Source organism: Cnephaeus nilssonii (assembly GCF_951640355.1).
Source record: "Cnephaeus nilssonii genome assembly, chromosome: 21".
Lineage (NCBI taxonomy): Eukaryota > Metazoa > Chordata > Mammalia > Chiroptera > Vespertilionidae > Cnephaeus > Cnephaeus nilssonii.
Window position 1 is genome coordinate 9,109,249 of NC_137092.1, and position 71,304 is coordinate 9,180,552.

Here is a 71,304-nt window from a genome sequence, read left to right on the forward strand (position 1 = left end):
AGAAGGTAGTCCCTTTGCCAGTTTGTGGTTCACAATGAGGTGAGAGGATAGAGGCTGCTCTCTCTCTCCCAGCCAGACCGGGGAAACCTCTGGTTTGGGTTTTACCTTGTTTGTAAATCTGGAAGAAGTCCCAGCACAAACAATAATTTCACTCAACCTTTTCCCCCAAACACGGATCAGAAGTTGTTTCCTTTGAGCAGTCTTCCTGGTTTTACTCTTCCCATCTGATTGCCTCTCATTGCTGTAGCCATCGCTCAGAATATTCATCTGCATAATTTGTGCATTGCTCTGTGTTTTGAGGTCAGTGTGTGGGTGCATGTGAGTGTGGAATGTACACTTTCAGGCTGCTTCTCAATGCTTAGCGGCTCTGTGAGTGCATATGTATATTGTGTGTGTATGTGGGCATAGATGTATGTGCATATGACTGTGTGTATATTTGCATGTTTTATATACAATAATTTACTGTATGCCACGCACTGGACTAAGTGCATTACAAGAGTAGGGCCTATGATTATCATCCACATTTTCCATGTAAGAAAACTGGAGTACAGAGAGATTGGTCATTAGTCCAATGTCACTCAGACAAGCTAGTGGTAAGGCTAGGGTCTGACCGTGGCCGTCTGATCGTGTTCTTCACCATGACACCAGCCTCTGAAAAGTGCTGGGATGGGTCCCACGCAGTGGCCTCAGGAAGGACCTTACCTTCAACTCAGACCACTAACCCACTTATTGCTGACACAGGGTAGGCACAGACAGGCTGGGATGGTGGTTGGGGGGAAAAAGATGGGAACTAATTCTGTCTTACCCGCCCCAAGAGACTGGTTGAGTGCCCGTGACCTGCAAGATTGGGTCCAGGGGCTGCAGCCCTGGGTTTGAGGGATTCTCCTCAGGCTGCTGCTGTGGGAGGGCCCGCCCCACCTAATCTTGGCCCTGGGCCCCCGAGCCATCTCCGCACACCCAGGTGAACTTTGAGAAGGTCAGAGCTCTTCCTTTGCCGACCCAGAGTAACTGGAGCAAAACAGAGCCCACGTGCTGGACACATGGAAACTCTCAGCGCCAATGGTTTATAAACTTGCCAAGGGCCGAGAGAGGAAACACACCCCAGAGAACCGTGGAGAGGCTCGCTGGCAGTGATGCGTGAACACCGACAGGCAGCCTCTGGCATCTCCGTGAGGTGCTCCTAGTGTTAGAACGCGGAGGCTTGCTCCGGCTCATCCACGTTCACTGCTTCCTGCGGGGCCGGCACACAGCACACGCTCAGTAAATGCTAACAGTCCTATTAGCTTGCTCGTCACTGAGGGAACCCGTGATGCATTTGCAGGACTCTCTGCTCACGAACCCTCTTGCCTTGTTGAAAGGTGTTCCACCCTGTTCCAACATCCTCTCAGGGTTTCTCAGCCAACTCCACTTAGTTCTCAAAACGAAAATGTGTTACATCTTCTTAAATGCCAGGCACTTGTGTATGTTTATATTCTATAATTTATATCATTTCATTGTCTCCCGGCCCTCTGTCCTCATTACACAGATGAAGAAATTGGAGCTCCGAGAAGTGAAGCAACTTGCCTGAGGTCACACAGCCTAAGTGGAAGTATCTTGCTTGTTTGGCTCCAGAGCCCATGCTCGTAGTCAGTTCTCTAGAATCTAGGTGGTCTTCCTGAGCCCAGATTCAAGCAGAATCTGAAGCAGAATAGTTGCTGGTCTTACTCTTGCCCTTGTGAGCCTGGCTATGCCAGGTCCATATTTTTTAATGCCCATGACCAGAGGGTTTCCCGTACCCAGACTCTACATCTGCCAGCAAACAAATGCCTAGTGACACCTCATAGTTGTTACTCTCCTACAATCACTGCAGGGATTGTAAGTTTAGAACAAATCACTTTGCCCCGCCACTTGCATGGGACCTGTTTGCTTTCAAATGCATGGCTTTGCTTCAACTCTGGGCTATAGAAATGCTTATTTTCATTCCACAAGTGCAGGATCTGAGGTCAGAGAGGAGCAGAGGCTTGCTGAGCATTCACAGGCAGGCATGGGGAGCTGGGCCTGGATCCTGGCTCTGCTGACACCAAGCCCACGCTTGTTCCTTCACATCGGACGGCTTCCTCAGCACCAGGGCCCCAGCTCCCCACTGTCCCATTCAGGCCGTGGAGCAAAGTGGAGCAAGGACTCTGAGCTCACTGCTGAGCTGGGGCCCCGTGTTCCCGAGAGCCCACACTCCCATAGTTCTGGGGCCCCTGCCCAACGGTCGGTCCCTTTTCTCCAAGGAGCAGGGACCATGTGGCCCAGGAGGGGCAGCCCCTCTGTCCTCTGCACTCCAGGTGGGGGGCAGCCCCTGCTCCCATGAGGCAGATGACGCTGAGACGGTGGTGAGATAGACGGGCAGTCCTTGGTTTCATGGGGATGAAAATAGTCCTTGGTTTGGTTATGCTGCAGGATGTCTGTGATGGGGAAGCAGGTCTCGGGGAGGCTGGGCCTGCGGTGGGAGGGGGTCAGAGGACTGACTTGGAACATGAACTAGGGTCAGGCTTTGTCTCCCAGAGTCGCTAGGAGAGCTGGGCTGTGTCAGGCCGAGGCGGCAGGGACTTTGGTTGCTGGAGGGACGCTTCTGGAGAGGGAGCTGCTGCGGGGAAGGCATCTGCTCTGACCTCGGGGCTTTCCGTGATCTGGGCACGAAAACCTCAGTGAGGCGAGTGAAGGAAACGTTTATAAGACCCGCCTGCCACTGCTGCTCTTGCGCAGAACATAGTGGGTGGTTTTGAGCGGCTTTTCAATGTGTTCAAGTGTCTGGGCCTGGCGACCCAGGACGGCCTCTGGGGGGCAGCCCGGGTGGGTCTGGAAGCCAGAGCTCCCCCCTGTGTGGGGGGCAGAATCCAAGCTGCAGAAACCACCAGGCTCAGGGTTGTTTTTGGACCAGTCGGTTCAGGCAAACTGATAATCCCATGCGGTGTGTAAACACATTGGCTCCAGGCTCGGCCTACAGCGAATGCTGCCTTCGGGGAGGGCCGTGGTTAGTGGGGTCAGGGGCCCTCCGTTACCCACCCCTCGGGCTCCATCCTTCCGTGGAGGCTGTCTTCCCTCCAGGTCCTGGGGACCCTTGTCCTGTAGTGCGGAGTCGCTCTCCAGACTCCACGCTGGTAGAGACAAAGCCAGCTTCCCAATGCCCCGCCCCCCTCCTCTCTCACCACCTCCAGGGCCAGCAGGCCTGCGCAGCCCTAGGAGAAAGGGCCCCGGAACTCTTCGTTAAGGGGGGCCGGGATGGCTGAGGCCCTGGCACTGGTGCCCAGTGAAAAGCCACAGACACAGGTCGGTGCGAGGCCTCTCCCCCGGCAGGCTTTATCTGACCAGAATGTTCTGGTTGGTGTTTCTTTAACATCAATCTTGATTCCAGTTGCAGTAGCGTTGATAGGAAAAGTAGGCTACATTTCATCATGCTTTCGCCCTAACCAAATTCCTCTCGTGCCAAAGCTCTCAACGTTTCTAATGCGCCCTGTTTGGGTTGGGGTGAGGGTGGGGTAGGCCACCGAGAGTTACGGAGGAATAAGCATGATTATTTGCTTTTTATGTCAGAGGGACCATTTGGGCCAGCTCTCATAAAAACTAGGGTCAGGGAAGGGGTGGGAAACAAAATTTCCATTTCAGGGTAAGTGCTCGCTCTTGAGAGGAGGCAGTTGTGCTTTCAGAGAAAATACAAAACAGACAAAAAAGTCACAGGGCAAAGTGGCATCTTGAGGCTGGTTGGAGTCCTGTTCTGGGCTGTAACCTGGAGTCTCTCTGTCACCTCCATGTCTCTGTCATCTCCATGTCTATCACCTCCATCTCTCTCTAAGGCAAGATGCTCTTGATGTTGTCAGCATTGATTAGCACCTGTCCCCCCAAAAAAGAAGACCCCCCTCCGGGGCACTGGGTTTCTTGGAGGCAGAGGAGGCTGGTAAAGGTGAGATGACACCTTCCCCCTCCTCCCGCTCCGTGTCCCCCTTCTCACACCCTCCTGCTCTCCTCTCCCCTGTCGGCTCCCCTGTTGGGGAGCAGCGGGAAGGCACTGTTCCCCTGGCGTCGCCCACCTTGCCTGGTGCATTTGTGTCAGTTTTCGCTCCATTTACTTGTGTCTTTGCTACCCCCACCCTCTCTCGGAGATCCCATGACCCTGCCCACCTCCGGACACTTGTGAAAATCACCCAATGAGGACGAAAACATCTTCCAGTTTTTTTCAGGGCAGGTCTCTGACTCCCCGGAGTAGAGGCTGACATCGGAAGGGGCTGTGAGGCCCTCGGTGGGTAGCAAGAGTGTCGGAGACCCTATTACTTCCTCGGGTAACCAGGTCTTCCTGTAGGAAGCGGCTGGAGGAGAAGCTGAGGACCAGCCGTTAGTACTAAGGCAATCTGGACATGAAATCAGATCCACTGCGACAGGCCTCATGTGGTTGTTTCGTTGCAACTCTGCCGGAGAGCGCCCCAGCTTTTGCAGATCTTCCCCTAGCAGCCGGCCAGCCTCTGGGGTCCTTGGTGCAAGTCTCCTCCTGCCTACAAAGCGAGTGGGTCCCCCCAGGACGGAGCCTTCTGATGAGGCCCCGCAGACGCCCCGAGTGGAGCAATCAGGGCGCATGCATCCAGGCCGGGGGGGCAGGTAATCCAAGGATTAGGTAGCTTGGGCTCTGGAATGCAGAACAAAGTTGCAATCCAGCAGGCTTCCCTCCCTAATCGCTCCCAGTGTGGGCTAATATCTGAAACCAGTTAGCCTGCCCTGAAGCGGTAGTGCCGGCTGGGGTGGGCTGAGGGCTCCAGGCAGGCCTTTCAGGGGATTCAGGGGCTGCTGCAGGCAACACCCCCTCCCCCTCCACTACCCCCCGGCCGGCCCCAGACTTGCAGATGGTCACCCTGGGGGAAATGACCGGAGTGGGCAGCACACAGGATGCTTCCAAAAATTTAATAAATAATGATATTTCTTTAAAACTGTATAAACTATAAATTACCATGCAGTCCTTATAATTTAAAATAATTTACAGGTTGAGGTAGGGAGGGGCCCAGGAGAGGGTGGAGGGAGCTGGGGCGGGGCAGGTGTGCGGTCAGGCTCTCCTCCCGGCCTTCCTGCTGAGCACACACACGCAGGCCGTGTCTATCCGGATGAACCGCCAGGCCGCCTGCTTGTCGTCCATGGTCAGAGCCTTGACGAAGGTGTGCGTCGTGGTGCAATACGAGTTCCAGTGCTTGGCGTCAATGCCCCGGCACCCGCTGTCCACGGGGTTGGGGTCCCGGCACTTGGTCTCGAAAAAGTACTGTTTGAACACACTGTTGTTGATGTTCACCTCTCCCAACACCATCACCTCCTTGCCCTTGATGTCCGTGGCCGTGGTCTTGTCCCCCACCCACACGCTGATGCTGTCGCACACCGAGAACTCCCCCCGGTGGAAGATGGGGTGGGACGCGGAGCGCTTGCTCCTGTGAGTCCTGTTGAAGGAGGTGGCGCCGCCGGCCTCCAAGTCCAGCTGCTGGGTGTCTGTGGCGACGGGCGGGGGCTGCGTGCTGAACAGCACGCGGGGTGAACGCAGCCGCCGCTTCTTGAAAAGCTTGGGGTCCACGGTGATGTTGCAGGTCTGCCCTGACACCCTGGCGGCTATCGCCCGGGCCGGGGCGCTGCGGGCTCTGCGGAGGGCTGTGTCGAGAGAATGCTGCAGGCTCGTCCAGTGGGCTTGGGGGACGGGGTGCCCTGCTGGGACATCGCTCTCTGCCTGTGGTTCTGCCTGGATGCCGATCAGAAGAGCTGTGATCAGAGTGTAGAACAACATGGACATCACGCTATGCACCTGAAACGAGGCAGAAACGAGGGTCATCCACGGCGGACTCGGTTGCACAAAGGCAGCGTCTGGGTCGCGCAGAATCGGCCTCCCCAGAGGATCACAAGGAGGCTTCACCCGGGAGGCCCTGGGCAAGGGGACCCTGGAGATGACCTTCAGCCGGGACACTTTCGAGAGTGAAAGGTTGTGCCAGCAGCAATGACACTGGGACCACAGGCATAAATAGGCCTGGCTCAGACACCCGGATATGAGGTCATCCTCTCGGGGGTGGGCTTTTCCAGGAAGGGGCAGAGGCCCTGAAATCCTGCCCTGTGGCCTGGTATGAACGTGGAAGCATCGCTCACAGAATCCCTGGAGCTCTCTGCCTGCCAGCTGGAGGCAGCCGTGAGCGGGCGCGTGTGCGCACGCGTGTGCACCGGGAGGCAGCGGGTGAGTTGGCCTCCTCTCCCCTGCCCAACAGTGAGTCCTGCCCAACAGCTTGGCTCCCCGGGACGGCCGTGGGCAGGGCTGCCTGGGACACGTCCGGAAGCCTGAGCAAGAACACACACCCTCCTCAGAGCCGCCGCGCTGTGTCAGCTCTGCGATCCCGTGACTCTGAACACTTACTATGAATCCATGAAGCGTCGTGTTTGCCAAAAGCTGTGTGGCTCTGAGACCATCTCAGTCAGCCGGCCCGTCTGGTCAGCCCTCGCCTATGACGTGATACTGATAACATTTCCTTTCTGTGTGTTGTGAAAACTTTTCAAATATGTTCACTTCTAATTTCTCATCAGTCTGTGAGTTAGGTTACGATTTATCCTCTTTCTCCCATATACGAGGAAAGTGATCCACAGAAAATCAACCAAGAGGCTGAAAGTCACTAACACACACTGGAACAGAAATAGAATCCAAACCTGGTCCTTGACTGAGTGAGTCCACCCTTCCATGCTTTCCTCCCTCCCTCACTTTCTCTTTCATTCTTCAACATGTCCTTGCTTTCTATTATTTGTTCTTAATGAGAATAGATCAAGTGGCATAATCTAGCGCTCCCCAAGAGGCAGTGCAAGCCCTGAGCATGAGCCAGTCGCCCACCAGTAACCAGCCCACCCCCATGCCCGGGTCAGTTAGCTGTGGCACTAGCTCTCTTCTTGAGCTGGTGAGCCTCTGTTCACACACGCAGATTCACATCAATTGTCAGCTCCTGTGAAGCTTCCCCAGGTCTTCTTAGTAGGGTAAGAGCATCCCCTGTAGAGGGTGTTCAAATTTCTAAGTCTATCTCTCCCCCCATCTCTCCTCCCCATGCCCATGGGTCCTTCTGCTCCCTGCCTGCTTGTCCAGCCTGGCACAGATACCACCTTCGTCTTGAGACATTCTCAGGTCACCCTTGAGAAGTGTGTGTATGTGTGTGTGTGTGTGTGTGTGTGTGTGTGTGTGTGTGTGTTCGTGTGTTCTCTCCTACTTAAATCAATGTAGTGGAAAGAACTCTGCATTGGACCTGGGGTTAGAAAACCTTGTTTGGATTCGAGCTTGGCTACGTGTTAGCGAAAGGAAGTCACTAATCTTTCTGAGCCTTAGTTTCCTTATTGACACAAGTGGGCAATAAACACCATTTCACAGGGTTGTTGACAGGATTAATTGGGCGCTCATAAAATCCGAGTTAACGCTGAGTCCCTGTCATATCCTGTGGTCAAAGACTGCATCTTTCTGAATTACATAGCTGCTTCTTCACTCCCGAGCTCACTCCATCGACATCTTGTCATGCACCTTGTTTTCCCGCCATCAGGCTTCTTTGTGAGCCTGTCCCCCTACTGGCTGTGCCACAGCTGGGTCACGGCCGCTAGTCACTCCATCGCTGGGTGTGCGCCTCCCTCGTCGCCTGCCCGTGCGTAACCCTACCACCCTCCTAGTGCTGCAGATAACCGTTTACACGCCTGTCTCCCCAAGGGCACGTTAGAAGCCGTGCCATTTGCATTGAAATATTCTGGGGCCATGGGCACTGCCTGGCAGGTAGTAGGTCCTCAGCAACTATCAGGAGAAGGGACGGAAGAGTGAACGGAGATGGCCAGGGCAGCTCCCCATCTGCCTTCTGTGCACCACGGTGCATGCTGGGATTTTGTGCATGTGGCCAAACCCAGCATTCCTAATGCTGTAAGCGATGCATTCCGCTCGGTACCGTGCTTTCCTGCAGCTGGAAATAGACAGCTCTTTGATCAGATACCAAGAACAGGACCGTCACATTCTTTTCTCTTTGGTCACTTTGAAAACACTTGTGTTTGCTCCAGTTCTCCAGCCGGCCGTGCAGGGGGTTGGGGCACGTCTGGGCTTCTGACCACGCCTGGTTCAGTGGCCAGTGGCCAGCGGCTGTTAGAGAGCTCATCACTCAGGTGGCAGCGAAGTTTACTTTTGCCCCTTTTCATGCTTCATTCCTCTCTGCTTCTTAGTACACGAATCTCATTAGGTAGATGGAGGGAGAAGAACTGAAACATATTCATCCCTCTCTATCCAAATTAGAACTTGGATAAGGAAACGAAAGAAAGGACTAAACTGTAGGGTTTTGATGGGAATGAGGGCCATATTGCTCCCTGTTTCCCATTTCCAAGGGTTCCCATCTCACTCCAGTCTCCCCGTTGGTGCTCTCACCCTCTTCTAAGGAGTCACCTGAAATTGCTGTGTGGTCCATGCCTGGAGACTGACACCTTAAAGCGAGGCATCTGAAACAGTCCCTTGTAGGACCATCACCTCCTCCTCTTTTCTCAACCACAGCAGCCCAGCGGGGGCCCCTTGCTGATTACGCAGCCGTCCCACAGCTACTGTCTCCTGACACCTCTCCCCATCCTTCTCTGCGTGTTTCTCCGCGTGTCGCTGTCTCCGTGCCTGGGCCACCGTTCCTTCCCTCTCCAGCCCCAGACCTGGGCTCACCACTGGACTCTGCTCTCCCTCCAGCCCTTTCGGTTCTGGTTCAGTAGCATCTCTTGAAACTGTAATATCTCCCCTCTAGACCTGGACCCTCTCTCCCTTCTCCCAGTGCCTGCTATCCCTGGCCGCCCGATTCACCCTCTTAAAGTGCTGCTCCGATCACGGCCTGCTCAGAGCACCCAGCAGTGAGTCAGTTGTCTCATGAGCCGGTGGGACTGCTCAGCCGCACGTCAGGCCCTGCCCGCCTTCACTGCCTCACACATTTGGCATCCCGGGTAAACAGAACTCCTCCCGGAGCGTCTGCTCTGTGCTTCCCCGCCACTGGCCTTGTTCAGCCTCTTCTGTCCCAGGCATACTCCCCGATGCCCCTCTCTGTGTCTTTTCTGCTCCCGTCTCGGCTGGCTGGACTCCTTCCTGTTGTCTTTTAACACCCAACGAAGATGCCACCTCCCCTGGGGCGCTCTTCCTGTTTCCAAAGAGATAAACTCTCCCCCTTCTCCATTTCTAAAAGCATTTTCTCCAGTCTCTTATCACAGTTGTGTTCTTCTCTTATCATTCCTTCTAGAAGGCAAACTCCCCGAAGGCAGAACATCCTGTCCATCTTTGTTGTGACAGGTGACCTCGCCCCCGCAGCTAGCTCCGCTTCTAAGAATCTGTGTGTGGCCGGGTCTCCTCCCTTCGGTGCTCCTTCACTCCTCCCTCTGAGTGGTAACGTTTAAGGTAGCTTCCAACTGTGACCTTTGAGTTTAAGCAAACATAGTCACACTTTGGAGACATGGTGGGTTTAGTCTAGGACGACCACCATCAAGCGAATATTCTGGTCCAGCAAATAACACAAATTTTTTGGGTTTCCCAGTGCATATAAAAATTATGTTTACCCTATGCCACAGTCCACGAAGTGTGCAATAGCACTGTGTCTAAAAATACCATGTATAACACCTTCCTTAAAAACGACTTCATTGCTATAAAAGGCTAACCATCATCGGAGCCTTCATTCAGTGAGTGGTAATATTTTGCTGGTGGAGGGTCTTGCCTCGATGCTGATGAAAACGAAATATCTGTGAAGCGCGCCAAAGCGAAGCGTGACCCAGCGAGGTCTGCCTGCCCAAAGCTGCCCGCTCTGCTGAGCGGCCTTGGCAAAGCTCTCACAGGCTAATGCTACATCTCAGTCCACCGTCAGCGCATAGCAGTGGGCCTGGGGCGTGCACTCACGGCGGGGATTTGCGTCATGGACAGATAGTTTCATAAAGATTTGCTCTCATTTGAGTTTCAAAGGTGTTATTTTTTAAAAAGTATTTATTTGATTTACAATAATGTGCCCCATAATCTTTTTAAATTAAAAAAAAAAGTCTTCCTTTTAAAAAAATCATCAATAGCTAAAAAAAAAAAAAAGGAAAGAAACCGGTGTGTTTTCTATTCTAGTGATATAATGCACAACGCACAGTTTATAAAAGTACATTCTCTCCTTAGCTGAAGTGAGCCCGGCGGGATTTTCATCTTATTATTTTTAATAACAACCTTTGAAATGATGACAATCCTCACCAGGCTCCACTAAGCGGAGCCCCGTGAGCTGAATGACCGATTGGTGGTGAAGATAGGCTGACTGTGTGAATGCTCCGTGATTGTCCTGCTCCCCCCAGAATGGAAGATAAACCACTAAGAGTGGGCGGGGGGGGGGGACCCACCAGTGCCTTTTATCCAGCTACTAACAGGCTGCCCAACTCTTTTGTCCCTTCCTGGACCAGGGGTACCTCACACACGGCAATAAGAAGAGACATTACTGGCACCAGGTGAATGAGCTTTGCATAGATTTTGGCCTCATCTGAATAGGGGATGAAACTGCTGGGCAGAGCTAAGCAACTGGCCCAAATAGGAGGGCCGAAGGCACCCAGAGGCTTGGCTACCTGCCTTTGGAGGTGCGTTGCGGAGGGGAGTAAGATCCTTCCTGCCTCCAGGGGCTAGTGCCAAGAGCTCTTAGTGATGCTCGGGCCAGAGATTGCATCAGTGAGCCAAGGTCACTGCGTGCTAGTGAGAGAGGAAATTCTTGTGGCTGAGGAAATCCAGCCTTCTCCTCCTCCTCCTCCATCTCACTCGCCACATTATGACAGTGGGTCAAGGGTCATGTCTTGTTTTACACTCGGCCTCCGCTGTAAATGTAAACGGCTGCTGTCTTCAGTTGTAGACTCAGACGCTCTCAGTGGTCGGGGCCTGTGTGGAGGGTGAGGGATTCTGTGGCTCCTCAGCTCCCCGGGGAGGTAGCCCCGAGGCTGCCGCGGAGAGAGGCACTGACGGGAGAAAACCCAGCCCTTTGCTAGCATTTCCCAGGGGCTCTGGAAGGGACGTCAGGGGGTCTCAAGTCCACAGGTGCAGTGCATGGGAATTACCCGGAGAATTTGTTAAACCACAGACTGCTGGGCCCCTCCCCCCGTTTCTGATTCGGTGGGCCTGGGGTGGGGCCCGAAAATCTGCATTTCTCACAAGTTCCCAGGTGATTCTGACGCTGCTGGCCTGGGGACCACATTTTGAGAACCACTCATCCAGTTCCATCGTTGAACTTGACAGAGCAGAGAAATGGGCCTTGAAGGCTACGTGACCTGGGGTTATGCAGCGAGTGAGCGGCAGACTCCACAGGTGCGCCCTTGACGTTGCTCAGCACTTTCCAGGGGACAGAGACCTGAAGCCCCCCCACACGTCGTAATTGCTGGAGTCCTGGGCTGGGTTTACTCAACCCCCCGACATCAAAGTGAAAATTCCTTTCAACAGACCGTAAGTCTTACCCTCCTTGGGCCACAAATCCAGATACCGGAAACATTCGGATATTTAGTTATTTTAAAATCTAGTTTATCAGGTTTCTGGGCCTCCTGTAAACTTGATCCGAAAGTGCTTAAAATGCCCATGGTGGAAATAAGCAGCCAGAACACGCTGGCACGTGCGGGCACCTGTGGATTTATTGGGCACTGCAGGACAGAATGGAAACAGAATCTACTGATCCTTGTTCTTAGAGACCCATCTTAAAATGAATGAGTTGAGATCCTATTATCATCTCTTGGGCTTAACTGTCTCGTTAACCATCACAACAAACTGGGGAGGTGGGCCGTATTATTCCCATTTTGTAGAGGAGGAAGCAGACACGGTAAGAGTAACTGGACCATGGGCACACACCTGGAGGGAAAGGAACTCAGAGCCAGGCCTCTGCCTCCAGATCTGGGCTCTCCCCTGGATCCTTCCCATGGCCAAGGGCATGGGAGTGATCAAGGACCTCGCATCCCACCAAGGCTGCCTGCACAGAGAGACCAGGAGCTTCGTGGAAGGTCTGTCTATGTGAGGCCCTGTGTCCCGTCACTTTAGTGGTGGGCGCTCAGACTCCCAGCATGTCCCTGGAAGCCCTGAGAGCACCGGGACTTCCTCTCCCACGTGGGCCAGGAGAGTCACATGTGTTGGAAACCCATGATCAGCAGTGGGACCCAACGCCCCTTCCTCAGCCTGGGGCTCATTTCCAGCCCTCCCGGCAGCTCCAGAGCCAGGAACCATGGTGAGACGGACACCCCTGGTGCTCACCTCAGTGTGGCCAGGACGGAAAGCTGCTTCCTTGGAAAAGCCGTTATTGGGCCCGGACTCTGAGCTGAGCTTGGGTCCAGCATGCCATCCAGCCACCTGGACTGCACGACCACGGGCCAGGACTCTGTGGGAGGAAAGAGCTGGCATTAGATGGGCCCTTCGCCACATTCTCAGGCAGATGGAGAGCTGTGCCCCAGGCAGGAAGGGAGGGATGTGCCAACAGGACAAACCCCATTTCCCTGAGTTCTGGGATTTTATCAGCATCAGAGCTCAGGAAGGAGCTGGAGCCCAGCTTCCCAAACTGCTTGGGGCTGACCTTGCACAGACCTACGGTGGCATCTGCCTTTTGTTCTTATGCCAATGCTTTTGGTTTCTGCTGGGACACAGTCTGGCTGATCTTATGCCTAGCATAGGTGCTTCCAATCCCATGCCAGAGTCCTGCTCCAGCATACCCCTAATCCAGCATCAACATGGATGTTATTGTGTACAACACACATGTAGATGCAGTAGACCCAACTCTGGACCAGCCCAAGATAACACACAGAAGGAAAAGTCCTGACACTTGAGAGTAAATTGGTGCTTTGATGAAAATCCAGGCAACCTGACCACTTGACAGATAACAGAGAGCTCTACAGGGCTGAGATGGGAATCTCAAGAACCATTGCACAAGCCAAATTCCAGGAATCAGAAGCTATGGAGAGCATTCAAAGAGAAAAAAATGCTACCCAGTTTTAGGTTGTAGTTCCTGGAAGCAATGGAAGGTTTCTATTTTCTCACTTGTGTAAACTCTCTCTCTCTCTCTCTCTCTCTCTCTCTCTCTCTCTCTCTCTCTCTCTCTCTCTCTCTCTATATATATATATATATATATATATGTATGTATGTATATATATGTATGTATATATATATGTATGTATATATTTGTATATATATTGTTATTATTATTCATTTATTCAGCAATATTTCCTGAGCACCTACTATGTGCCAAGCACTATTTTAGGTGCTGGGGACACAGCAGTGAATAAGACGACAAGGTCTCTGCTCTCATGGAGCTTATAGTCTTGTGTAAATAAATAAGGTTATCTTCAAATTCTTCTTATGCCATGAAGGAAATACATGGGGTGTGATGACAGTGGGCAAGTGCAAGGGAGTGGCGAGGGGCTACTATAGACAGGATGCTCAGTGAAGGGTTCTCTGAGGAAGTGGCCTTCACATTGAGATCTGAAGGATGAGAAGGAATGAGGGAGAGAGCATTTCAAGCAGAAGGAACAGCAAGTGCCAAGGCCCTGAGGTAGAAACAAGTCAAAGTTGCCGAGCGAGTAGGGAAGAGTCCTAGGAAATGAGTTGGGATGAGGCAGAAGGAGCGAGGTCTGCAGGGACATAGCTGGGAACTATGGTTTTATCCTAAGGGAAATGGAAAGGGAGTGAAAGGATTTCAGCAGGAGAGTTACATGACACTCTTTAAATGAATGAATGAATGAATGAATGAATGAATGACTAAACTATTGTGTCTGCTGCAGAATTTGCAGGGTGTGGCAACTCTACTAAAAGAAAAGAACTATAGAATGACATTGTTACCCTTCCTGTCTATATTCTTTCCAACCCCCCAAACTCCTTTCCCCATCAAGTCTTTTTTTTTTACTGTGGATCCCCACCAGTTACCTTCCTTCAACCCCCCTCTCATTTTGTGCTACAGAAGCAAATACCAATGAAGACACGGTGGCCCCACGTCCCTCACATAGAGGAGCCGAGGACAGAGAGGTAGAAGGGCCCCCGAGTGGTTCTCCTGCTGCTGGAATCATGAGCTGGGGTGCTTCCATTCCTCTTCCTTACCCACTTTGCTCAAAGTATCCTTTTTGCTTTGGAAGTACCAGGAAAACCTTCCTACTCAATCGGGGTTCAGGCCTAGAGAAGCACACTTCCTCAAAGGACTCTCAAAAAGGTTACATTCTGCAGCAAAGAACATTTCCGCTCTCTCTGGGCTGGACTTAGCACAGGACAGGGAGGATGTCACGTGCCCCAGGCTAAGAGGTTGGCTCTAGGGGGTCTGGTTCCATCACTTGTGGGAAAGAGGATCTGATCTAGTCCACAAACTCTTTTTTAAGAAAATCTTTATTGTTGAAAATATTACATATGTCAGGGTACCAGAAACGCTTCATTTTGGTCCAGTTTGCTCGCCTGCTAGGGTAGGTCACTCAGTATCTTTAAGGAGCTTCCTCCGACATAGGACAAGGAACTGCCACAGGTGATAGCAAAGGTCCCCTCCTGCTCTGATCGTCTGTGACTCTATGAGCGTTAATGTTTTCCAGCCCACGTCCCTACCGGGTACGTGACGAACGCTTTCCCCCATTCAAACACTGGAATTCCTTTATTCCACTAATTAAACATTAAACCTGCAAGTGTCATGCCAGCTACTGTGTTAGGTGCTAGGGACACAAATAATACAATATAACATTTAACCTCCAAGAGCAAATAATCTAGAGGCGAGGAAAGGCCAGCACAGGAACTTGTCACATACTTAGCACAACGCGATAAGTATGATGGGTAGTGGACGTGATATGGAAGGAGGACTTAGTCTTACCTGGCCAGACTCGCCAGAGACATGTGTTCCTAGAGGAAGTAACAACTGAGCAGGGTTCTGAAGGACGAATAGGAGCTCATTAGGGAAGATGGGGAGGAAAGGCATCACAGAGCCTCAGAATTCAAGAACCGGCAAGAGGTCCAACGTGGCTTAGTAGGGGGTTGGGGTGGGGGGGAGGTGAGAGGAGTATGTGATGGGCCTTATACAGAAGTAGGTGCCTATGAGCTTGTAGAGTTCACTGCTGTGGCCCGCCCGCTGACTGCAATTTCACAAAAAGCCTCCACTTTTTATCTAGGGAACAACCAGGGACGTAAGAGTGACCAGAAATATTCTGGGTATTCCTCTATATGCCAGGATGGCCTCCAATGGGGCCACAGTGTCTTCATTGATATTCCACTATATGCCAGATGATTAGAAGAAGAGCGAAGTTCAAACTAAATAAAAAACACTACAACCTCTAAGCAGACCTGCCTTTCTGGGGGCCAGCTATAGACCAATCACAGAAGGTTCCCTGCCCCTATTTCAGCATTCTCTGGGCTACGCTGCCTTGGTGCATGCCTGAGTGTTGTATCTGAGACCCTGTCTAGCATCTCCCATGCCTTTGGCCTTCTCTTGTTCGGTGCAGGCATAGGTGGCTCGCCACTGGAGAGAGAAGTCCACTGTCCAGAATTCTGAACCACTACGTGATGCTCACAGACATGACTGCCATTGTTTTCAGCCTCCTGCTAGTAAAGGGTGGGGCTCTAAAATTAAATCTGATTTAAATATTACCAGTTTCTAATGCAAAAAATATTAGGAACAAACAACCCAAAGGCATATCTATTTTTAAAGCCCTGTCTGTTCTCGTGAGGTAATCACTTCATCAGATGGCTCTCACACTTTTATACGTGCATGAAAATAAATCCCAGCTCCTCTCGGGACCATGCTCTATTCCTTCCTGTCGGGCACAAAGGGATACTGGTGAAGTCTGCTGTGCCGCTCCTGGACCCGGACAGCCCTCTCCCATCCTGGGCCTCATGCTTTACAGCAGTGATTCTCAAGGTGTGTACGTAGGAGTGTTGGCAATATCTAGGAACTTGCTAGAAATGCAAATTCTTAGGCACCTCCCATCCCCGAGTGTAAGCCTGCTAGTATGGTCCTCTCTGTTGATGCGTACCCAGCATCCCCTTCACTTTTTTAAGGCCTCAGCAATATTTTGGTCAATTGTAGCCAAGAAGCTTAGGTTAATGGCAAGTTGTTCAAAATCCACTCAATACGTAGTTTAAGGAAACTGACCCTCTGCTGGTAGTTTATCAGGAGGGAAGGGCATTGGCTCAGCTACGGCAGCCTAACTTCCACCAGCACCCTCCAGAGCCCTCCATGCTCGCACTCTGTGCAAGGTTCTACCTCCCTCTTGGCTCCCAGTTTCTGCTGCCCTCCGTCACCCCAAACCCTCTATAGCAGTGGCTCTCAACCCTGCCACACACTGGAATCATCGGGGGTGGGGGGAGTTTTAGGAGCTCCTGACACCTGTGCCGCCTCCAGAGATTCGATTTAACTGGTCTGGAGGGCTACCTGGGTCTCAGTTATTTATAAAGCTCCCAAGGCAACCCCAAGGAAAAGCCAGGGCTGAGAACCACTGCTGTTCAGGGTGAATGGGACGCTTGACATTGACTTCGATGAGCTAGTAATTAAGAGAAATTATCAAGAAATTAACATGGCTCAGCAAATGTAAAGTGCAGGTGTGGTCACATCATTGGCAACAAGGTGTGAGAATACAGCTGGCAGACTCTGGGGGGATGCCGTCCCTATTTCCCCTGCCACCCCGCCCCCCTACTCCCCCCGCCCCCCCCCCCCCCGCCCTCGTTGTCTAGATGTAATTGACATTTGTGAATTGGAAGGTTTTCTTTTTACCCCTTGCATGCCATTTAACATGTTGTTTGATGTTGGAGCTATGGTTAGCTTATTATTAAGTCCAAGGATTATCGGCTGACATTTTTTAATACCAAAGATTTGGGGTTGCTTGACCAAAAAGATCTCTTGGATGACTCTTCAGAAGTAATGGCCAGTTCCGAGAGCAGCTTACACCACATGGAAGATGCTAGAGCGCTGGTGTGAAGTGCAGGCTCCTTTCTCCGGCTTCCACCTGCTGGTGGTCTGTGAGCTTGGAAAACTCACTAAAAACGTTGCGCTTAAGAACACATTGTGGAGGGCGTCATAATTGTTTGTGCTGTTGCTGTGGTTTTCATTGCTGTAACCATTCCCTTTAATTCTCTCCTCTCTCTGTTAGTTCTTATTCTGAGCCTCTACACAAAGAGAACATTTGGAGTCTTTTGCGTTGCATGTCTGTTTTCCTAATTTTTAGCCTAATCAGAAGTTTTCTATTATGGATTATGACTGTGAGGTTTGCTGAGTAGGAGCTCTTTTTTCTGGAAAAAAAATTCAATTTTGGCCATTTCGAGATGATCTGATGTGTTTTAACTATTTAGTGGTTTTGGCACATCCAGTAGGAAAATAGTGCATCTGGCACCGAGGACTTAGGAAGACATTAAAGTTCAGCAAAACCTCTATTCTTTTTCACTGGAAATTTCAATAATCACCGTTCTACAGGGCCTTGCCACACACTTCCCTGAAAAAGGCATGGTCCTATGGCTCTCTTGGAGATTCTGGGATAAAGTACAAAACCCTTCCTGGCATTTCCCAAGAGAGTCCGGCAGCTCAAGGAAGAATCTATCGTGGTTGGTTGACCTTGAGCTTCAGAATCAAAGAGCATTTGCTAGGAATGTGTATGACACCCTGGGGTGTGTGGTGGGCCAGTCTGTGTGGCATTTGCCTGGCTGAATTCCTGAGCTGTGCAATGCCAGCAGCACAGAAAGGCTTTCACCGTGTGGGTACTTCCAGCATTAACGTGGTCGAAGATAAGACATCAAACACACAGCGACCTTCTATTATAGAGCTGAGGGCAGTATTTTTTTTTTTTGCAGGAATATGCTGCTAAATAACAGTCATTGTAGTGCAGCCCATCACGTTAGTGAATTCCAGTAATAAATCTGTAATCTCCATTGGAGTGTCCAAAACAATCCAACAGTTTTTCAAACTTTTCTGTGACCCTTCGAAAACATCTCCCGGGTTCCAACTGGCTGATCCTTAAACCACACGAAAAAGATCCATTTCAGCTCTGCTTTTGGCCTCTCCCTGCCTGTTGTTCCCATATTTGGGGCTCCGCGCAGACAGAAGTACTGGGGGGGAAAGCGGACTCTCAGGTTGGCTGGAGTCAAAGTGTCTATCCAATAATACCAGCACCTATCGGGGTCCCCAGCCCACTGCAGACCTCGGGGGACCCCCTGGGATGGAATATGTACATGAATGAAAACAAAACGTTGCCAGTGAACGTGAACTCAGATCCAAGCTCTTCATCCTATTTGTTTTATAGGATTAAATGTCCTCAGCTCTTCTTGAGCTAACCTCTTCCTCTCAGTGTGCGGTATGTTTTCCAAGCAATGGGTCAAGCAATGTTACAACATATAAGTCTATAATGCAATTCAGATGTAATTTAAGAAGGTCAGACAAGCTGAAGTTTCATAGTCCTGAGAAAGACCAGGAAAAACCCTGGTTTAACAGACGCAGTGTTCTGGGGCTTTTAAAAAAAAGCAGGCAGTCCACCCTTCAGTAAAAGAGGCATGCAGGACAAGCTATGGGACTCGACTATAAGGATCCCAGTAAAATGCCACCTTTACTTTTAAAAAATGTCCGTGAGGCGAGGGCATTTCTGTGTCACTGCAAAAACTGGTGCATCTCAACCAGCCTGCATCCGGGAAAACGAGGACCACAAGTAGCCAGCCCCAAACACCCCGGGGGGGAAACCGAGTCCCAAGGCCACGTCACATGCCTTCTGACTCCACACCACTCTGGAGCGACAGCTGCCACCGTGTCTCCTGCTCCCAGTGTATGGCTTTGAAACTCTCCCAGTCCCAATGGGCTCCTACCACACAGGGACATACACATCTGGTGAGGGACTGTCGGAATGGCATCGGTGTGGTTAACTGCCCCGAAGGGCTGTTTGAGGGGCATCCTTAAGCTTCTCTCAGGGAGTTTCACCTCGCTCTTTGACTGTCTCAGGAGGAAAGGTCAGGGGAGGTGGAATCCTGCCGTCCCTTCTAAAGTCACTGGAGTCTCACATAATTACATTTCAGAACATTCCCAGTCTTCTAGTGTTTCTCTCTTTAGGTTTTACTTGACTGTGACATATACAGAACAAACACTCCGCGCTAGGAAATTCACTCCGGAGCTCACAAGAGGCCCACAGAGTGTATCTATCTCCAGGGACCCGGCACACTGTGGGCAATTAGACAGTCAAAGGTGGGGCAGAAGTTTTCCCCACTCAATCATGATAGTGGTGGGGCGGGGAGGGGAGGGAGGGAGGGCACTGATGACTCTGCAGTCCAGTGGCTTCCCCTGACAGACGGGCCAACAGAAGCTCGAGGCCTGGAGCTGGTTGCATCCCAGCCCCACCAGTTTTCAGCTGGGTGACCTTTAGCAAGTGACTTAACCTCTCTGTGCCTCGATGTCTCCACTCAAAAATCAGAATAATTATACCTTCCACACTGGGCTGTTGAGAAGATGAAATAGAATAAGCATTTAGCCCAGTGCTTGGCACCTTGTTGGTGCTACTTAAATACAAGGTGTCCCCCAAAATGTATACATACTTTAACAGCTGATAACTCACTTAATTTTCACTCCTTTTCAGGTTTAACTGATTTGAAATAATGGGTGAAGCCATGCTAAGCTTTGAACAAAGAAAATTTATCCTTAAGTGCCACTAGACTTTTTTTATGGGGATAGATAAAAGATAAAATTTACAGTACAAAACCGGCAACAGTTCACAAATTGAGGGCACACACATATGAACGCAATGATTCTCGATGCTTGTGATTCCACGGCTTCACGGTAGCAGCAGTGCCTGGACCAGAGCGGTCATCAGCTTGAAAACATTGGGGAAAAATTATTCCTTTCTGTGGATTCTTTTAAATGTTTCAAGTGAACTGTATGTTAATAAACACTGACTTTATAATCAGTCAAAGTGGGTAAACAGGCTTGGGGACACCCTGTATTAGCTATTCTTAATATCATTAAAGGCAGTCAGCTGTCATCAGGCAGCGAGTTCCTGACAGGCTGGGTGCAGAATAGAAGTGAAGTCTGTGTCCAACCCGTGTCCCCATCTGGCTGTCTCTGTGCTTCGCGTCCCAATCGTGGCCGCAGTGGCTGGCCGTGCACATGCTCAGTGGCCCCATCTGCAGCTGCAGGACGATTATCTGCAATCATTTGCCAACCAAGATGCTGAGTAGGATACTGAAACATTTGCCTTTGAAATGATCCATTTCCTTCAGCCCTGTTGCAGTCAAACAGAGGAAGCTGCTCGCTATAACTAGTTTTGGGGGCGGGGGGGGGGGGGCGGCGGCGGCACAGTGTTCTTTGGGTAACACAAACACTTGCCAGGACCCATAGAGTTAACAGCATCTTAGCGTAGGTACTTGCCGCCTTCCAAGAGAATACATCAGGAAAGTGTCCTCATTGTCAAATTTATGCTCAACGATCCAGGGATTTGGGACACATTTAGGCAGCAGCTGGATGGTTGACTTCTTGAGATCTTTGGTGTTTTTCTATCCATGAGCCGGTCCTGGACTGGGCACTTAATGATTGTTTACTGAACAGAACTGAAAACTCTTCACACAGCTGCACCCAGCTTATTCAAAGTGAGTCACTATTTCATATTATATTGGGAAATAACAAGTGGCCCTACTTTATATTCCTGGGTAACTGAGCCCCCACCACTTTGGCAATGCGGCATTTCACTGAAGGAGCGCGCCCCCTCGGAGGGCTGACAGGTGCACTGCTGAGGAGCTACGAGACTTAGCTCAGTAGACCTCCATTCCGCCTTCATCACGGGCACTAAACAGCACTCACAGGTGCTGGACAAAACCAACTCCTTCCTGTTTCCAGTTTGCTTATTTTTCTTGTCCAGAATTTCTTTGGAGCAAGCTCTGCTCCAGCACAGCCGCTGGTAATGTGCAGTCCACTGGGATGGCAATCACCTCATTGTTTAGTTACCACCCCTGGAAAGATGAAAAAAAGCAAGAAAGAAAGCAGAGCTCACACATACAGAAGAGGGTGGAGGCTGCGGGATGATAATGAAAACCAGTTGCTAGCGTTTCACTCCTTCCTTTGTGGACCAGCCGAGCTGCTGGCACCAGGCCTCTGTCTGTGAGGGAGCTGCACCTCCAAGGCCTTCCAGGGACCCGCTCCACCCTGTCCGTCAGGAGTGTCACCCTTTGTCCCAGGAAGGAGGGGGCTTGACTGACCGCCCCAGCTCCCTCGTCCACAGCCACCAGGCCATCTCCAGCTCTCACCATCTGTCTCACCCAGGCCACTACCCCTCCTGTGTGATGGTGCGTTGACCTCGGTTCTTTCCAAGCTCTGCCTAAGCCAGACTTCGGTTCACTGTGTAGGGAGGTCTCTCCTCTCTAGTCTGCATCCTGTCCACCTATCTGTGTCTAGGACTTGCAGCCCAGCTTTCTTTTTAACTGTTTTTACTTTTCTTTTTATCCCACAGACCTGGTTTCCATATTCCTAAAATATAGATTCACACTTTTTTTTTTAGGATAAGAAACAAAAATAAATAAAAATTTAAAAGTAAAACAAACAAAAATTCCAACAAACAAAACCCCAAAACCTACAACCCGTAGAACAGTGTAGATTTGCCAAAGCACGTCTGTTTGGCTTGCACTGTCCCTGAGAGAGGAATCACCTCCAAAGGCGCATGTTATAGTTATGGACAAGATCCCTCCTGCCAACTGCTCTGTGCTCAGTAAGTCTGAGTACCCCCCTCTCTACGCACTTCTCAGATCTACCACAGCATTTATACACGCCCTGTTCAGGTCCATAGAACATGGCAGCATTATCTCCATCAACCACCACTTCCATCACCATGACTATGACCTCCACCCCCATCATTGCCTCACCATCACCACCACCATCATCTGCTCCAACACTTCCTCCCATCACCATGCTATCAGCACCTGTTACCACCACCAACATGACCATTTGCACTGTTTTACCATCACCATTACCACTCCCACCTTCAATACCACCATTGCAACATCACTACCACCACCACCACCACCAAAGGATTAAAGAACTTCTGGGGTTCGAGAACTTGTTCCCCAAGGCCTCCTCTTAGGATGTCAATAGAATGAGCAAGCCTGGGGGTCACTTAGTCTCTTCCAGAGTAGGTAGATGAATGGTTTTGGTCCATGTAACGCCCAACTGAACTGGGTCTATTCACGAAAACATTGCTTTCCTGTATATTCTATTATAGTATATCCAGAAACCATTCTGGAAGCTGTTTTTTATTTTCTTTGTCCTGATATATTTTTGTGTTAACTTTGTATTCCCAATAATGTAGATCTCAACATTATTCAGTTTAGACCTTGATACAATTATCTCCAAAGAGGAATATCTATGACTGTCACAAGGACATTATGTGTACACACACACACACACACACACACACACACACACTCACTCCAGAAGGTAAATGAGGAATTATGGGCCTTGGTCCTCCAAAACGAGGCAAGTTCTTTTGTTTGCCTGATGCAATGAGTTAAGGATAAGTGCACAATTTTTGCCAATCACTTTTGAGTTTTTCTGCGTCTTCGCCCCTGGAGACAAGTGGATTTGTGCTTAGGTCTGCAGGGAGGAACGGGCTCTCTCTCACCCCTCCCCTTGGCCCTGACAAGACTGACTCCCTGGCAGTGATTGGCTCCCACTTGAAAGAGGGGCGTTCCCTGAGAGTTAAAGGCCAGGCTCTCTCCTGGCCCTTCTGCCCCAGCGGGGATATAGACCCACCAGCTAACTGGCCTAGGAGGCAGGCTTCTTTCTCAGCCACTTGTTCAGACTGAGTGGGGAGCTGCTTCTTGTAGGGCCATGCGGGTGAGTATGCCAACACTGGAAGTTTGAGCTTGAGCCTGGGGGAGAAAGGGCAGGGGTGGGATAGAAATCCCTAAGGAGCCCCCTGAGCCTGTCTGAGAGGTAGTGATTAGGATAGAATTACCTATATTTTATGTGTAAAGTTCAATGTAATGTAATATGATGTGTTAAAATATATGTTAAGAACTTCCCTAGAATAAGCTGTGGGTTAGAAGTGAATGCAATTACTACCACTGATAACAACATTTATTGTGTTGTATATGCCAAGTGCTATACTGGGGGGCTTTCTATATATCCTCTTTTAAAATACTTACTAAAAATCTTCTGAGGTCAGGATCATCCCCATTTTATAGGTGAGGAGCTTCAACTTAGCATGCAAAGCTACCCTGCCTAGGGGATGGCAGGATGGAAAAAGCCCAGGTCTCTCACTCTCTGGTCCTCTCCCCTTCACCCCGCTCTGGACTGCTCAAAATCTGACCACGCAAAGGAGCAAGGGCTGTGTTCTCTGGGTTTTGCATTCGAGGGTCCATTTCTGCTCCTGTGATATGGATAATGCATGGGCAGGATTCTGCATGTTTTCTATTCTTGACTTGACTCATTTCTTTTTAGAATCTAGTACCAATTTTCTAATTGTATTTTGCTTTGACTCCTCAACTTGTCTGTCACCAGACCCTCCTCGCTTACAACCTTGAGGGCGACCACAGACCATGCTCCTTCCTCACCAAGATACTCTATCCACCCAGAAACAGCTTCTTGGAAGACCCACGGTTCTGGCAGAAATGTAGGCACAGAAGAGAGATGCTTAGAACGTGGGGTTGTTTCTTACTGGGCAGTTTATAAACATAGGAATGTGGCTATTCCATTTACTATCCTACATTTTCTGGGTAAGATTTACTGTGAATTGTGAGACCAGAGAGGGGGTTTGAGGTGGGGGGCACAGCCAAGACAGGATCTGTTCAGTCTGGACTGGGGTGGGATTCTCTGTTGGTTGGCATTTTGGGCGTGAAGACCAAGCCTGAGGCTGATGGAGCCAAGTGGGGTCTGTTAATATTGCCATTCATGGACATGCACTAGAAAACCACCTCATGCATTTACAGGAAAACATCAAATGTAATATCTTTGTTGAGTTTAATGAGAACCAGAGTAAAATTCCAGTCGCCAAGAATAGAAACTTACCCTAATGATTTCATTTTTAGTCCAAAATATACAGTGTTTTCTCTGCCTGCTCTGCTTGTCACTTTCTAAAACAAGAAATTACCCAGCGACGACTTTGGTTTGAGGGATGGGAGGGAAGCGATAAACACTGAGCAGCAATGCAAAGAGATGGAGTGTCGAAGGGCCTCGGTGGACAGGCATACAGAAGCGAGTTCAGTTGGTGAATCGTTGCCTTTATTCCCCAGGACCCTGTGAATCACTCGGTCAGGGTTCCCTCGTCCAGGCTGTGTGCTCTCGGCAGTGAGCACTTCATAGAGCAGAAGTGAGTCAAAGGCAAGAAGAGGAGGTTGAGTTACCATCTGTGTCTTTTTCAGGCAGACATAGTTGTTTTCATTGTTTCATCTTCCAGCAAATGGTCCTTTTTTAGAAGAACGCGAGTCTCAGGCTGTGAGAAAGAGACAGGACACCTAGACAGAAGAGAAGCTGTTGGTTCTGATTCGTCATATTGAGTCGAGGAGATGGTTTAGATTAGGAATCATGCTGCTCTGAGTGCAGCAGAATGGTGGTTTCCACTTTACGAGCTGGGGTGAAAACCTGGCCCACCAGCCTACTGCCACCAGATGCTCTTTGAAAGAGACAGGGCCGCTGCCTTTGAACTTCTCAGGAATAGTGTGAGCAGGAAGGAACAAGTCATCAGAAGGCTCTTCACCAGGGAGCCCTGGCCGTCACCTATAGGACAACAGTGACATTTTGGCAGGCACATGAGAAGGGCACACACTGGCCACGAATTATGTGGCTTGGCCCCTTCCCACCGGGCACCAATGGAACCTGAGTAATGCTGGCACCGAGGATGGCCCTGGCTCTGGGGCTGGATCTGTTGCTTCCAATTAGGGGCCAGCCTGGGGCTGAGCCCAGGTCAGGGACAGAGGGAGAAACCTATCTCATTTCTGGTCAGCTTGGAGCGTGATGAGTGCTTGTGGCATGAATGGATGAGTCTTGAATAGATGGACTCAGACCAGGCCAACACCTACAGGCACTGGGAGAGCTGAGTGAGCTGGGATTCGCCCTACCGTTAGGAAGCCTGATGTCATGATGGAGGGAAATGAAGATGTGGAGGGTGGAAGATGGACCTAGAGTACACAGCTATTGAGAGAGGAGGGGAGTGGGAGAAAGAATAAGAACAGTACATGAGGGGCGAGAGAGGGCAACAAAATGACAAAAAATGAGCAAGGAAAGGAGGGTGAAGAGAGAGACCCAACAGGCAAAGGAACAATAGAAAGAGGGGAGCAACTGAGAGGAACCAGCGAGAGAAGGAAATGGAAGATAAAGGCAGAGTTGGGAGCAGACCTTGAAGACGGCCTCGGCCTCAGCTTTAGGAAAGTGGAAGAAACCCTTGCACAGCTCATCGTCTGTGCTGGTGAGATGTGACTCTGGGCTTCCCTAGAGAACCAGCTCGAGCAACAGCTAAACAGCCACTAGCAACTCCCCCAAAGAACCCAGATTTCATCAAACTGGCTTCTGGTAACCATACCAGATAATCCTGCTGATATTTTTCAATTAACAGTCTATTAGAATATGATTTTTACTGGAAAAATTCCCATTTGAGCCCAAACCCAGTGATAACATTTCTTGGCAAAGTGACATAGTGATTTCATTCCATAGGTTAGGACAAGGCCACATCCCAGGATACTACACAGCATGTTCATCACAAAAGTCCTCCATCCCAGAGCCGCTGTGCTGGGTGTGCCAGACTGGCGCTTCAGATAAATGAGATGAAATGACCTCACTATTATCAGATTCAGAGAAAATGCCTTGGAAAGAAATGGCAAGTGAAAAGGATAAAAAGACAATGTGGGGGGAATTGGGGCTTCCCATTGATGCTCCGATCCAGCTGCAGTTCGTTAGAATATAAACTGTGTTCAGTCAAATCCTCTGTCATGAATAAAACCCCAAACCAAATCCAAACACAGATAAGTGGTGATGTACTTGGATTTCACTTCGGGCTTGCATCATTGCTTCACCAGGTGCCATGCATAAGTCTGGGGTGCAGGCCGCATCTCCATCCTGCCTGCGCCACTGCCATTTCCCTGTTACTGCTGCCCTGCCAGTTAGTGAGTCCTTCTCTTCCTGGCGCCGCAAGCATTAAAGGCAAACCAGGAAGGTGGGGCACCTGGAAACCACCCCCTAACAAAAACGACAGGATGGATTAGGAATGGTACGGATACAGGAAAGCTTTCATGGGGTGAGGCAGAAGAGCTGCTCTCCATCGTTCCGGGAGACACAATTGGGATGAATGAGCAGAACTGGGGTCTTCAGCACCATGAGGTGGCTGAGAAGATCCGGCAAAAGGGCTGCCTACTGAGGTGGGATTTCCATCATGAGCCCTGTTCAATGCGGGAGAATGGCCTCTCATAAAAAGCACTAAACTAAAAGTCTATTCAATTATAAGCAACTAGGATAAGTAAAAGGAGGAAAGGGGGCAGGAAAGGAAGAAGGAAAGGAGGGAAAGAGAGAAAATGCGTCATAGTGTCAACAGTGAGGGTGATTCTTCACGTTCCACAAAGTGAGCCTGGGAGGTGGAGACCTGCAGACTCAAGTTCCTCAGCTGACTGTCTTCACTGAGGCTAGTACCATACATCACTGCTCATTCAGGAAGCCTCATCGTGGTAATATTATAACAAGGCTAATTTTAAGTAGATGCATATGTTAAAGGCAGACACGGGGGGGCGGGGGGAGACTAGAAGAAAATGCAGCAAATGTTAGCGGTACTTGAGTTAAAGGATTATGGGTAATTTTTGTTTATTTTTTTCCATATTTTCTAAATTATTGCAATGATCCATGAATAGCTTTTATAACCAGAATAATGTATTTTAAAATACTTTGACAATATTATATCTAAAACTCTTGAAATGCCCATAGATTTTTACCTATTAATTCCACTTTTGAGACTTTATCCTAATAAAATAGTCTTAAAAGGGAAAAAGATACACTCATGATTTTTTTTTGTGTGTTAGTAAATGATTTATAATTGCAAAAGCAGACGCCAAGTGTTCTTCAATAATGGGATAGTTAGTTAGTTCCTTTGTGGAAATTCTTTTTCAGGAACTTCTCTGTAGTCATTAAATATGAAAAACGGCGAAGACAATAGGAACAAGGAGACATGCTTGTGCTGCAGTGTGAAATGAGGGAGAAGCGGGTTCGAGAGGACTGAAATCATTGCAGCCCAGGGAAATCACATGTGCATAGGAGCCAGGCCTGGAAGTAAATACATAAAACGAAACCAGTTGTATTGAGTGTTAGAACTTCGGGTGATCGCCTCCTCTCCTTCATTTTCCAAGTGGTTCATAATGTTGTTATAATGTCTTTATAATGAAAGTAAAGTCCATAAACCTTTCCATATGTTCTTTCTGTAAACCCTTCAGGTTTCGGGCGATACCAGATACACTCCCACGTCAGTGCTCGCCCCATGGTGCCTAGTCTAAGCTGTTCCGTTCTGCAGTGGCTCAGTCAGTGCTGCTGACTAAGTCCCCAGGTTTACTCTGTGGCTTTTGGCGGGTGCAGGTGGCGGACATGCTCAACCTGTGAGCAGCCTCTTTGTTTCCTCAAGTTACAGATTTATCACATTGAACAGAGAATAAGAAACTGCTGGACGGCTCGGATGTCTGGGGACACATTCCCTGTATTTGGCAGTTCTTGGCCATGAATGTGAAGGGTTGAGGACTCAGATTCTCCTTTATCTATTGTTGACGGAGGCGGCTGCATACTCCCAAGCTCACATAAGGTTTGGATATAATGTCGGCTTCTGATGATCTGTTACATGGGAGGGAAAGATTGGAAACAAACCACCAAGCTATTTGTAGTGCATATCGTTTCGTTTTGTACACCCCAGTTTGGGGGCAAGAGCAGTAGGAGGAGCAGCGGGGGGAGGCGGAGGGGAACCACCAACGTTCAATCCGGGCCTGCCACTTGCCCAGCCTTATACCAGGGGCCTTTCACGGTGTTGCTCACTTACGCTTGTCAGATAGACAAGGGCACGGAGATGCTGAGATACGGTAACTTGTTGCAGGCCACACAGGCTAGGAAAAGGAATGATCTAGTCCCAAAGCACATGCTGACAGATAGTCCACAAAGTGAAACAAATCACTTGCCATTAGTCTAGAACTGACTTTAATCACCGGGGATTCTTTTACCACCAGTGGTTCTCAACTAGGAGTGATTTTGACCCCCGACACCACCCCAGGAGACACTTGGCAACATCTGGAGACATTTTTTTTTTGGGGGGGGGGCGGTGGTTGCTACTGGCATCTTGTAGGTAGAAGCCATGGATGCTGCTAAACATCTTATTGTGCTCAGGACCACCTACCACAGTGAAGAATCATCTGGGCCAAAATGTTAATAGAGCTGAGGTGGAGAAAGCTTGCCATATCATAATAGAGCCCAATGTAACTCACCCCACTCAATTCACTCCCTGTTCACTTATGAAATTACGTTTCCGTGGCTCTGAACAATTCTCAAAGATAGAAAGCATCTGAGGTGCTGTTTATTGGTCATACAATTAGGAACCACTGAGCATATGTAAATCCAATAAGTGTGCATAAAATCTGAATGACAGTGCCAAGTTTAACTCTGAAATTTATGAGGGGAGTTCATAGTGAAATTGCCAGCAAGAAATTAACATCTCCCCAAGTGTTACCAATTGTGGCTAACCCTAATCTGTATTAAATTCGACGATGAATAGCGAAACATTCACGGAGTCTCACTCGGGATTCCCATATGTAAAATCGGAAACTTGGCTGTTCTCCGATGACAAGGTCAAATCACTGAGTTTTAACACTTCAGCTGTGTCTATAAGCAGAGTGTAAATTGCTTTAGTTTGCTGTGGCTTGCCTATTTGGAGGGGGAACACGCATTAATTTTGTTCCCTCTATGTCATTAAGACAGCCCCTGGAAAACCGGCGTTAATGAATTAGCCAATATTTTTGTGGTTCACCATAATTTTGAGGCATAGATTTGTAACAGTATTTGAGAAAGACTCTTAGAAACTCGGCAAAACTGAGAAGGACTCAGGGATCATCTAGTTTAGTCTTTAATCGATCAAGTAGTATTCATTGGATGACCTACGATGTGCCCAACACCGTGCTCCGTACCGTAGAGAATACTAGGCAAGTATAAAGATGAATTTTGCCTTCAAGTAATAAACAATACGGGGAGGAGATAAGACAAGTGCACAGGAAATATATAGTGAATAACTTGGGTTGTGAATTGTGTTGTGCAGACTGTCAGCATTGATGGGGTTCAGAGAAGGTGTATCACATAAGATCGTTGATATTTGTTCACTTGTGTACCTGTCCCATGACAAGGACAGCTACCTGAGTGCAGGGACCTAGAAAGCACTTTCTACTCTGTCTCCGTCTTGGTGTCTAGGCAGAGCCTGGCCTGTGGAAGCCAACTAGTAAATGTCCATTTAATAAGTGAATGGATGATCTCAATGGGAAATGGACCTGATCTTGGCCTTGAAGCCACAGGAATGTCTCGACCAATGTTTCCCACTCCTGGGATGTCAAAAGAGGTTTGGTAAAACAAGGGTTCCATGGCCAAATGGATTTGGGAATTGCTGGGTTAGAAATAGCTCTCTTTAATCAGAGCTTCCCATATTCTAATACACATTGGGTCTAGAAGGACTCACTGACTTGGGGTCATGGAAACATATCTTACTAAATATTTGGTAACATAAATTTGACTTAAGATACCAAGAAATCCACGTTGAGAATTATGAGTCTAACTATCCAAAGAATAGAGCTTCTTGAGTTGACTAATGCTTTGAAAACTGGTATACCAGAGCGCATACAGTTAAGATTTGAGGATCTTCTAGAGAGAGTACAAAGGAAGTCCTGTCCTTTGGGGCCAGGCCTGTATGAAGCAAAGACCAGGCCACTTTCTGTGCCGCCCTAAGTAGCTTTTCTCAACGGCCTCTCTGTAGCTCTGGCTTAGAGAGCCCTGCTTTGGCCTGTGGCCATGGCTTGAGCCTGGGACGCACATTTTTTAAAAATTTGGACGAGTCTTTTCTTAATATTCCCACTGGGCTTGTACTTTTATTTTTTAAATGTCTTTTGCCCTGAACTGCTCAACTGGGCTTGATAACTTCCCAGCAGGCTGCTGGCCGCAGAGCATGACCTGGGGTAGCGGCTGTTTGTTTCTCGGTACGTCTGAGCTTGCTTTGATTTGGGTGGGTTTCCTCCCATAGCTTCCCATTACGAGGATCACTTATGGGACCAACCCACGAAAAAGGTAAAAGCAAAAATACCTGTCTGACTGTGTTCCTTGGTTAAAAATGCTTTCCTTTTAAAACATATCTTTCAAATGTACAGTTATTTTTCCTTTTTGAAGCAAGTCTTCCAGACCCCAAAGGGTTTTTATTAAGAGACAAAGCAGTTTAAAAATAATTGATGGTGAACTGGGGAGTTGAGTAACATTCTATTACCATCAGGAGCAAATACAAGCAGACGGTGACACATTTTATGAATTATTTCTATTTAAACATTTGAGCCTGAGGATACAGTTGAAGTCAGAGCTGACTCTATTTTTGCAAGTAGCTTTGATTTTAAGATAAATTTGTAAAATGATTCCCAGCACATTGTGTCATGTTCTATCCCAGCTTGTGGCCATGACTTTTGTACCTGGACCCCTGGCAAAGGAGCCAGTTGGAGCCCAGCCTCACCTGTGTACTGGGCCTTGGGGGCACGGGTCCTGAGGATGGCATTATAGAAAGACCCCACACCCACTCCGTTACTGCAAATCATTGGACGTGATTCCAATGAAGTTGAGGAATGAAGTTGTCAAATTCTATAGGAATGCGGCAGAATGAGGCAGGAGCCAAAGTCGAACTCACCAAGATTTGTCTACATGCTGCTCTTGTGGGTGCATGGCACACCCTCCCCTTTAAGACAGCCCCTGTGACCCTCGTGGCTCAGGTCTCATCAGCTCTTTGGTCACCTTTACTCCGCTGCTATCCCCAGAGCTGGGCTCTGCCTGCTCAGGCCTGACAGGAGGTCACTGTGCACTGCTCTGCTGTGGCTGCTCCTTGTGTCCAGGGTTCTAATGAAACACGGAGACCATCTCCCAGAAAATTTACACGCCCTTTGGACACAATGCCTCTTGTAGACAATATGAACTGGGCTTAAGTCACATAATTTATGCCTAGTGCTTGGCAACTGTTCAACTGGATTCAACAAACATGTAATGAGCACCTGGGCCGCGCAGGTGCAGCATGCTGGGAAGTGCAGGAGTTAGGAGGGGAAGAGGCTGGTCGGGGCGGGGTAGAAAGAGAAGCACACAAACAACTAACCTGAACCAGAATGGAAGTATCCTATTGACTCACTTGCTTAGCAAATATATAGTGAGCACCTACTATGTGTTAAGAGCACTGTTCTAGAGGTGGGGATACAGTAGTGAACAGAGTGGGGAAGGTCTCCGCTCCCAGGAAGCTTAAATTCTAGTGGGGTGGACAGAAAACACAGGACGAATGAGCAACAAAAAGTCAGTTGGTGGTAAGGGCTGGAGAAAATGAAGCCTGGTGAGGGTTTGGGAATTGCAACTTGAGGAAGTGCTGGTTCGGTCAGGGCAGGTCTTTCCGATGAGGTGATGCTTATAAAGAGACCTGAATGAAGTATGGGAGACAGCTCTGCAGAAACGTGGCCGAGGGTGGCCAGTGTAAAGGTCCTGAGGCAGGAGCATGCTTGGCAGGAACATCCGCCATGCCCCTGTGGCTGGGGCAGATGATCGCCGCCGGGGACAGTAGCAGAAGATGAGATCTGAGACGCAAACAGAGCCAGCTGTTGTAGAACCTTATGGATCCTGGCGAGGGCTTTATTCTAAAGGAGAAAGGAAGCCATGAGAAGGCATTGAGCAGGAAATGACATGTCTTGATACGTTTTTAAAGGAGCACCCTGGCCGAGCCCACACAATGGAGAGCAATAGTGGAAGCCGGAAGATTGGTTAGATGGCTCTTGTAATAATCTGGGTGAGAGGAGGTGGCGGTCTGGGCTAGGATGGCGGTGTCGAGGAGGTGAGAGGACATTGTAAGTGGGGTAGGTGGGAGGAACAGGGAGAATAGGATTCCCTAAGTGATGTAGAAAAGTGGGGAAGGGGAGAGTCAAGGATCTCCAAGGTTTTAGCATCCAGCTGGATGGAGGTGTGCTTTGCTGAGATGGAGAACACTGGGGAGGAAGCAGGTGTAAAGAGCAGAATGGCAAGTTTAGGTTTAGGCATCTTAAATTTGAGGTCCTTAGACATACGAGTGGAGAGTCTGAGTAGGCAGTTAATACAGAAATTTGGAATCAGGCAGAGAGGTCAAGGGCTACATTTTGGAAATGTCTCGCTTTGGAACTCATCTGGATAAGGTGCCTGCAGAACTAGGTCACCGGGGTTTATTACGGGATTCAATTTCTGACCTTCATTCTTCTGCAGATGAAATTAAACAAGTCTCCCCTCTCTGAGACAACACCCCCCCCCCCCCCCCCCCCGCCTAACTGCCACTGCACCTTCCCTGGTAAGTCTCTGGAAGGTTCCTGAAAACAGAGACTCTGTCTTGTTTAGCTCCCAACCCCTCACACGGTCATGCATGCACCTGTCACATCAAAGCCCACAAACCACGGCTGAGTTGGAATGCCACCTACTCTACACCCAGGGCTGTGCTTCATGCTGTGATGTTGTGAGTGGGATCAGGAACCAGTGGGGAGTCAGTCTCATCATACATCACCCAGCAGAGAGACTGAGGGACCATCTGTCAGGAAAGAGACTCACAGGCAGCAAGGGCCCCGGGGACCAGTCCTGTCTCTGTTACTCTGGGACGCTGGGTGCGTCACCGCATCTCTGGCTTCAGTCTCCTCATCTGTCCAATGGTCTAGACCAGTGGTCGGCAAACTCATTAGTCAACAGAGCCAAATATCAACAGTACAACGATTGAAATTTCTTTTGAGAGCCAAATTTTTTCAACTTAAACTTCTTCTAACGCCACTTCTTCAAAATAGACTCGCCCAGGCTGTGGTATTTTGTGGAAGAGCCACACTCAAGGGGCCAAAGAGCCGCAGGTAGCTCGCGAGCCGCAGTCTGCCGACCACGGGTCTAGAATGATTATCTCCAAGATTCCTTCCGGATCCCTGCCTCACCAAATGAAGCATTACTTGTAGGGTGGCTGAGAAGAGATCTAAGACCTGCTGGGGGTGGGAGGACTTGAGTTCGCCCTGGATCTTCCTTCCACACTCACATCTACCTCAGGTAAATTCAGAAGAGAAGACAATTGATACCTGCTCATTTACTCACTTTTTTCATATCTTTAAAAGAAAATTAAAACATACATATTTATTTCAATGAATATATATATTTCATTTTCATATGACTAATGATAGCTAAGATTTCTCAAATATTGTGTATATGCCAGGGATTTTGGTAAATACTTTAAATGGATGATCTCGCTTAATGCTCATGCTAGCTCTATGAGTACAGTTGTTTTCTTGCACAGAGGAGGAAGCTGAGGCCATATATATGTTTGCCTTGCTGAATTTCAAAAACCAACCAACCAACCAACAGATACACTCTAACAGTGCTTTACCCAGATTACATCATTTTAACCTAGAAAATCTCAGAGTGTTAATACAATTGAGATTAAGCTTCTATATCTTAGAGCAATTGAAATAGTTTATTACTTAACTAGCATTTTAAGGCAAATTTTTCTCAATGGATATTACATATATATATATATATATGTGTATATATATATATACATATATATATATATATATATATATATATATATATATATATATATATATATATATATGATTTCCCCATAACCTCAAGATTTATTTATGACAAATGGAATATTTTTTGGGGATTGAGTGTAACTTTCTCAAACAAGTATGCAAAATTCCAGATATTCTATCGTGTTTTTTCCAATCCAGGGATAGCTGATGCTAACTCAGGGATAACTAATGTTAACATTTAGGGTACACCCTTCTAGAATTTGCTTTAGTTTTCTAAAGGATCTTATTTTGACACAGGCCTGGCCCCTCGGAGCGTTGATGGAGAAGGGGAAGTCTTTCTCTTGCCCAGTAGGTAAAAATGGAGTTTGGCCTGGCAGCGAGGAGGTGGAGTCACGGCTCTTGTAATTTTCCAATGGGATGGCGCTTGCCTGGAGCCACCATCTGTTTGCAGGGCAGCTCTGAGTGCTGGGCATCTGATTTCAATAAGCCCGGAGAGCGGTTCTGTCCTATAGCACATTAGCAGCAGGCACAGCTGCTCCGTCTCCACACCCCACAAGCCCACGGAAAGTTGGTCTCGTGGCGCCCTGGTCCCCCGTGACAACAGAAGACAGTGGTTGCTGTTGGACCCTGTCCAATCCCTGCAGAGGTCAGCTCTTGACCCAGAGCCTTCTGGCGCGTAGAGAGGCCAGGCTGGTATTGTTCCGTATGATTAGTTGTGTTGTCTCAATTAGAAAAAAAAGAAATCTATGGAAGTCTGGATGCGGAATTCTCAAGTCTGGAATTCCGCCCACATATGGAAAACAAGACTCACTCACGGAAACAATGCCACTGTGTGTCACCCACGGACCTGGGGATGTGACCACAGAGGATAATTGGCGCGTTCTCCCAGCGCTCCTCGCCTGGGACTGATAAAGAGCCATCACCCAGCCCAGCCGCAGTCAGACCCCAGTCCAGCGACTGGGGCAGCAAGTGGGGCTCACTGTCTAACGGGAAACACAGCCCCGCCGCCGGCAGCAGGCCCGTGCTCGCTGCCATGCTTGGCTACTTATCAGCCATAAGATACTTTATTTAACAATATTTAGACAATGAACACAAGAACATAAACAAGCTAATTATTTCAATGTTAATGAGGAAAACATCCCTTCATCTCCAGACCACATGCGTTTACTTCAGCGGAGTGAGCGGGTAACCCTGGGCTGGCTCTGTGGGCAGCACTAGACTTCACCTTGCCCTCCTTCAACCTCTGTCCTTCCTCTGCTGCCTTCCCCCTCCTCTGGGCTTTCCATCCTCTCTCGGGGCTCCCTCCCAGGACCCTTGGGGGCTCCCCAGGGTCGGGCTGCAGCTGGGCCTCATGGAGCCCTTGTATGAATCAGCAGAACGGACCCTTTTCTCAGGCAGATTCAGCTCTGTGCCAGGGGGATGGTGTGAGCAGAGCCCTGACTCACCCCCTCGGCTAGATGCTCTGTGCAGGATACAACCTGTACCACCGCCACGGAGACTGACTGCCCACAGCGCCCTCCCGATGACTGGACAGGGCTGGCCGCGGACGCCTCACTGACTCACAGTGCCCGGCCCTGGCCCCTGAGTTGTTACCCAGGGCCAGAGGGTCCGCAGGTAGCCCTGGGCTCCCAGGCAGTGCCAGCAAAGGAACAGGGAGGGATGTAGCATCTCTGCAGGGCAGCTGGGGGCCCATCTTCACGGCCCCCAGCTTTGGTCTGTGTGCTGTGGGTGGCTCACCCCGTGCCAGCCTCTTTCCCACACCTGTGCTCTCCGGCCGCCCTCTCTCCTTTGTCTCCTCCGCTCTCGACTCACACAGCACCTGCAAACAGCAAGCACTCCAGCTCCCCGCCTCCCCTCCGCAGCCCACCGCCTCCTCTCCCCGCCCGCACACACGCCTTTGGGGAGCCCTTCTCCCCAGCCCTGCGCTCATGCCCAGCCCCTGAGAAGTGGATTCCAGTCCAGGTGTGAGAAGCTGGTGATGCCACCCTGATCGCTCCTGGGTTCGCGTTTAAGGGAAGCCTCCTGGAGACTCACTGTCACCAGGTGGCAGTGCCTAGAGTGGTGCCCTGGGCACAGAATGTCGGGGAGCTTCACGGGACCCCCTCAATCAGCCCCTGCGTGCTCATGCCTGGCTGTCACCAAGAAGCCTGGTGGGAAGACTGACTGGTGTCACCCAGCTTTCAAATCCAGTAAGTGGTTGAGCTTCTATCGCCCAGGGGGTGCCCTCCCCAGCCAGGACAGCTAGTCCTGGTCGGTAATAGTCCCGGCGCCTGTCCAGGAGCCAAGAGGTGGTCAGAAGGAAAGGAATATGTCTGTTGATCTAGAGCGCTCAGCTTCTCTTCCCAGCCAGACCCCATGGCTGCTCTGTGCCTTTAAGATTCCCCATCTCACCACCCTGCCTGACTGCCTCATGATACCTTGTACCCTGTCCAGTCACTGTTTGTTCCCCAACATTCTGTGTGCACAGCAGACACCACACACACACACACACACACACAGAGAGAGAGAGAGAGAGAGAGAGAGAGAGAGAGAGAGAGAGAGAGAGAGAGAGAGGCGGGCGCCACACGCACCCTGGAAACAAAGATGCTTCCATTGAAAAACCCTCCCTCTGGGATGCCCACCCCTCCTTGCTTCCTGCCCGTCTTGGTAAAAACTCAAAACTTACTTTTTTGCTTGGCAAATCTCTTCAGAGAACCGGGGTTCAGTGGGAGTGCAAGGTCAGTGGAATCCATTGTTTTTAAACTTGATCAAATGGTATATATTGTGAGCTCTGCCCTCCACTCACCTGGTGCTTCCTGAGCATAGACAGACTGGGGGAAACGGCCGTGGGGCCATCTCCTAATCTGGTGCCCTGGGCTGGGCTCGCAGCCCTGGTTCCTGTGCCCCGGGCAGCCGAGTTATATTAGGGAAGAACAGTGGCAGCCTGGCAGCCTCTGCCAGGCCCCGAATTCCTGAGGGGTCACGGCCTGACTTGAGATCGGCCTGGCCAAGTGTGTCTCCCGCAGCACTGGGCAGGCGTGGGCGGTTGATAAATATCGTTAGATGGCAAGGGGTGACGAAGACCCCGAGAAAGGGCTCTTTCTTAGTTGCTTGCTACTAACTCGCTGGGATGTCCTGGATCCTGGGAGAAGCCAGGTGGCCCAGGGTCTGAAATAAACAGCCCAAGGCCCAAGGCCCTTGCTGACAGTGCCTTTCTGGGAATAGGTTCTTGATCGAGTTTCTGCAGGAAACTAGGCTTGGGCTTCAAGCAGGGTCTGCGCTGCCCACAGCTAGGAAGCAGGTGAAGAACATGCAGCCTGGGTCGTGTTGGTAATTGCCTCTCGAAAGGCAGGGGGGCCGAGGGGGAGAGGAGGCCTGCTTTGTGGCATCTGCTGCTTTCTGAGCTGTAAGTACTCCCACTGTGGCCAATTTCAAGCTACCAGTGTGACCTCATGAGCGTGGAGAGAGGAGACGTTCCCCGTGGAGCAGGAGTGAGCCCGCATGAGCTGCTCCAGCCTGCCCTGCCTGCAACATTGCCCGGGATGAGAAAGGAGCACTTCCTTTATCTTGGGAGCATCTCACCTTCTCCTCCTATCGACCTTTCAGATCTCAGGTGTGCCATGCCTTCCTCCATGAAGCCTTCCCTGCTTGCCTGGTATGCCCTCTCAGACAGCATATAGTGTGTGGCTCTCTCGGGGCCCTGATCGGAGTGGGACCTCCCCTTCCTTTGCGTGGTTCTTGGTCACTGTCTTCCTGATCAGTCTGCAAAACCCGTGCGGGAGGGAACTGTATATGGTTTTTGTCCACCTGTCTCACCAGTGCCTAGCACAGCTCTGGCCACAGCGTTGGTGCTTGAGAAATAGCTGATGAATAAAGTAGAAAGAAAGAAAGGGAGAATGGGAGGAAGGAAGGAAGGAAGGAAGGAAGGAAGGAAGGAAGGAAGGAAGGAAGGAAGGAAGGAAGGAAGGGAAAGAAACCTGAGCTGGGCTTTGCTGCTAACTCTGATTTTAGGTAAGGCACTCCATCCACTAGTTTTTTGTCTTCTTTATTTCCCCCTCTCCCCATCATATATTTAAAATCTTCCCCATGCAGGGATTCTCGATGCTGGGATTCTATGGATCTTTGAGTCAGAATGGTTGTACAGGTCTTGAATATTTGCAGCTGCCTCAGTAATGTCTCTATTTTTGTGTGTGTGGAGTGTGTGTGTGGTTACGTGTGTGTGTGTGGGGGAGGGTGTGCATGTGCGGGTGCGGGTGTGGTGGAGGGTAGACAGGGGCAGTCAGAAGAAGCCTGCAGAAGGGGGAGAAGAGCATTTTATAATGAAAGGCCTTCATTCCCTTTTTATGTCCCAGGCTACCAGGTCATAGAAGAATCCTCCTGACCCTGTGGTATTAGACCATCCCAGTGATTCTTTCCCCGAGAGGCTAAAGGCTTCCTTGGAATTAAAATGGACTGTAAAAAGGACTAATCAGCTTGTAGGTCCCTCGCAGGCAGGTCCAAGTCGTAAATGCCCTAAATGCAGCTAATGCCCAGGGCAGGGCAGTGCAGTGCAGTGCGAACTCAGTAAAAACTACGGAAGAGTGAGCCTTAAGACAGACCTCACTTTGGCAGTCAGAACTGGTTCTCATTAAGAACTTTGGTGGGACCAAAAGTTCCTCCATTTTTATGTGTTTACTTAGGGACATATGGGCAGACACAGCTTCAGAACATTTTATAAGTTTGGTAGCTTTGATCACAAATGAGACAACCCTGCAATTACTTCTCCCTGAGTCCAGCCGAGCTAGAGGGCTCTTGTCTCTGGTGTTTCTCTTCCATCCCGGTCCAGCTCTTTCTGGCCAGGCCAATGGCAAAAGCAAAGCTCTGGGCCCCTTTCCCTTGTGCAGCATAAATTCATCTCAGAGACCATGGCTCTGTCGCTTTTGCGAGCACTATGAGAGGTGAGAGCCACCTCCAGGCCCTGGTAAGAAAGGAAAGGAGCCCTGGTCTGTGCAAAGCATGACATTGACATTGCCTTTACATGTGGCAAAGCCACGTGGAGGCAGCGCGGAGAGAATCCCGGACATCTGTGTGAGGGAGTTTCCGCTGCCTGTGAATGCCCTGTGACGGGAACAGACGCTGGAGGTGGGGGAGCGCTGTCCCGGCCTCAGTCCTGGGTCAGTGCTCAGGAACCCGGGTTGGACCTGTCTGTGCAGAAGCTGTTGACCTGGGTAAGGAGCTGTAGAGGAACTAGCAGGGGGAGATGGGTTGTGGCAATGCCAGCAATAATGACGAGAACACTAAACGTTTTGAGGCGTATGTGCCTGGTGCAATGTTACCCATTTTATAAGCATTATTATATGTAATCATCACAGCTGCCTTATTATTACCCCAACATATAGGTGGCTTAACTGAGTTATCCCACAAACGAGCGGTAGATCACAGTGATACTATGACATTGAACCTGTGCCTTCCTTCTAGAGATTTCCTCCCAGTGTCTTAAACCCCATTTCCCTTCCCTCTCACTTTACAAGGACCTCACACTCTAAAACATCCCCTTGAGCCATTGACTGATGTTTGAAAGTTTACTCCAAGGCTTTATTAATATAATGAGGACAGCTGCCATTTGTTGAATGACTTTGATGTGCCAGGTACTATGCTGCTACATACATTCTCTCATTTAAGCACTACAGTAGGTCCTCGGGTTACGTCAGAGATCCGTTCCTACGGTGACGTAGCGCGATTTTCGCTCTAAGTCGGAACCCACCTACATAAGCACCCACGTCACTCTCATGGAGCACACACACAGCAGTAATGAGGTGGAACAGTACAGAAAATTTAAAAGAAAGATAATTCCTGACCTTTCCTTGTAAATAAATAATAAAACACATAAAACACATATGTACATACGTCGAAATGATGGAACTATTTTTTTAAATAAATAAATGGGAGGTGGCGAAGTAACCATGAAACGACGTAACCTAAGGACTGCCTGTACTTTGTAAGGATGTATTACTATTCTTCCGATTTTACAGTTCAGGAAACTGAGAATCGGGGAGAGTTTATATAATGTGTTTAAAGTCTCACAGTCAGTAGGAAGGAAGGCCCAGGTTGTCCGATGCCTTCTGACTGAATTCGATGGCTACTGACAGCAGTCGCGACTGGGATAAGCAGCAGCCGAGTCACTACCAGCTATGCATTGTTTATGAATGAAGGGTCAGAGGTCACTTTTTGATGGAGTAGACGTTTGACGGCATCAAACTTCTGTGTCCCAAGCAGAGGGCCTAATGATCAAAGTGGGCCCGGTGACAAGTTGGCAGGCAGGTTCTGTGAACAGAAAGTCACATGGGGCATGCCAGTGGCTCTCTGAGGAAGCAGAGAAGGGATGGCCAGCTAGGGGCGTGACTTCCGAGGCTGTGTGATGGACAGCCTCATCACCTCAGCCCTACGAGGCACACGGGGCCCGGCAGCTATGAGAAGGCGTCTGCGGGAAAATCTGTATTTTCATGGACTGAGTCAGGGCTAAATTAAACATTAGGGTAATCCACCACATCTGAACTTCATCGCCATTATATCATTCTTCAGACCTTGTAAATGTTCATAATGATATTTTTGGTAGGTTGGAGTAAGCCGTCTACATCTGAGGTGTATTACTTTCAATCTACATTTATAGACTAATAAAATGAGGTATTGGCCAGCTCGTCTCCTATAGTCATATCCTCATGAGTATCCCAGGCAGCAAAATGAACCAGGGTTATGAGTCAGTGTCCTGAAGTAGCCCTGCGGGCACAGACCCTAAAATATCCATACTGTGGCATTTGTAGGAGGTGTAGGGATGACCAGACCTGTGTCTCTGGGACCAGGCATTCCCCTCTCAAGAGAGGCTCACCGATCTGCATCCCCTGGAAATCTGAGGCCTTGGGAAAGTGGGCCATGGCCTAGCCCCCTGCCCCATCAATCTCGCTCCAGAACTGGACATCAGTTCTGTGAGGTGGCACTGGGGGCTGACCTGGGATGGGCTGTGTACCCACTGGCACGTGCTGAACATGAACACAGGTGGCATTACACGAATTCCTTTTTTAAACTGAAGCAAAGGACCAATGTTTGACACTGGATCAGAGTGTTTGGAATCAAGACTCTCTCGCAACCATGCTTTTCCTAATGATCTCACATAGACCCAACTCAATATAGGTCAGTATGTCTGTTCAGGACAGTCTCTGCCTGGCCTTCCTAGTGCCCCTGATCCCTCGCTCACTCCTGGCAAATGATGGTGAAAGACCTCCCCAGTTCCTTCCCCAGGAACTACCGTGAGCCCCTCGGGATGAGCTGACTCAGAGATTCTCCCCTGGAGGTGGCTGCTCTTCCCTCCCAGGCCCCTCCTTCCCTCTATACTGAACCAACTCCGACTCACCTCTCTTTCCTGACTCCTCTGCTCAATCACACATCTTGGGCCCCTGAGTCCTCCAGCTTTGCTCTTTATACCGAATATTAAAGTCCACAGCTGGCTCTAATCTACAAGACGGACGGCCCCCCAAGTACGCTCATGCTTGAGAGGAAGCTGCACATCCAAAGCCCTGCTCCACTTTGGGGCCAGCTTAGCTGTAGGGGCAGGGACTCCAGAAATTTGCAATGCAACCCATGGCATGCCTCCTCCAGGAAGCCTTCCCTGCAATGCTGCATCCCACTAATCTCCTTTCCTAACCTCTGTAGTCTTTGTCTGTGCCATACTTATCAACAATCCATTCGTTCAGCACACACTCACTGAGCTCCCACTATGTGATGAAGCACATGGTGAACATAGAAGTTCCCGCCCTCATTCTTAACACAAGAAACCAAATAATAGAGTGAGGTACTAAGCAATAAATAAAGTTGGGTAAGGGAACAGAGCCTACTGGGGCAGGGTTTGGTGGGGGTGGGGACAGACATTTTAAACTAGGGGGTCATCTGAGCAGACCTAGTGGTGAAGCAGATCTGTGGGTAGGAGTGTCCTAAACAGAGGAAACAGCATATGCAAAGTCCCTGAGATAGTCACAAGATCAGTGTGTTGAAGACATAGCAAGAAGGTCAGTGTGGCTGCCACAGAGCAGGCAGGCATGATACAGACTGTTGGAGAGGGAGTCAGCGCCAAATCATACAAAGGCAGGGCTTCTCTCCCTCAACCCTGCTGATATTTTGAGCCAATTCTTTGTTGGCCTGGGTGGGGGGGGGCGGTGGTTATGGCCCTGTGCATTGTATAATGCTTAGCTGCATCCCTGGACTCCACTCATTAGATGCCAGTATCACGCCCCCCCCCCCCCACCATACACACACACACACACACACACACACACACACACACACACACTAAAAAATGTCTCCAGCTGTTGCAAATGTCCCCTGGGGGGGAAATTCACTCCTAGTTAAGAATCACTGAACTAAGTCCATGATAAAAATGTGGATTTTATTCTATGTGTAATGGAAAGCCGTTGGAGGGTTGAGAGCTGGGAAATAATGTGACATGACTTACAGTTCTGGAAGGGCACTCTGACAGCTGTTGGGTTGAAAGGCTGTGAGGGAACAAGGATGGAGGCAGGGAGACCCAGGAGGAGGTTCCTGTAGTCGCCGGGTGAGAGGGGACACTGGTTTGGACTAAGAAGCAGTAGTGGGATGGGGAGAAGTGACTGGATTCAGAACTTGCGGGTGATTTGCCTATGAAAGGTGATGAGGAAGGCAGAATCAAGGATGCTTTCTAGATCTGGGGTCTGAACAACTGTGGGAATAATGATGTCATTAAGACTGAACTAAGACTTGAATAGTTTGGGGGTCAAAAATCCTACATTTGAGATGCCCATTAAATATCCAAGTGGCCATGGACATTCGGATGGAGATCTACAAGTTGTAGGTCGTGTTTAATGCCTGGGGAGCATGAAGTCATCTACGAAAAGAGTGACACAGAAAAGAAAGGATTCTGGAGTGGCTCCAGGGCACCCCACTATTTTTAGGTCAGGAGAAGAAGAAGCTAGCAAAGGAGGTGGCGGAGGAGGCCAGTGAGAAAGGGACATTAGGAGAGCTCCATGTCCCCAAGGCATCCTGGCCCTGCAACTCCAACTGCCTTAGACTGTCCTCAGCCAGGTCACCACGCAATAGGGCAGCTCCTTGGGCATTCGTTTGTGTTCAACATCACTGACCACTCAAAAACCAGGATCCAAACAACCGGAAGACTTCACAGACATCACCTTGCTTAATCCTGACACTAACAAGTGCCATTAGTCCCATTTTATAGCCGAGGAAACTGCCAACCAGAGAGTTGTGGTACCTCATCCCCCATCACTCCTGGGCCTGGCACCTGGGGAGTCTGATTCCATGTTCAGACTCTGTCCACGGTGTCCTTGGCCTGGGGCCCACTCAATGCCTAGCACAGGCCTCCTGCACGGGATGGGCAGGCAGGGGCGTGGATCGCTCGTTTAGGGCAAGTGACTGTTAAGGTCCCTCAGCCACCAAGGTCCAGCATTGGCACCTGGAGTCTGACACTCCTCACCTGGGGCTCTCACTTCTTACCTCTTGTCTACGGCCAAGGTGTTTCCCCAGCCCTCAAACCACAGTCAATGCAGCAGCCCACTCAGTAGGCCGGGGCGATATGATTAGTCTTATTTTACAGATTAAGAAACAGGCTCAGAGGGGTTCTGTGACTTGCCCACATTACACAGTGAGGAGAAGGCTGAGCCAGAAATAAATCCCTGTTTTCCTGGATTGCAGTATTACTGTGTTGAAATAAATAATCCATCCCTGACTTAACCGTTATTCTGTCTTACATACAACTTTCCCAATCCATAAAAGAAACAAGCTTCAGACAGGCTTGTGGAATTTTCCCAAGCCCAAGCATGGCCAGTCCAAGTTCTGTCCATAATCATTTAAGAAGTTGAAATGACTAGAGTTGAACGTTTAAAATTTTAAGATTACTTTTTTTTTTTTTTGCTTAATCATAAAATGCGTTAAAAAGAACCTTTGAGACATATTTATTGCTTTATTAAGTCATCCACTTTCTGACATGTCCAGTTCTTTTTCAGAAAAAATTAAAAACAACAATGCTTAAAAGCCCCACCCCCAAATATTTCCTTCCATTTCTAAGACACGGAGAGAGATGCTGACACGCGGCCATGAAATCTGGAGTCAGGGTTTGCTGTGTGACCGCCTCACAAAGGAAAAGGAAAACGTTGCTAAGTGTTCACACTTTCCCCATCAAAGGGCAGACACCGCACTCTCCAGCCCAGGAGAAAAGAAGGTAATTCGTTTCGTGCCTAGGAGACATTCTTGGTGGTGTGTCATGTCCGGGGACAATTGATTCCATTTGTCATTATGAGTTTCAGAAAAGGTGGAAATACACTCCCCGACCCCCTTTTGGGCACAGAATAACTAAGTCGGCATTTGCTTTTCCCTTCAAAACAAAACAAACCAAAAACCCCCAACACCACCAAGGTGCAACAGTGAGGAATTCACACAGCCTCTTGGCTGCTTTGCTTGTGCTCCACTCAGGGTCAATACAGTCCCCCGCGCGGAGGGGCGGGGCCTGGGTGTGATGTGACAAAGGGCTCTCTCCTGCTGTCAGTGTTACTGGAAAGGTGCAACTGGCTCGATGACAGTGTTACGGGGAACAGTGGCCTGAGCGGTGGCAAGGAGAAAGGGATACCCAGAGAGACGAAAATTACACTAGAAACAAACCTGTTTTCTCCCCTTGGGCCCCACCGCCCGGGAACCCCAAATAGAGAGGCCTTAGCTGCCAAGAGAGGAGCGTTCGTACTTTGGTTGGACTGGAATTCAGCATTTGAGGAGATGTCACTAGTAATCCTCTCTGAGTCCCGGTGGTGAGCATGGGGCCCGGTGGGGGGTGGGGATGGGGAGTGGGAGTTGGGAGGGGGGGTTTACAAGCCGAGAGTTGGAATGAGCCCCAGGGGAGCATGGGAAATGCAGAAGAGGGGAGAAGGTGAAGCTTCCTTGTTCAAAAAAGAGGCCGTGGATTGTCACTGCTGATCTGCCTGCAGGGGCTGTGTTAGCCGGGCTCTCAGGAAAATCGGGACAGGTCACCTTTGTGGCCCCGCTCTGGGTGTGCGTCACTCTTTCGCACACCCTCCTCTGGGAAGGGAAGGTCAGGCCTGGGGTCAGTGACAGGCTGCAGCTGGGTTGAGGGCTGGAGTTAGGATTAGGGTTTGGTTTCCCTGAAGGTGTCAAGCTCCAGTGTCTACATCAGGAGCCTAACGCTGTTGATAGGAGGGGAGAAGCTTAAACCGCCCCCTGCCCTCCCCGCCCCCCCCCGCCCCCCAACGCTGCAGCAGCCTGGAGCCTCCCTCGTGAGAAAATGTTAGGCTCTCTGCTCTGGGCAGGGACTGCTTAAGAATTTGACAATGTCAACACTTTAATGGCATCTTAGCCCTGCCGTCCTTACAAAAATATACTGAGGGGAAGGGATGCGATTTGTGGGGACAGAAGCTCCTCCCAGAGCGACTGCACCCACAGGAGCACCAACACAGTTATCCCCGTCCCAGGCCAGGAAGGGCCGTGGTGCCGCTCCCGCGGCGGGCGGAGGATGTCTTGTGCCCCTTGGACAACTGCTGTCACGGTCGTGTCCAGGGGCCAGCATCCCAGAAAGATGGCTCTGCAGGAATGAAGTGGGAGGAAGATGACATGGAAGGTGGGGACAACGACCAGATATGATTACTGTTTTCTTGCTGGGTTTGCCAGAGAACATCAAACCGCAGGGATGAAAGCGTTTGGGGAAGTCATGGTTGTGATGAAGCTGAGTTGTCCGAAAGAAGAGAGAGAGAGAGGAGAAGGAGGAGGTCAAGGCCGAGGGGAGGACAGACAAGGACAGCAGCTCTCACTGATGCAGGGCCTCCTTGGTGGCAGGCACAGTACCAGCCACATTGCACACCTTGGTCAGTGACTCTACACACCAGCCCTGTGAGGGGTCATCATTCTGACCTTATACACTGAGGCTTAGAGAACTTGTTACCCAAGGTCATACAATTAGGAACCACAGAGCTGACACTTAACCCCGGCTTCAGAGCCATGCCTTTTCCTAAACCATGCTGTCATCTATACCAGTAGCTTGTAAGCTTCTTTTAACCACGACGCACAGTGAAAAAATACATTTCCATCATGATCCAGTGTGCACATGTATATGCGTAGCATAAACACAACTAAAACAAGTTTCATGAATACTTTCCCTTGCTGCATGCAATACCCACTAATTGTTGAAAATCGTACTCTGCTCTCTTTCATTTAGAGAGGGAGATGAGTAAATTGATTCCACATCTCCATATGGGTCTTTGAACAACATTTTCCTTTTCCTCTGGCCTCTGACAGTCGATTTGAAATGTTTTCAACTCCCTGCTTGATCTTGTTGGATGCTGGGCAGCGTCTTTGCTTCTGAGGCATGTTGCTAATTGTGCACTCTGGACCGTCCCTCTGGTCAGGGGCCATCATCAATCAAATATCTCAGAAATTACAAATATCTGACAGAGACGCTCGCTTGGAAAAGAGTCAGTCCAGGAAACCATCCAGAAAACATAATCGCTGATCTCAGGCCCCGACTAGTAATATTTTAGGCGGCTGATGCACGCTTTCGCAAAAGCAACTATTCTCTCTGTTTCCAGAACCTAAAGGTCTCCTCTGTTCTGATGGGGCAGCACTCAGTCACCATCTAACACCAAAGGCCAAAGGACAAGAAGGAACGCGAGGGGCGGTGGGAGTCCGACCAACCCACCACCAACAGTAGGGCTGTCTGTCTCAATTTCTGGTGAGCATACCCAGGATCTGAAATCAGACTGCTTTTCAGGGGTGTGCGTGCGCCTCCACCCTGCTCGCGGATTTGGGGGGTGATGTGGTTTCGGCAGCGAGGGGCAGTCCCAGGCCTGGCTGAATCAGACGTAGGTCATGGAAAGTGAAGCCCAGATCAGGTGGCTCGGCGTGCGCCGGCCCCGAGGAGCCGCGGCCACGGTGACTTCACGGAGAGCAATGTGCACACTAATTGAGAAAACATGTTCCTGTGATGGCCTCATGCAAAAATCCAGTTACGAATTTTTTTTTTTTTTAATTCCTAAGAATTCCTGGAATATTTGCCGTGCGTGTCTATACAGCCTCCCGGAGTACTTTTCCTTCTTACTGAGAGGAGCTGTGTTTTTCTGCTGAGGCCCAGGTCAGATTTTTAAAGGGGTACAAGGCTTCTGACGAGTGGGCACAAGGACACAGACCTTGAGAGGAGCAGGGAGAGGGCCGGAGAGGAGAAAGGTCACCTACACCTTCTGTCCGTCTCCTGGGGCAGGAAAAGGCACTTGAGCTCAGGACTTGCTCCATCAGCCTCTGGGCTTAGTAGGGGCTTTCCAGTGCTCTCTCACTCACCCTCACCCCTGACCTCCAAGACTGACCTCAGGATTCCCTTTTATAGACGAGGAAACTGAGGCTCAGAGGGATTACGGGATGTGGTCCTAGAGCTGATACAATCTGTCTGATTTTGGGCCGGCTCCTTCTATTAAATCTACTCGCCTGCGGGGCGGGACGGCCCCTCCCCCAGGAAGCCTTCCTGGAGGGCGCCTCGTCATTCAGACCTCTCCCTTCTCTGTGGTCTTATGGCCACACAGTCAGCACCTCTTCAGCTGGCTCCCCTGATACTGCTCTCAGTGGCTCCGAGTCTAGAAGAGACGGTAATAAAGCCTGCTGACAGGTTTTGTTGGCGCTGCGCGGATGTTTTGAAAGTGAAGAAATTACACATTCAACCTCAGAGTTTTGACTCTTCTCGAAAGGTTGGAAGATCTGGCCACACTGGACTTATAACCGTGCAAAGCAAAGGGGACACGGGGCCTGTCCCCTTTCCATGGGCCGTACCATTTGTAGTTTACTGCCCCGCACCAGCCCGTGGCCTTACCTCATTCACATGACCTGAGCAGCCCCTAACGCTCTTTTAATTTTAGCTCCACGGCAAGCTCCTTGGGCAGGACCATGATTTATATTTGTCACGACTCCCCTGGTGAGCACAGTGATAAAGATGCTAATTGGGAGAAGGGAAGTCAATCCAGTGGCCTGATAGCTGGTGGACCTCCCTCCCCCCGTGGGGTGGGACTGTCCCCGCTTTAACCACAGGGATATGCGATTCAGCAACAGCTGCTCAGCCCCTGGCCTTGGCCTGGAGAGCGCAGATGCCCTGCTCTCGTGGAAAAGTTCACAGCCTCCTTCTTCCTTCTCCTGGAGAGTCGTCCATAAGACACACACCAAGTCCTAAAGACACCAGTTGTTGGAGGAGGAGGAGCTGTTTTGCGGGTAAGGAACCAAACACTCTGAAAGCTGCCAGGACGAATGGCCCTGCTCGAGAAGAGCCTTATTTAGAGAGCATTGCGTAACACGTCTGAAGTGCGAGTCTGAGGAGAAGCTGCCTCAGAAAGAAAACCGCAGGAGAGTGTCCACGGGTCTCCTTTCACCCGGACATGATGAGGCAAAGGAAACGCAGACGAAGAGTTCGGTTAAAATTCTATGTAAATGAGAATGTGCATCACGGAAGGTCAAACTTAGACTTAAAAATGCAAAGGTGGGATTGTCTGACCTGAAGTGAAAAGGCATCAAGAAAGGCCCCCCTCAGATCAGCCCTGCCGGGGGAGAACCGGAGGGGCAGGATCGCGTGTTGTGGAGTGCCCACTGTGTGCCAGGCCCGGGCTGGAGTCCCACCGGCAGCATCCCCACTGTGCACGGCAGCCCGGCAGAGAAGGTACTACTGTTCTCTCTTTTCCAGAGGAGGAACTGGGATCAAGAGATGCTCTCCTGCCTCTCTGTCCCCTGGTGTTACCTCTCCTCTCTGCTCACCTGGTCCAACATCCTCCCTGCAGGCAGAGCCCAGCATGACCGCTCCTCCCTCCAAAAGCACAGTCCAAAGAGGGCCTGACTCTCTTGGCATCTCCCATCTCCGCGGGGACTCGACACAAGGTTGTGGTACCCCGTGTGTTCACCTCCGAGCCAGGTCAGCTCAGGTCCTAACATGCGATGGCATTTCACCGGACTGGGCAAATGAGACGCTCGAGTCCCTGTAACCACATCTTAGATCCACAGCGACGAGAGCCTGGGACAGCACCTCCCTGTCCCCCCACCTGGCCTGAGCACACCTGGCTTCCACCAGGCAGTCCTCCTGGGCTCATCCTGGAGCAGCACGCCGCAAGCAGACAGGTGATACACACCACCAACCCTGGCTACTGAGCCAAGAGCCGAAGGAAAATGGCATGGCAGCCCCTCTGGACAAACAGCAGATGCTCTGTGGTTCCTGGGAAAGGGTCCCGTCGCTGTGGGCTGTGACTCCCTCCACGTGGCAGGGCTTCTGTGCTAAGCGAGGGGCATCCAGAGCCAGACCCTCTCCCCCTGCAGAAGCCACCATGGGCACTACCCAAACATCGCCCTCTGCTGAGCCTGGTGGCGGGTTTGCAGGGAAACCCTGACTGACTCTGACTAACACTGCTGCTCATAAAAAGAAAAAGATGTTCCACATCTTTTGAATTACCCACGAGTTTGGGGTTGGCCAAACTCGTGGGTAATTCAAAAAGCACCTGCTAGTCCCACCTGACAGACCACAGTATCAGCCAGTCTCCACCTCACTGGGAATCTCATTAGGCCTCCCAGCCTTTTTTTTTTACTTCATTAGAAGTCAACTCTCCAAACTCTATCAGCCCTCCCCCTTTGGTGGTTTTCTCTCTCCTACTACTTGGGGGTGAGTAGCAAGTAGGTGTTCCTGTAATAGCCTCCCAAGACACTCCTTTTGGCCCTCGGCACTAGGAATAACCAAAGGGTTCTAACGGTTGCCCTCCAGAAGAGGTTGGGTCAGAGGTGAGGATCATGGGAGCTGTTCTCCTTGAGAATAAGCCCAGCGCTAGAAGCACCATCCCTCCAGGGTAGCATTGCTAGCCTTTTTTCACTCAAATGTCACATTATTGGTTCCCACTTATTCTCACAGCTTGGGCCTAGTTGTATTAATTTGTTAAGTGCTGTCAGCGCTGGGGAGGGTCTGCTGCCTCATCCTCTCATTTGGGGGAGGAGCCTCCTGGTGCCACCGTGTGATCCGCTTAGGGAAGGAGGGGAGGGTCTCTGCCCAGAGCTGTGGGCACCCCGGGCAAACAGTCTGCCTGTGTTTTTAGTAGCAAACAGCACAGACAGAGACCGCCACGCTCTAAAAGCCCCTGGTCCTTCTCCCCATTCCCTCCGGGTTTGTGTTCATGGGGGTCATTTGTAGTCACACTCCACTGACAAAAGGCAAAGGATCAGGCCTGGTGGGGCGACAGCACTGATGTTCCTGCCAGTGGCTTCCCGGAGCCTGAAATGCTGATACTTGGAGAACGGAGCCCAGGCCGGCTCCGTCCTCAGTGATAAATAGATGCCCAACATTAAGGCCTGGAAGAAAGGGCCTCGCGCGTAATTTCCAAGGGAGTTCTCAACTGGGAGCAAATTATCCTTTTAATAAGCATTTAACCATGTATGGCATGGAGGGGAAGGGGTAACCATTGGTTGTCACCCTGACTTCCGACATTTAGTAGAGAAGGTAGGGATACTAAACTTCCCACATTAGGTAAATAGGTCATACGTACCCAAGAGTCGTCCCCAACTGCCACTAGCCCCATTGAGAAACACTAGTAATTCAATGCACTGGTCCTGCAGATTGGGAAACGGAAGCCCGAGAAGCTTAGTGACTTGCTCAAGGTCACAAAGCTACTTTCCCTCCTGTTTCAAAACTCAGGAAACTACCACAGGAAGTTACCTAAAACACAGGAGGAAAATATCAAGAGATCATCCCGATGTTTCAGTCTGGTTCCTACTGTGTCGAAGGCCAGCAGTCTATAGAGACTTCTCGAAAGCAGGTAGCGTAGCCAGCCCTTAGGAGAATACGGGAAGCATCACGGGGCACGCGAAGCTCTTCTTCATTGTACGCCGTCATTATTCTGGTCTTGGCCAAACTTTGTGGCCGAAGGGCTCTCCTCCTCGGCTCCAACAGTGACATCCTGGTGCACATCCACCCAAAGGCCGGGGGCCCCGGCGCCTCCGTTTCTCCAGCCGCGCTTCTGCCTCAGGACCATCTTGGCTGTACTGCTCTTTGGAATGAGGATGTTAACTGTTTCTCCACTGTCAGGAAGCAGGTTTCCTGGGAACGGGTTGGGGAAGGGTCTTCCATCTCCATGCATTTGCTCCACGCCACCACCGTATGCTGTTCTGTAAAACCGGTCCATCACGGAGCTGTCTTCTCAGACCAGCTAAGCCTGCGAGCTGACGGGTTAGCCGATGGTTTGTAAGATCAGAGGCGCCAGTCACAGAAACACAAACCCTCTGGGAGCGTGGGTTGTTTGCTCAGGGATGTCCAGGCATTTTTAAGTGAATCCCCAGCAAGCCGGCCACTGCCTCCTGAGAGCAGGAAGTGTTTGCTGCCAGCAGAGGTCTCCAAGACTTACCTGCTCTGGGCCCTGACGCCCCTACAAGGTCTTTTTGGGAGAAGACAAGTGGCCGGGCCTCTGGTGCAGGGTGTGGCACCTGCATGGCTCCATGCCGGTCCGGAGGAGCAGGAGCGCGTGTCCTTTGTAGTTAATCCGGCTCAATGCAGCAGCGTGGCAAGGGGCGCTCCTGGGATGTGCAGCAGGAGCGCTGCTCGCATTGGAAAGTGGAGTGCGCGTTCTCATCAGTTTCATCTCAGCGGGATGAGAAACTTCCCCGAGGCTGCAGCCCTGCCCTGCCCTGCCCTGCCCTGCCTGCTGGTGTCGGCAGCTGGGCCCCCTTCCTGGCCCAGGCACAGATTGCTCCCTGGGAGAGAGCGGAGTGTGAAGCTTCATCCCCTCCGCCCTCTGGTGCTCTGGGTAGGAGATGTGGGAGGGCAATGGGAGGAGGTGAGACCCTCGCTCTGAGAACGGCAGAGGGGGGTACAGTGCTAGGATGCCTGCCCTGAGTGGACGGACCCATTTCCCAATTCTGTGGTGGGGCTGGGCTGCGGCAGGCGGAAGGCGGCTGCCCGGGGAAGGCGTGGCAGCAGCAGCTGGTTATAAAATCCTGGTACTCCTACGGTTCTTGCAAGCACGTGTCCCCATGCCCCGAGACCTGGTGCCTCCTAACATTGCCCCCTTCGAGGCTGCCCTTTTTTTCACCTGCATACAAATATGGGGAAGCGTGGGGGAGAGGTTTGGTCGCATGTGCTGTTAGCCCCGCCCCTCTCCAAGGACCCAAGTGCGGGGAACACTCATTTCTTCAGTGGGTCCATGCCTGCAGGGCCAGTCTCAGCCCCCAGACCACTCTCACTGCGCCCCCCAAACCTCTGGGAACACTGCCCGTCATGGAGTGACAGTGGGGTTGCCCAGGCTGACATGCGACTCAGTCCACAGAAGAGACCCATCCAGATCTCAGGTGGACTCTCTAGACTCTCTCCTGCGGCTCTCTCTGCAGAGGGAGAGTTTCAGGCGCAAAAAAGTTCCCCTCCGGCAGCCTTCACTGACGGCTTCCCGAGTGTGAAGACCCTGGAGATGAGTTACGGTGGGCCCTCCAGCAGGATTCTGACTCGGCAGAAGGCAGCCGGCGGCACATGTGGGGGAGGAGGGGCTGGCCCGGGCAGTGGGTGCGCCCAGAGGATGGAGCCAGGACATTAATCAAATGCCTTTTCCCCAGGATGACAGACAGGGCAGAGGCACCCGGAGAGCACTGTTTGCGCTTTCCAGCTGGGAACGTGCACTAAGTTGTTCTTGAATACCCACAGCACCCAAAAGGCTGTGCTGTAATACTCCTCAGCGCACGGAACACCCATAAATTATCCTTCGTGCTCTTACAACTTCCAACCTGGGACGACTTGGAAAAACCAGCCCAGCAAGCAGGCTCTTCTCAGATCTCAATTCACAGGAGAAGAGAAAGTTCAAGCAGAAAACACCTTCCATGAGAATTGCAGAGGTTTTTGTTGTTGTTGAAAGAATGAGGAACGTCGGAATGGAACAGCGCAAAGCCTCTTGTTTGCGTTGGCCGTTGGCCGAGAGATGCCGCTCTCTGCCCCCTGAGTCCTCTCCGTCTTTGCTGCCCGCCCCACCCCTCCAGGCCAGCTTCTCACACACCTGGCAGCAGACAGCGGGGGGCGAGGCCTGTGACCCCGGAGCCCGGGTCCAGCCTTGGCGACCTCGGTCGGGGCTGCTCCATGGAGGCCCCTTGGCACGCAGGCTTCCTCCATCAAGCTCCGGGGGCCCTCCCTGGTGAATCCCAGCCCCCCAGCTACGCGCAGAAGAGCCCACAGACACTTGCTCCGTTCCTGGCACGGTCCAGCGCGCCCTGCCCCTCTGGTCCCCTCACCTGGGGAATTTGCAGACTCGGTGCACAACCCAGCCCGCGCGCGGCGCACTCGCCCTCCCTCCGGTGCAGACCACGCTCCTCTGGTCCAGGCGCGCTCCCCCTCCCGCCCGCGCATCCCTCTGGCTCCCGCCACACCGCTCCTTGGCTCTCCCTCGCTTGCGCGCTGTCCCCTTCTAGCCCTGGAGCTGAGAGTCCCTGGCACCGCCACGCGGCCACTGCAGGCACCAGGGTGGCCTCCGCACTTCGGGCCATTGGGAGACCGTGAGCTCCGCCACCGGAAAGACCGCAGCTCCCCACGACTTGCCCGCCCGCCTGCCGAGACTCCCGCACTCCAGCACCCACTGGGGACGCTCTGCTAAGGAGCCCCCGGGTGCACGGAGGTCTCCTTCGCTCGGCCCGGACGTCCCGGGAGCCCAGCCCCGCCGCCCCCGGCCCGCCCCGCCCCCGCGCTGCGCCCTCGCGGGGCTCGCTCTGAACTCACCCTGCGCGCTCGCTCCGTCCCCGGCGCTCTCTGCCGAGCGGGAGCGCCTCCCGAGCAGCTTTTACACTCACTGTCTGAAACCCTTAGCCCCTCCTCCCAGACTCCTCCTCACTCCAAATCCGTCCCGGCTCCATCGCTCCGGCCCGAGCCCCACACCTGTCTGGGCCCGGCCGTGAGGCCCGGCGGTAGATGGGCTTGGGGACCAGCAATCAGTCCTTCCCGAAGGGCTGCTCCGCTCAGCCAGGGAGGGTTCTAACCCCAGAGGTCAAATGGAAACGCACGGGGTCCGAGCCCAGGCGGGGGTTTTCTGGGGCACCAGGCAGGGTGCTGGCCAAGGTGGCTAATGAGCCCACGGGCTGTGGGTGGGCGGAGTTGCCCCGGCTCCCCCCCCCCCCCACACACACACCAACTTTGCCTGCAGCCAGTCTCTGGGGGTCTGCCTGGCGTTTACCATCCTGCTTAGGCTTGGTTATTCCTCACAGTCTAGAGAGAGAAGCCAGGGGGCTTGACACCTGGGACGCCTCCGGTCACCCAGGAGAAGCGAACACCCAGAGGAGCCCCATAAGATGCAGGTGCGGGCGCTCCTCCGACTGGGGGGCAGCGGCTCCTAGAACCAGAACCGGCTAGAAGGATTCAGAGCCTGCCCTCTCCCACCCCAGCCCCACACTAGCAAGTCAGAAAGATCCCTGAAGTCAGATATTTCACCAAGTGTAATTACGTTCTGGGGATTCATAGGTCTTTCAAAGTCGTAGCCCATTTTTTTCTGGTGTTGAACTCAGAGGTCTTCACTTCTTCCCTGGCACACTGTGTGCTGAACCCCTACCCTGTGCCTGGTGAGAACGGGAAGTGGGGAGGGCGGCAGAGAGGGAGAGGCGAAGGTCACCCTGGGGTACCTGGGTGTAGTGCCTATAGGGGTTCCTGTTGGAAGTCCCAGTGGGAGGTGAGGCTCTTCTTAGGCACTTCCGAGGCCCTTGACACAGATTGGTCTGAGGCCGCCACTTCTCTCTCGTTTCACCTTTGCCCTAAGTTCACCCCACTTGTGCATGGTCTGCGAAGGATGAGGTAGGAAGAACGCTCCAGAACTGGAAGTCAGTTTGGGCTTTGGTCTGGCCTCATTCCTTCCCAGCAAAGGCTTGGCCACTTCTGAGTCGTTGGGTACCGGCTGGTGGGTGAGCACACTTTGGAGGTGAGAGCCAGCGGCGGGGCCTCCGCAAACGACCCTGCTGCAGAAGCAGTCCCAGAGTCGGGGTGACTGGTTAGGAAATTTATCATCGTCAGTCAAACAAAGAGATGTCCAGGCAATAGGACAAATTCACTCATCAATCATGTCATGTATAAACTTGTTTGAAAGCACTAGCTGTAAGCCTGACATAACAGCTGCCTGAGAAGTTAGGGATGACGTTGAAAATTTTAGAATAGCAGAGAATTTAGTGGTTGAATGCAGAGCTTTGGTATCTGTCCTTGTGGCATCACCCAGCAGGACAAACGGATTTGGGGCACTTGTGGCTTTTCTGTTATGTGGCGTAAAAGAGGGAAATGTAGAAATGATGTAAGCAGAATATAAGCCTAGATGCCCTCCTCAAATTCTTGATCGTATTCTAACGGCACATGCTGGCTTAATAAGAGCTCCTTGCCATCCATGACTAGCTCTGTTTCTGTCCCTAAATTTTAAGGATCTTAAATAAGAACATGAAAATAAGAATATGTAGGCAACGAACAAATACTCCAAAGATTAATTACGAGAGCCTACTACAGTGGTTCTCAACCTTTCTCATGCCGCGACCCTTTAATACAGTTCCTCATGTTGTGGTGACCCCCAACCATAAAATTATTTTCGTTGCTACTTCATAACTGTAATTTTGCTACTGTTAATGAATCGTAATGTAAATATCTGTGTTTTCCAATGGTCTTAGGCTCTACAGCAGCGGTTCTCAACCTGTTACGATTCATTAACAGTAGCAAAGTTACAGTTATGAGGTAGCAACAAAAATAATTTTATGGTTGGGGGTTACCACAACATGAGGAACTGTATTAAAGGGTCGCGGCATTAGAAAGGTTGAGAACCACTGGCCTACTATGTGCCAGGCACTGTGAGATGGCTGAGGTGCCTGTTCTCAGAGAGCTCGTGTTCTAGTGGAGGCTAATTATTAGGCCCTGGCCATGTTTATTAGGGTCTCCCCAGGTCCTAGCACAGCACCTGGCACACAGTAGGTGCTCAGTAAATTCTTAGTGAATCCAATAATGGTCAGAACCAATCTGTGACTGTCAAACAGCCCATCCACACTGGCCTGGTTTCCAGCGGGTTCCAGATGAGGCCGGCATGGTACAGAGCCCACAGCCAGGGGTCTCTCCTCTTGCCTCTTCCACGTTCATGATGGGTCCAAGCAGGAATGTCCCTCTCCTGGGGCACCGAGAGAAGGACCTGAACGCTTGGACCAGCTGCATTTATAGGAATGAGAAGCAGCTGGGAGGGCAGCGGGCAGAGGGAATGGTGCCGACAAGCAGAGGATAAGAATGTTTTTTCTGAACAAGATTTTCTCGAAAGAGCTTTTTATCCAGGGTATCAAAATAGCCGGCAGCCGATGCTTTCGCTTCCTTGGGAATTGTTATTTCCGAGGATCCGGAGCCTGCAGCCACAGCAGCACTCAGCCCAGCACAAAGCTCTTGCTTCGTTCCAGAAGCCAAGGCCAAGTGCTCATGCTATGTCACACGCCGGGAGGCTCAGCCTCGATCTGCCAGTGCGGACGCTGTGGCCGGGTCTGCTGGCAGTACGTCTGAAACAGAAATATTGTCTCAGTTGCTGAAAGAAGTGATAGCTTCAGCGCAAAGATTGTTTTTCCTTCCTTCTAATCAGAAGTGGAGAAAAACTTCAGAAGAGGAAATATTTTATAAAGCTCAGTGTGATGACATGGCCACAGAGTCACCAAGATAATCATTCCGGCCACCAGGAGGAGGACACAAGAGCTCAGGAAGGACTGGGGCTCAGCCAAGTACGAGGGGCCACGGTCAGAGCAGAACTGGAGCCTCCTGACTTCTAGGCAAGCCCGCTTTCTACCTCACCCTCTGGAAGAGGCGATGAAAAGACCTCCAAGCCCGGTCTTCGGTGCGGCTGGTAAAGGAGCCAAGGCAGGCGGGGTGCAGAACACGGCTCCCCCTCTCCTCTCGGGGCCCTCTCTGCCTGCTCCTGGCTCTACCTCTCCTTGACAGCTTCCGTTTCTCACCTCTACAGACCCCCTCCCCTGTGCATGTGCCCATTCGCTTGTCTTTTCTCTTAAAGAAACTACTAGCCCTCCCGCTGCCCAGCCCCTGGACCTCTCTCTCACCTGCTTGCACTACGCAACTCCTCAGCACCCACCGTTTCTTTGGGGCCCCTAAGCTTCCTGCCATCTGATTCCCATCTTCTTCATCTCCCCTCCCCACGGAAGGGATATTTTCTTCTTAAAGGTCACCAGTAGCAACAACACCACGACCACCAATGTAATAATCAGCAAAAGAATCACAGCATTTCTTGAGTGCGTCCCCTGCTTGGGGTTGGGGGCAAGCATTTTACTTGCCCTATAAGTAGGTAGCGCCCATTTGTTTGTCAATAAGGAAACTGAAGCCCTGAGGGGCAAGTCTCTTACGCAGCAAAAGCCACTGAGATGGCTGGCAGCCAGCAATGGCGGGGCAGAGACTGGGATGGTGCCTGTGGAACTCTTGCTGTTCAACACCGAGCCTTCTGTCAGCCAAGCTCAGCGAGACTTTGCCAGCCCTCAGCTTCCTCCCCGAGGACGGCCTGCAGGGAGCAGTTTGCCGTCAAGTTTCTGTGGCTCAGTCAGTCTGCATTCTTCTCCACTCCCGGTCTTCCCGGAGATTCCTCCTAAGGTTATGATTCCACCCCCAGCTTCAACTCTGACCTTGGTCTTAACTCGGGCTGTAGCAGCCTGTGGATCTCATCTCTGGAAAGGGTCCTGTCTCCTTAGGCCCAGGGCAGTTCAGCTCTTCTCCAGCAGGGGCACCGCAGCCCAGGAAAGCTACCAGCTGGGAGGGGGGAAGAGAGCTCACCTACCCTATCTGTCCTCTCGGGTGGGGTGGCCGTGGGAGAAAGATGTGTCCTTGTTGAGCCATAATAACTACGATTACGTACAATCATATTACACATTGTATTGAATGAATAGGTTTGAGCACCTGCTACGTGTCTGTCCTACTCTAGGTTCTGGGGATTCAGCAAGTGAACGACATAGCCTGTATCCACATGCAACTTAAGTTCTAATAAGGTGCACGCCTTAGTTCAAGCTGTTCCCTCCATCTGACATTGTTTATGGAAATATTGAATAAGTATTTATGTAGTGTACATTATACAGGGTGGGGCAACCGTAGGTTTAGAGTTGTTCATATGGGAAATAATACAATAATTCCCAACTAATAATACAAGAATAAACTGTGTTCCACATACTCACAACTGTAAACCTACTTTTGCCCCACCCTGTATGCCAGGCCCAGAACAAAAAAAAAAGAAAATAGTGATTTCGGTGAGCTCGGTGTGGAAAGGAGGGTGAGACCCCCAGGCACCCAAGAGGCAGGCGATGAGATCCCAGGTGCTGGTTGATTAGAGTCTGTCCTCCGCTCTCCTGACCCAAGCACGGGTGAGCCTCCAAGTTCTCAGACTGATCTAACGCTGTCCCCAAAAGGCCCCCAGTGACCCGATGGCCACCAGGTGGGCAGCGCAGATCAGGTCTTCACGGGTGGCGTCTTCAGACACCTCTGCGGTTCTCGCTGCTTGTCCCACGAGGGCCGGTCCTCAGCTCCTCCTGAGCCTGCGCAGCCTGTCGCTGCTCCAGGGCTGAGCTGGAGGGGTTGTGGTGGTGCGTGGGTGATGTCACAGGTTAAAGAGGGAGGGACTGGCAGATGCTTGGGGACAACAGGAGACAAGGCTGCAAAGCAGCAGGCTTGTCCAGGCCCCCAGATCCTCGGGGGCTGGACTGTCCTCAGCCCCTTCCCCCACTCACCCTGAGCCTGCAGCGCCGTTCTGGATGGAGGCCTGTTCCTGGCCTGCTAATTGTAACAGTGGCCCGTGTGCTGAGAGGACTTTGCTCCTCAGCAGGAGTGTATTTCTTCCTCTTCGCGTCACATTTACGGTCTCTGGCAGATTCGTCACAGCCACGGTCGTCCTGCTTATTCTACACAGGGTACAGCTTTACTTTCAAAATGTTATCTGCATTAAGAAGGACGTGCATCAGGGGAAGGCATGTTTCTGACAGGCTGCCCTGGCCACCGAGCAGGTGTACCCCCTGCTGCCCCCCAGTGGCAGCCCCTCCAGCAAGGAAGGAAGGGAGTCCTGGGCTTCTGTGATGTGGTGGGAGGACTGGAAATACCTTGGCTGAAGCCACGTTATATATTTTTCCAAGAAATGTTCTTCTTCGCCGTTTTTAGAAAGCAGCATGCCTTTGCATTATGTGGCAGGAAGAATGTGACTGTAGAGGCTTAGAGATGGGGCCTGTGGCCTTCAGATTTCTTTTATCCTGCGGTCCTTTATCCTGTCGCTATCTGTGTGACCTTGGGCCAGTTACTTACCCTCTCTGAGCATCAGATGCCTGAGAGGAGGCAGATCCCCACCAGGGGTGCACCTGGAAACATGGAAGCATGCAGGCGAAGCACTTTGGGACGTTTCTGGGCACACAGTGAGTGCTCTGTACGGGGATCAGGATGGACGCATCTCCTCCTGCTCAGCTCGAGCTGGGGGAGGGGCCGACCTCGCCAGCTTGACAGTCCGTGCAGGGCCCACCCTGGTTTGGAAAGCGTCACTGCTTTGAAACCACAGAATCCAGAAACACATTTCAACTTCACCGTTAACCCTCATTCTGGACCCGGAGCCAGAGACCAAGCCGGTTGGAGCAATAAGTTCATTTTTTAAAAAAAGAAAAACATTTTGCGGTGAGGGGGAAAAATGCCTGCACAAGAGGCCCCCGAAGAAAAGCTCCTGTCTTTGATGTCACCCCACTGGACCGAGATGAAATAAAGAGCTCCTTTGCAGCAAGGGGCCTCAGGTGGGCAGAGAGCTGGCTGAGACTCTGCATCCGATGTGGCTTTGGGGCAGGGAAGCCCTGATCCAGCCGGGGGTGTCTCTGTCCGTCTCCTTGTCAGACCAGATTGGCGTGATGAAGGTGACGAGGAGGCCTTGGACATGAGTCTGCGCTGTCACAGAGAAAAGGAGACTGTTGGAGGACTGTTATCCCTGTGGTAGGACCTAGGAGCCATCAGGCCCCTGGCCAAAGAGCTGCAGAAATGAAAAACACAAAACGAAACTAGAATTCCCAAAGGGTGAGCCTACCATCCCCACTTGGAATTCTAGATTAGGTCCCAACTACAGTTCTTTTGTTGTGTTGGGATTTTGTCATTTCAAACATCGAGCCCCCTGAGACCAGCTCTGTGGCTTTTTCCATCTCGGCGTCGGCAGATCTGAGCCCCTACAGTACCTGGCAGGATTTGTCTTCCATCGTGGTCTTGACATTGAATCACGTACGATTATTCCAAGCAATGGGCCATCGTTCAGGATATTTGTTCCAGAGAAATCTTCGTTATAATGAAAGCGTAAGCCCTGTTCTTTCATAACAGCTGGCCTCTGTGAGGGTGGAATAAAGGAATAGAGGGGGGGTCAAGACTGCAGGTAGCCCATCTGGCATTGTCATCAATGGAACTTAGGAGTTAATGCACGGATCAGGCCGTGTGTCAGGAGCCGCGCACAATGTCGCATTGTTCCGGGTGCGGCTTCAGCAGGCGTCCCAGGCTCCTCGCATGTGCGCAAGGAGAGGCAGGGTCCGTCTGCATCGGGAGAAAGGGCGGTTTCCCCGGGACATGGAGGACAGCTCTTACAGATCTCTCCGCGGGGGAACGGGGCTCAGATTATGCCTTTTTATGGGGACATTTCTTTTCCAATGAAAGCAAAATCATCCGTCTTAGTTAACATTTTTATAGGCTTTGATATACTTTTCGGCACTTTTATATAATGCAAATATTCATCTAAACTTCAGACGGAAAAGCTCACACCATTTCGGTTTATCCTGCACGTTTTCCCAACACTGGGGCCTGGTAACCATTTCCCACTGTCCCTCGGCTGCCTGGCTCTGGGCTGCTATTTGGGCTCTGAGACTGCGAATCTCTCCTGGTCATTCATTACCTTCTTCTTAGAAGGGGGGACTCAGGTCTGCACCTCCTGTTGCCTCTTGCCTCTGCCACTCACGGGGAAGGTCTGGTCCCTAATGGCCTAAAAAGGCAGCGTGGCTTTCCTGGACCCCAGAGTACAAGCCTAAGACAAAAGTCACTAAAAATAGGCATTGTCGGAGATTTGCAGAAACCACAGAGGGGTTCAGTGTGAAAGGTTTCAAATAGCTGTTTTAAAAGGTACAACTACTAATAAAAATCTAATAAAATGATAGTCAGGCGCTTGTAGATTTGAAGCATGACATAAAAATGCATAATACAAACGGTCCTAGTTGGCATGCCAGGGGCCAGTGTGCCAGGCTGCGGAGAGGCGTGCCGGCTCTGGCTGCTTTTAGCTGTGCCCGAGCCATGGGGAGCAGCTCGAAGAACGCTGTGCAGGAGAGTGGCACAAAGCTGGCAGGCAGGAAGACGCCAGAGAAGATGGAGGGAGCACATTCTCTCTATCCCTCGCCCTTCCTCTCTCTCTCTAAAAATCAATACAAACATTTAAAAAACAAGCACACCCTTGGAGTCACCTAGTCCAAGCCTCGTGTTTCATTCGAAGAAACTACGGTCCAGAGAGGTAATGTGCCCCATGCTACAAATACACACACACACACACACACACACACACACACACACACACACACACACACAGTTGAACTGCATTTTATTCACTTTTAAAAATATTTTTTCTTCTCGGGTTTGGTTTTTGGTTCAGGACAAGCAAAGCCAAGGTTAATGTGATGGAAGGATTTGCAACCTTGAAGGAACATGGACTGGAGTCTTGCTCAGGACTGGTCCATACAAAATACTGAAGGAGACAACGCTCCTTTTACATGCTGCCCCTCTCCTCCCTGCATCCCCTCCGAGGCCAGAGCACAGCAACGAGCCCCCTGCCCAGGCCGGACAAGAGCCAGGGAGAAAGCGATATATTGGGAGGCAGCAGTTCTCTTTGGATATCAGCTCAACTCTAATTTTCTACATGACCTTGGGCAAGATCGCTTACCCCTCTGGACCTTAGTTTCTTCAAATGAAGCACGAGGCTTGGACTAAGTGATTTCAAGGATGTGTTTGTTTTTTAAACATTCGTAGTGATTGTTAGAGAGAGAGAAGGGAGAGGGATAGAGCGATAAAAACATCGATGAGAGAGAAACATCATTGATTGGCTGCCTCCTTCATGCCTCCTCCTAGGGATCAAGCCTGCAACCTGCCGAGGAATCGAACCGGTGACCTCTTGGTTCCTGGGTCAACACTCAACCGCTGAGCCATACCATCCAGGGCTCAAGGGTGTCTTTGAGTTGTAAGTTCAATCCACAGTAAGCAACCTCTCTAGTGGGCATTTCCATTGTGAAATAAGCTCCCTGAAAAGGGGGCATTGATTCTCCAAGAGGAATGACTCTTCCATGGTGAAAGTTCAGGCATTCTGCCTGCCGTATAAAAAACTTAGTTCTTTTTTTGAAGTGTGTGTATCTTGCATGGTGGTGGGAGGTTTGGAAGGCTGACAGCTCTTTCAAAACTTCTGGTTGCCCACATCAAAAACCTTGGTCTCATCGTCAACTCCTTTCTTTTCCATCCAATATTCAATTCATTAGCAAATGCTAGTGGTTCAACTTAATGTATCCAGAATCTGACCACTTTTCATTACCTCCAGTATTACTGATGATCAATAGACCATCATCTTAGTCTCTCACCTAGATCAAAGCAATCCTTCCTTAATTGTTTTCTCTGCTTTCTGCTTTGGGTCTATTCTGAACACCAGCGACTGCCAGATTGGTCCTACCAGAACTCCTCTTTCCAAAAAACCTGTCTTGGAATCTGTATCAGTCAGTTTGAGCAAGGTTGTGCTGAGATAACAAACAGCACCAACATTTCAGTGGCTTAACCCAACAAAGCTTGTTTCTTGTTTAAAGCTTCTGCTTGAAAGTGACCACATCACCTCTGCTCCCATTTTGTTGACTGAGCAAGTCATGTGGCCACACGTAGCCTCCAAGGGACAAGGAAGGGCAATCCTATGGTAGCCAGAGAGGGGATACTTGTCAGAAAACATAATGGGTACCATAGCTCCTCATGTCACTCAGAAAATATCCCAGGTTCTCGTCATGCCTGGGATGACTTCCCAGCCCCCTTACCTCTTTGGGCTCATCTCATTCTACTGTGCCCCCTCCCTCCACTCCAGCTGCCTCTTACTGCAGGCAGGCTCCCTGAGGAATTGTGACTTATCATAAGAAATAGACACAGGGGTGGTTTATAGCTGTGAGTACTAGTACATGAAATGCAGTTTATTCTTGTATTATTACTTATTAATCGATTACTGTCTTTTTTCCACAGGAATAACTGTAAACCTACCTTTGCCCACCCCTGTATTTGGTCTTCACCCCCTTTCTGGCACAGAGCTCCTAAAACCCTTGGAATTTCCTGGGATGAGAGCAGTAAATGTGTCTTTTGTTATATTAGTGAGGCGACTTTTGGACCACACCTAAGGATGAGGTCTGGTTGACTGAGGAGCCAACTTGTGATGAAAGGGTTGGAACTTTCCGTCCCAGCCCCCTGACCTCTCAGGAGGGAGAGGGGCTGGAGTTTGAATCAGTCCCCGGCGGCTGATGATTTAACCAATCACGCCTCCCTGAAAACCCGGAAGGACAGGCCTCAGAGAGCCGCAGGGTTGGCGGACACACGGAGATCAGGGCAGAGCGGCGTGCTCGGAGAGGGTGTGGAAGCTCCGTGCCCTCTCCCCATACCGGCCCTGTGCATCTCTTCCCTCGGACTGTGTCTGAGTTACATGCTTTTGTAACAATCCGGCAGGTAAAATGTCTCAGTTCTGTGAGCCATCCAGAAATTTCATCAAACCCTAGGAAGTCGCAGGGGTGTTGGGAGGGGGAGCATTGGAGTCTCCCATCTATAGCTGGTCAGTTAGAAGCACAGGTGACAAACTGGATTTGCTATTGGTGTCTGACGTGGTGACGGGGGAGGGGTAGTCTTGTATGGTTGAACCCTTAGCCTTTGGACTCTGTCGCTGTCTCTGGGTGGAGAGAGTCAGACCTGAGTGGAATTGTAGGACATCCAGCTGGTGTCAGAGAATTGCTTGGTGGTATGGAGACCCCGCCCCCATGTTGGAATGAGAGGCAGGACCTTTACTGGATCTCAGGGCCTTTGCACTTGCTCTTCGCTCCTTGTAATGCACTTGCCCCAGATGTTTGCACCCCTCACTTCCTTCAGGCTTTCGCTCCAGTGGCCCCTTCATATGGTGGTCAGGACTGTCCTGACCACCATCATTAAAAAATATAAACCACCCTCCCACACATACACCCCAGCACTTTCTGCCCTGCTTCCTGGTTTGTTTGTTTTTTCTTTTCTTTTTTCCTTCTGAGTGTATCACCTCCTAATATAGCATATAACTGACATTTGTTTCGTGGTAGAATGTTATGGCTGAAAGCACGGCTCTGTATTACTTAGGTTCAAATCCATGACTCCTCCACTTGCTCGCTGGTGACCTTGAGGAGGTTACTTGACCTCTCTGCCTCAGTTTCCTTGTCTGTAAGTTGGGGTTAATAATAGGACCTACCTTTGAGGGTGGTGGTAAAGACGGAATATGGACAGCACCTAGGAAGGGAGAGGCACACAGTAACAGCATTTGCTGGTCTTAGTTGTTGACTGGTCTGCACAGGCCGTCGGCTCCACAGGCAGTGAGTTTTGTCCTTTTGCAGCCCTGGCCCCGGAGCAGCGTCTGGTGACAGTAGGCACAGCAGAAATATGTGTTACCTGAACGAGTGACTGACTGCTTGACCGACTGGCGCACGGATCCACTCTGCTCTGGCTCCTGCATTACCACCGAGGTCCCCAGGCCTCCGCATGAGGAGGAGGGCTGAGGGGCCAGCTCCCCACGCCAGGCCAGACTGCGCATGCTCAGGTCCCTGAAACACTTGCCACTTCCTTGGATGTAATGATGTGTGATGGGTGGCGTGGATTCATTTCCCTGCGAAGCGTCCTGCTGCACTTTGAATGGGGTATAGGAATGGATCCCAGACTGCAGACGGAAACCCGAGCCCGCTCCGTAACGGCAAACACCTCATCAGTCAGGCAGCCCCAGTTGTGGCCTTGACCCTGCGCTCCGCTCCTACGATGGTGGGCATGCCTGCTCCTCTTGCAGATTGGTCGCTTGCCATCGTCATCATTTGTCTCCAGTGCGGAACTCTGAACGCCCAGCAGCCGTCACTGGGCCAGGCACACAGTAGGTGCTCAATAGAGATGTGTCAAATGAATGAGTCGACAGATTCAGCAACCTGCTAAGTGGAAGCCACACTGTTCAGATCCTCACCAGTGTGTCGTAGAGGAATCTGATCACTGAAGTGTGGGAAACTGCCCAGAGAGCTATCAGTGCCTAACTTCTCCTTGTAATTGGACACATTAATTCAACTCAGAATGTCTTAATAAGGAGCATCTGGACCCCTGGCCGCTGTGGCGCTTTCCCATCCAGCCTCTCAGACCTTCCCAGGTGGGTGGCTGCCTGAGGGGACTCGGAGCGAAATCAGCCGTTTCCTGGCCGGTCCCGTCCAGGGTGCACCGGAACTTTGCGGTGAGCGGGCTTAGGATTACAAAGCAAAGCACAGACACTGGGGCCGGTGCGTCGTTTTTAATCTGTTCCATTTGGCAGCCTCTGAGGAGTGGAGCGGTGAGGGAGACGCAGGGAGAGTATCGGGTACCCTGATTCTTAGTTCTGGGCTCCATGCCTTTTGTCCACGTCTGATTCTGTGCCAGGGCTGTGGGAATCTCTTCCCTGCTTGCTGCTACTCTCAACCTGTGAGAACTCAGTGGATGGGCACAAGGTCATGACGGACGGGAGGTAAGGAGGGAGAATCACCGGGATCCTTTCTTTTCCACCCTGGAAACCCCGTACGGAAAAATGATGATGGGTGTGTTTGCTCAGATGGGTGCCTGGCTCGTACCTTGCTTTCCGGGTATCCCCTGCGCCCTCTCTGGAAGGAAGGAGAGGGCACCTCCTTGGGGGTGAGGCACAAGTGCCCCTTGACATCACACCAGGTAGAGAGGTACCCTGCCCTCGCCCCACCTCATACCTGGTCTCTTGCTGGGAATACAGAGAGAGCTGAGCTGTGACGTGTCCGGGGGCTTGGCCCTGGACATAATTGTGAAGCAGGTAAAGCTGACCCACACTTCATATTTTTCTATCCCCTTCCCAATCCCTGCGATTCTCACAACCCTACGAGACCCAGGCAAGTCCCTTAATTTCTTTCAATGTCAGTTTGCTCATCTGTGCAATGGTATTACTACTAGTCCGCCTGTTCTTGAAGTCGCTTGGAGGAGACAATGCGGGTAGTTTCCAAAATGAAAGTTTGATGTCCTCAGTACCGCGTCTCAGGAAAGGCTCTGACATCTCCCAGGGACATGCGTGGTTTAAACCAGCCTTTCCCAGAACAGCTGCCTTTGAACTTGAGGAACCGAGCGATGTGACTGCTGTGGAAAGAGCGTTGGAAGGCCAGCCTAGATGGAGAGCACGTGGGGACGCTCCGTGGGGGTGAGGCACAAGTGCCCCTTGAAATCACACCAGGTAGAGAGGTACCCGCTCCTTCCAGGAAAGGTGCCCTCCGCTTGCTTCCTGAGGTGGCGCTGGGGGTGGGGAAATAGGGGGGACAATACTTGTAAGTCCTTTCCTGTCTGCCCCTCCCCCCTTTTATGCTTGAAAAAGAGACTCATGCAAAGGCTGGACATGCGTCCCCTTTGCCCTTGTTGCCCTACTTTCCAGGGCTTATGTCATGACCGTATTCATAAACCCTAGAGCTTTTTAGGTGGAAGAAATCGTTCTTAAAAGATTGCCATGAATGCCCCTGGCTGAAGGTCACTTCTGAGTTTCCAGCACGGGCAAGGGAAAATTCCTAATAAGCACAGCTTTAGTCCTAGTACTGATGAAATATCCGCCTTTACCAACAGTTCCAATAAAATTTACAAATCAAGAAATCAGAGCAATTCACACACATCTAACGTTGGCATCTGTCCTTATGGCCGCCGGTGTGGGGTGGCTGCTGCCAGTGAGACCTGGCTAACCCTGCCCGCCTGGGTCTCATTGGTACCACCAGGATACACGGGGGCCTGACCTTAGAGTCAATGAAAACACCATTGAAACAGAGTTTTGTCTGTTGGCTCAGGCAGCATTGGCTTCTGGAGTCTTTCTGCTGTCAAGTCACTGAAGGGCCATTTGTTTATGGAATTCGTTGTTGTCCAGGGAGGAACACAGCCTGGGGAAGCGGATTTCGAGATGTAGTCCCACAAGAAGGGACTCATGGGAAAAAACTGGGGGGGAAAATTGTGAAGCTCTTTCTGCAGGTACTGCTATGTGCTCTGTGGATTTTGGAGTAGCACGCGCGCGCATGTGTAGGCCTCACTCTACAAAAAGCCAATAGGCCACAACCCAAACTTATAAAGAAAACAAGGGAGATTTTTCACACCGTAGATGCATTTTGCAATGCCCTTAGTGCCTGCATTTGGAAACACAATCCATTGGTCTCACGTTCAGTTTATGCACATTATTTCAGGAATCAATGAGCCGTGGAAAGTAAGGCACCACTGTACTTATTTAAATAGAAAACATTTCTATAGGATAAAGCAACCCTTTTGCAGAATCCCATGAACTGACTTTTGCAGCTTAAATTACATAAGGTATGAGCTTCCACCTCAGCAAACTCCACCTTTCAACTTATTATTTGGGATAAAACGTTTTACGGCTTATTCCAGATCTTAGCTATTATAAATAATGTGGCTATGAACATAGGGGTGCATATATTCTTTCTGGTTGATGTTTCAGGGCAATGAGGGGGAGCAAGGGGGCATTTGCAATACTCTCAATAATAAAGATAAAGCACACACACACACTCAGAAAGCATGTTAGGGCTTAATCATAAACTCAGTGTACAAGGTTGTTGAGACAAGTCAGCCTTTCGTTTGCTGGTGTGTATCTGTCCCTTGCCATGTCGCTCTTTTTCTGTCCTAGCGCTTGTTTCTGAGACCTAGCCTGGCCCCCAGCCCGGCTCCACTAACTTGTGGGAGGGTGTGCTCTTTGTGTCTTCAGCGTCCACAGCCCCCACTCCCTACTGTGTTCTCTGCGAGGGGCCATGTCCCTGGGATCAGGGTGAAGCGTGTGGCCTAGACTGAATGCAACCAGCACGTCGCATTCTCTGACCACAGAGGTTGGTTCAGGAATGGGCGTAGGGCCCCATCAAGGCCAGTGAGACCTAATGGGATTTTGCTGGGAATTCTGGGACAGATGGGGATGCCTCCATCTAGGCTGGCTTTCCACCTTGAACCTGGGAGCCATTTTTGTTTCACTGGGGCATGAACTTTTCTGAGAATGGAGCTGTATAAGAGGAAGGAAAGAGAAAAAAAGATAATAATGACAGCTCTGTACCCCTGTAGCCAGCCAGGCCCAAAGCTAGACCTATTCCTTCACCAGCTTGGACTGCTATAACTACCTACCACGGGCTGGGTGGCTTAAACAAACTATGTCTCACAGCATGGCTGGGCTGTGGTGAGAGCTCTCTTCCTGGCTCGTATATGGCTGTCTTCATATCCTCAAATGACAGAGAGAGAGAGAGGGAGGGGGCTCTAGTCTCTCTTTTTAAAAGTATGTTTTTATTGATTTCAGAGAGGAAGGGATAGGGAGAGAGAGAGATAGAAACATCAATGATGAGAGAAAATCATTGACCAGCTGCCCCCTGCATGCCCCCCAGTCATGTGCCCCCGACTGGAATTGAGCCCGGATCCCCTAGTCCAGTGGTCGGCAAACTCATTAGTCAACACAGCCAAATATCAACAGTACAACGATTGAAATTTCTTTTGAGAGCCAAATTTTTTAAACTTAAACTTCTTCTAACGCCACTTCTTCAACATAGACTTGCCCAGGCCGTGGTATTTTGTGGAAGAGCCACACTCAAGGGGCCAAAGAGCCGCATGTGGCTCGCGAGCCGCAGTTTGCTGACCACTGCCCTAGTCCGAAGGCCAATGCTCTATCCACTGAGCCAAACCAGCTAGGACTGATCTCCTTTTATAAGGTCACTGATCCTGCCATGAAGACCCACCCTCATGACCTCATCCTAACCTAATTAGCCCCACAGTCCCCACCCCTCAGTACCATCACAATGTGGACTAGGGTTTCAACCTATGAATTTGGGGAGGAGACAAACCTTTATGTATAACAACCTGCCTCGAGACTTGTGCGTAATGTGGACCTACAAATTACTATATTGCTTGAGACTAATCTAGGCTGAGTTCTTTGTCACTTGTAGCTAAGCTTTAACTGATGGCAAAATACATCTTGGAGACAGACATATTGAGAGTTTCCATTTATTCCAGGATTAAAACTATTTCTTTCTCCTCCACCCCAATTTTCTTCCCCGCCGCCTCCTGGGCGCAGGTGTGCCCCATATTGGAACATTCCAAACCAGAGTTTTGGATCCTAACTTGCTTCGTGTACCGGCTTCCTGGCTGGAAGTGAATTCAACCAATTACTCCAATAGAAAGTATATGAAAAGATTTAAACGAAGCTCTGTTTTCATTTTCCTCCAGATTTCCCTACACTGTGACTTCCACAATAAATCTTCATGTACTTTGAGTTTATGTTGGGCCATAAATGGTTCCATGGAACCAGTTTCAAAAGGTTACCATTGCCCTGCTGTTTTCCAGACTGTCTGGAATAAAATATCCGGGCAACCCGAGAGTGGTTTAAAGATCGAGGCTGCGGCAGTGGGCAGCCATGTTCTTGGCCAAAAGATTGCAGCGCTGCGGAGCTGTTTGTATATATACTGGTCAGTAATTAAAACGGGGCTGCTTCACTGCGGTACTGGCATCTCTGGGAGCCTTTGCCAGTCCTGTTTTCGGGGTAGATGGGGAACCTGGGAGGCCTCCAACCATGGACTTGGGGTGAGCAAGAAAGAAAATATGGCAAGTGGTGAGAACATGGGAGAGTCAAGTCAGATTGACCTGGGTTTCAATCTCATCTCCACTGTGGAGCCTGACAAGTCACTTAACTTCTCTGTAAACTGGGGATAATAATACTTACCCTGTAGAGCTTTTATGAGGATTTCGAAGTTTCTAGAACAGCGCCTGGTAGATAAACACACAACGATTTCTGTTCTCCCTCCAACACAGTACAATGGACAAACACTGGACTAGGATTCAGGAGGCCCTGGCTCTATTCTCAGTCACTGTGTCACTGAGTTAGCCCGTGTCTCTCTATTTTCTATTGCAGTAGCAAGAACAATCTCATTATTGCTATTTTATAGATGAGGAAAATAAGGCTTAGAGACTTAGACAAAACCATACATTCAGAAGTGGAATTGGGAATTGAATCCCTCTTGAAAATAGAGGCAAAACCATCCATCCATCCACCTTCTCCTGCATCCACCCACCCACCCACCCATCTAGCCATCCCTTTATTAAAAAAAAATATTTAGTTGAGTATCTACTCTGTACCAGGCAGCATATTAAATGCTTAGGTTACAGTGGTGAACAAAATACTCCCTGTGTTTCAAATGGTCTGTGGAGTCCAGTCCTTTCCTTTCTGCCTCAAAGGATAATATTGAGGCCCACATGAGGGAAGAAATAGGAAAGTGCTTTGTGAAGTATAACGCATAATAAAATGTAAAATATTATCAGACTCTGTTTGAACGTATTTGCCATACAAGAAGGTTTTCCTCAATGTTACTTGAAGTTAAGAAAATACCCAACATATAAGTGAATGGGGTTAGGGAAGTTAAAAGATTTTAGCTCAAGCCCTACAGCTCTGAAAGACATCAGAGCGGAACCCAGAGGTGGTCCTGGGAACACTAGAACGAGGTCCCCATGTCTGAATCCCATTCCCAAGGAGATGATTGGATCATACTTCTGCCTGGGGCCTGGGCTCTGACTCCACCTTGCCACCTGGCCTTCAGGTGGGTGTTTTCCTTGGGCGATCTGCCCGATCTTCGCTCTGGCATCTGCCTGGTCCTCGTGTCTGAGATCCCTTGCCCAGCCCTGCCACCCAGAGCCAAGGACGGACTCACTGGCACTCTGCTTGTCTCCAAGGCAGTTTAAACATTTGGAAGGAAACCCGATTGTGAGAAAGGTGCATTTTTTTTTTAAAGTACCTTCCTTCGGGCCACTACTCATTTCATTGGCATCTGACTGACCGCTGCTGGGCCACCTGTCAGCAGAGGGGGTCCTGGACTTGAGGACGCCTGCCCTGCGTGACAGCTGTGGACAGTGGGGGTGTCCCCACTGACCATCAAAGCAGTGATGGGGAGTAAACGGGGATGAGAGACTACAGGGCGTGGCCTCTAGCTGGGCAGGGTGGGGCCTGGGGTCACGTTGGTTTTGTAGTCAAGCTCATGCCTGTGGTATCTGAGGGGAACCATTCAATCTGGGAGGTTTTCTGTTTCTGACAGGTGGACACCCTCAGGGCTCCCCATGCTGTCTTCTAAGAGGACTGTGTGCCCCCCACTTTCCAGAGGCACCAGGCCCCTGGGAGTCTCCCCCTGAAGTGAGAGAGAATGCGCATGTCTGAAACCTGCTCCCTGCCGGTGTGCACCCGGCCCAGGCTGTGCCTGGTCTCTGCACTGTGATTGGGACAGCGAAGGCTGGTGCCCCTCATGGCCATGCCCACAGCTGCCGCCCTTCCCCCAATGGCACACGTTGTAGG

General features: G+C 50.6%; 1 protein-coding gene across 2 annotated transcripts; it reads right to left on the reverse strand.

Annotated features, from left to right (window-relative positions):
* Positions 1-4,915: 4,915 nt before the first annotated feature.
* NGF (nerve growth factor) lies at positions 4,916-53,512 on the reverse strand. 2 transcript variants are annotated; one of them, XM_079760791.1, is made up of 3 exons: positions 53,442-53,512; positions 12,239-12,362; positions 4,916-5,794 (listed from the first exon to the last, which is right to left on the reverse strand). In XM_079760791.1, the coding sequence occupies exon 3, from the start codon at positions 5,780-5,782 to the stop codon at positions 5,057-5,059; it is 726 nt and encodes a 241-aa protein (XP_079616917.1). In that variant the 5' UTR covers positions 5,783-5,794; positions 12,239-12,362; positions 53,442-53,512; the 3' UTR covers positions 4,916-5,056. The 2 variants fall into 2 exon arrangements, with proteins under 2 accessions (XP_079616917.1, XP_079616916.1); XM_079760790.1 differs by lacking the exon at positions 53,442-53,512 and adding an exon at positions 36,363-39,536.
* Between the last annotated feature and the right edge of the window lie 17,792 nt (positions 53,513-71,304).

Excerpts from the sequence above, each read along its gene's own strand:
- NGF (XM_079760791.1), bottom strand. The coding sequence starts at position 5,782 with ATGTCCATGTTGTTCTACACTCTGATCACAGCTCTTCTGATCGGCATC.